Source organism: Spea bombifrons, chromosome 1 (assembly GCF_027358695.1).
Source record: "Spea bombifrons isolate aSpeBom1 chromosome 1, aSpeBom1.2.pri, whole genome shotgun sequence".
Taxonomy (NCBI): domain Eukaryota; kingdom Metazoa; phylum Chordata; class Amphibia; order Anura; family Pelobatidae; genus Spea; species Spea bombifrons.
Genome location: NC_071087.1, coordinates 104,412,201 through 104,475,341, shown reverse-complemented (window position 1 = coordinate 104,475,341; position 63,141 = coordinate 104,412,201). Strand labels below are relative to the sequence as shown.

The 63,141-nt window shown below is 38.9% G+C and overlaps 2 protein-coding genes across 5 annotated transcripts; one reads left to right on the top strand and one right to left on the bottom strand.

The window, feature by feature from the left end:
- Positions 1 to 8,772: 8,772 nt before the first annotated feature.
- Positions 8,773 to 37,474, top strand: GOLM1 (golgi membrane protein 1). 2 transcript variants are annotated; one of them, XM_053467302.1, is made up of 10 exons: positions 8,773 to 8,962; positions 21,712 to 21,861; positions 22,828 to 23,007; positions 24,815 to 24,869; positions 26,073 to 26,145; positions 26,724 to 26,805; positions 30,179 to 30,314; positions 31,066 to 31,338; positions 34,453 to 34,590; positions 35,933 to 37,474. In XM_053467302.1, the coding sequence occupies exons 2-10, from the start codon at positions 21,736 to 21,738 to the stop codon at positions 36,007 to 36,009; spliced, it is 1,140 nt and encodes a 379-aa protein (XP_053323277.1). In that variant the 5' UTR covers positions 8,773 to 8,962; positions 21,712 to 21,735; the 3' UTR covers positions 36,010 to 37,474. The 2 variants fall into 2 exon arrangements, with proteins under 2 accessions (XP_053323277.1, XP_053323285.1); XM_053467310.1 differs by having other exon boundaries at positions 8,778 to 8,962; positions 34,462 to 34,590.
- A 3,807-nt stretch (positions 37,475 to 41,281) lies between these two features.
- Positions 41,282 to 58,923, bottom strand: NAA35 (N-alpha-acetyltransferase 35, NatC auxiliary subunit). 3 transcript variants are annotated; one of them, XM_053467277.1, is made up of 23 exons: positions 58,816 to 58,923; positions 57,621 to 57,755; positions 57,373 to 57,406; positions 56,097 to 56,211; positions 54,902 to 54,976; positions 54,416 to 54,583; positions 53,822 to 53,888; positions 53,695 to 53,738; positions 53,342 to 53,392; positions 52,933 to 53,016; positions 52,733 to 52,847; positions 51,820 to 51,998; positions 50,453 to 50,512; positions 50,041 to 50,147; positions 49,890 to 49,956; positions 49,700 to 49,798; positions 49,119 to 49,297; positions 46,144 to 46,280; positions 45,927 to 45,994; positions 45,641 to 45,781; positions 45,020 to 45,142; positions 43,939 to 44,019; positions 41,282 to 41,513 (listed from the first exon to the last, which is right to left on the bottom strand). In XM_053467277.1, the coding sequence occupies exons 2-23, from the start codon at positions 57,742 to 57,744 to the stop codon at positions 41,454 to 41,456; spliced, it is 2,178 nt and encodes a 725-aa protein (XP_053323252.1). In that variant the 5' UTR covers positions 57,745 to 57,755; positions 58,816 to 58,923; the 3' UTR covers positions 41,282 to 41,453. The 3 variants fall into 3 exon arrangements, with proteins under 3 accessions (XP_053323252.1, XP_053323259.1, XP_053323267.1); XM_053467284.1 differs by having other exon boundaries at positions 50,041 to 50,123; XM_053467292.1 differs by having other exon boundaries at positions 50,041 to 50,120.
- Between the last annotated feature and the right edge of the window lie 4,218 nt (positions 58,924 to 63,141).

Below are 63,141 nucleotides of genomic sequence, written 5' to 3'. Positions count from 1 at the left end.
AGCTGCCATAGGCAGCTTCAGGGACAGGGATGATTGTTTCTTCGATGAGTGTGGAGACCAGGCCTAACCCTTCCCTGCTGCCCGATCGCTCTTAATGTAGCATTAAACCCCCTTCAATGCCGCAAGCTTGTGGGGACTACATCATGGTCAATCCTGTACTCCTATGGTGCATTAGCATTGAAAAATTAGAAAAATAACAGCGCTGACCCAGGAGTCAATTCCAGGTCAATTGCTTTCATTTAACCCCTTAGGGACAATAGGGATTTTTACTCGTAGTATATTGCGGGACAATGGCTCTTTTAACGTTTTTCAGTGTTACTGTTTAGCTGTGATTTTGTTCTTTCTCATTTCGTGCTCCCACACATATTATATATTGTTTTTTCCAGGACAAACAGGGCTTTCTTTAGATACCATTCATTTTATCATATCATCTAATTTACTATAAAAAAAATGATAAAATATGGGGATTTTTTGTTAAAAAAATTACTTTTTCTCACTTTTTAAACAGAAAACTTTTACTCATCTGCAAAAACTAATGAAAAAAACCTGCTAAATAGATTCTACTATTTGTCCTGAGTTTAGAAATACCCAATATTTTTATGTTTTTTTTGCTTTTTTCTGCACATTATGGGGCAATAAGTACAGGTAGCGTTTTGCCATTTCAAAACCTTTTTTTCCAAATCTGGTAATTCTTCCCCCCATGTGCCATTTCGGGTATCTTTGAAGCCGGCCAATGCAATTTACCCCATCAAATCATATATTTTTAAAAACTAGACACCCCAAGGTATCTGAAATGCTGGTATTTTAACCCTTTCCATGCACTAATTTTACCACCACCCTTTGTGAAACTTTATGGTAGTAAATTGTTTTTGTATTTTTTTCACACATGTTGTACTTCAGGTATAAATTTATCGCTCCTGGTATATGTCCGTGTCAAACAACACCCCAATATGTGTTCAGTAACATCTCCTGAGCGCAGTGATAGCCCACATGCATGGGTTTGTTGGGTTATTTGGGAGGTAAAATGCCGCCTTTGTGAGGTGTGTATTTTTTTGCCATTTAGACATCTGCCCCATGTCCCATATTTGGGACATCTTTGAACCCGGCCAATTCAATTTACCCCATCAACTCATATATTTTTTAATACTAGACACCCTATGGGCATTTGTAATGCCAATATTTTAACTCTTTCCATGCTGGAATTTTTGTAAAGATAAAGAATTTTAGGACTTGCTTATTAAAAACTTTTTTTTTTTTTTTGGTGACAGTGGGGATTTTTACATGTTACCATATTTTTTTAATTTTTTTTAAACATTTTTGACCAATTTTTTTTTTTTTTATATTACCAGTCACTCTCATTAGTGAGCTGGGCTCCATTGACCTTGCATGGTTGGATGCAGTACCTGCATTCAACCTGCAGGAGGAGCTCGAGAGTTCTCAAGAGGGTCTGGATAGACCCTCTGTGAACTCAGATCTATTGTTAATGCCATCCTGTGAATGACGGCAACGTCATTCACAGGATGGCACTTGTGGTTGCTCCTCGCCACGCCGATCGCGGCAATGCAGCTATTTAACGGCAGCCCGTACATGTACGGGCATTGTCGTTAACGCGTTGCACGGCAACCCCGTACATGTACGGGGATTGTCGTTAAGGGGTTAAGGGTCAGCTGGAGTTCAAACTGAAGAACCAATTATAGTGGGCTGATACGAGTGATCTGATAATTATGACAGCCACTAGATGACCCTGCTCTAGAAAGAGAGAGGGGTCATCTAAAGTGATTAAAATAGTATTCCCGTTGACATCGCAGGAAACACCCCCATTTAAAGGGGAAATGGGCGGGGAGTGGTGCCTGTCAAGAGCCCATTCCTGCGACCCAGAGGATTCGGGTGTTAACCCGGAGAACCGGAGAAGCAGTGCTTTTCCCGGAGTTCTTCAGGTCAAACCCAGAGAGTTCCCAGGTATGCTCTTTACATTAGAGTAGAACATTACATACCATGATGAGTATGAATGGTCCCTTTATGTGGAAAAATAACATCTTCTCGTGTGAAATCATTGAGCTCTATGTCAATACAGCCAGGTGATAAGCAGACTATCAACAATTGGGATTAGCAAGTATTACCAATTATAATTGTAATATGAGTTTATAGACTTTGAAGCAGTAATTAGTGCTCATTAAAGCATTAACTGTTGTTAATATCTAGATAAATTAAGTAATATCAAGAATGGTATTTAAAATAGATTTTTATAAAGGACAATTGGATGTTTATATATATATATATATATATATATATATATATATATATATATATATATATTTTTTTTTTTTTTTTGCAAGGGCATGTAGCAAGTAAGTAAGAAACCTAAATCATTAGAACGGGAACAATATTGGTATGAGGAAAGTATGGATGAACGACAATACTTTGTCACGCAATATCCAAAGCGTTTATGGAGGAAAAAAGCATTTTAAAATCAGACATGAGGCTCTGAAAACGCTGAAAAAACATCGGCCTTATAATAACATTAACATTTCTGGTCATGTTTAGCTGTGATTTTCCTCTCTCTCATTTAGTTTACTCAAGAAGGACTTTCCTTGGAAAAATATAAAAAAGGACCCTTTCTTATTTTTATTTGAAAAATATTTTACTCATCTACAAAAGCTAATGAAAAGAACCTGCAAAAAAGATTCTAATATTTGTCCCAGGTTTAGAAATACCCACTGTTTTTTTGTAACTTATAGGGCAAAAAGTACACGTAGCATATAGGTATTTAAAAACATTTTAGTTTCAAAACTGGTTATTCTGCTCCCATGTGCTATTTGGGACATCTTTAGAGCTGTGCAGTTTAATTTACCCCATCAAACAATATATGTTTGAAAACTAGATACCCAAGGTATGTCAAATGCTAGTATTTTAACTCTTTCCATTCACGAATTCTACTACCGGCTTTTGTCAAACTTTGTGGTAGTATTTTTTTGTGTTTTTTTCCACACACATTGTAATTCAGGTATGAATTTACAGCTCCTGGTATATGTCACTGTCGAACAACACCCCAATATATGTCCAGCAACATCTCAAAAATAACAGGAAATATGTGAAGATAGAGGACCGAAATGGTCAGAGGCTTTGCCTCCAACACTGTCAATAAGAGCTCTCATGGGCTGCCCCTATCCTCCGGAACAGCCATCCATCTTTCCCCTGCCTTCAGTCTTTCCAAAAATCTCTCAAGATCCACTTTTTAAAAATAACCTACAAATTTACGCAATAATGCCCTTCATCCCATTTTTCTTACCTTACCTAGTCCCTCTCATCCAATGCTTATATTACTATGGGTGGTCTATCCATAACAGTTTCTGTTAGTCAAATTGTTATGTTAAATTCTACTTGTTATGCCCTGTTTACCCATTGTACAGCGCTGCAGAATATGATGGTGCTATATAGAACATAAATAATAATAAAACAGACTGCGCATATTTCAGACTCAATGTTTATGCACGTAGGAGTAGGATCATTGTATCCTAAACTTAATAGAATAGCTTGGATTATGAGTTAAATTAAACCACTTCAGCTACAATAAGATGTGTAAGACAATCATAGGGATCATAGAGGGATGATATCCATGATTGTCATAGAATAGTGACATCCGTGTGGAGTGCTGTTTTTTATTATAGTAGGTGAAATTGGCTGTAGGAAGAAACGGTAGCCAATTGTTTTGGGGGTAGATGGTGTAACATCTTAGCATTCCACTATTTGATTAAGACACTCTATTTGGCCATTAGTCTGAAGATGACATGGTGTGTATAGAGCAGGAATAACATGCGTTAAACCCCCACGATCATGATGCAGTTACAGATGCTGAAGGAATACCAATAGTGGGAATACAATTAGTCATTTTGTTAAATCTATCCACCCACTTCCATGATGGTATTGTGTTTTTTAGAGGATGGCAGATCTACTATAAAGTCCATGGCTATGGGCAAGGGTATTGAGGGGACAGATAGGGACCAGTTCCACTGGCCTTCTTCTTATAGTCTTGGTCGTTGCACAGTACATAATACAGATAGTACAGGGTGCTACATCATGAGTCAAAGAAGGCCACCACAAGTGAAATTGGACAATATCTGTTTTCATTTTAGGAGAGAGTCATGAAAGTGGCAGGAACCTCCCACCCGTTGAAAATATTACTACAAAGATAGAAAAAAAAACCTTTCATAAATAATAGATTATTAGTTTTTGGAAAATAAATCAACACATAAAGAAGAGGGAAGTCAAGGTTGAACAGACTGTGAAAATAATGATTTTTTCCTAGTACTTTGTTTCTTGGTCAAGCTTCACATGTTTGTGTTAGAAGCGATTCCATGGTAACACATAGCAGGCTTTATGATGATGGTATAAGTAAAAGTTTTTTTCATGTTCAAGAGGCACACTTTCATTGAACTTTAAACTCCCTCTTTAAGCTTTTTCTAAAGGCAACAAAGATGAAGTATACCACCCTATGTATGTAAACATGAATGTCCCACTTCTACACTTTGAAGTATACTTCAGTCAGGGCCTTTGTATTGAAGTCTGTGGACCATTCTGCTGTGGCTTTGTACCTGTACCGTTCCTGGGTACCTGCTTTTGTGTCCTTATCAAGCGGACTCCCTGCTTTTGTGTCCTTATCAAGCGGACTCCCTGCTTTTGTGTCCTTATCAAGCGGACTCCGTGCCTTTCGTACCCTTCCAAGTGGGCTCCGTGCCTTTCATACCCTTCCAAGTGGGCTCCGTGCCTTTCGTACCCTTCCAAGTGGGCTCCATGCCTTTTGTACCCTTCCAAGTGGGCTCTCTGCCAAAAGACTTATTAACGGTATTTTTTTTTCCTGCCATACGTCCGGTTTCTTGCTTACAGACTGTATAACCCTTATTTGCTTGTCCTGTCATATACATACATTGCATTACCTAGATTTATGCATGTGGTGTCTTTGTTTGTATAATCATACATCGTGGGTTACAGACCGAGCACATGGGCTCCTACCTGACCTGATTACCCGAGTCCTGACAGGTGACAGACAAAAGGTAGGAAAACATTCAGTGAGAGTGGATTAGTAACTGTGCGAGAGTGATGGTTGTGATGCTGTAGTTTATGCTGAATGTTTATGTGTGATAGCATGGATGTGTAAGTGTGTGTGTGTGTGGGGGGGGTAGCATGGCATAGGGAGGCTGTAATCACATTCATATCATGCCCAGGTTCCAGCATGTACTGGCTGCCTGGGCATTATAGGACTGTGATTTCTGTTAGCAATTATATATATAGTTGTCACGAACGGGGGACACAGGTAGATAAGGAGCCCAGGTGCAGGGGATACAACAGACATGAACAAGACAGGACACACTATACAGAAACTAGCCTAGGACTATTTGATAACTATTGGAGATTCCGTCACATCTTATGGCCATAGTATGCTTAGCCCACCACTACGCCAAAGTACTCCAATGACAGTGGGTCCTAACGCTAATCCCTGCATGACAGTGGTACGGAACAAACCAGACATGTAATCAAAACACATAACACAGAGACATACCTTTGGACTACAGACTGAGACAAAAAGAATACACAGATGGGGCAAACCTCATAAGGGAAGCAGAACTTAAGCAAGGAATGTCTCTTGGCTGGAAGCCCTCGGAATGGGGCACTCTCGGCAGGAAGCCCACTTGCAGGGCACACGGCTGGAAGACCACTTACAGGGCACACGGCTGGAAGCCCACTTACAGGGCACACGGCAGGAAGCCCAATTGCAGGGCACACGGCAGGAAGCCCAATTGCAGGGCACACGGCAGGAAGCCCAATTGCAGGGCACACGGCAGGAAGCCCACTTGCAGGGCACACGGCAGGAAGCCCTCTTCCAGGGCATACGGCACGGCTAGAAGCCTTTTTTATTGTTGATTTTTTTGTCCAATGTTGGTCCAACCACACTTTTATTAAAAGTAAGTAACACACCAAAATTGGACAGAAAAAATATTTGAATCAACTATATATCATAAACAGTGGCTTCAGCAAGGGGGTAGATAGGGAGTGAGAAAGGGTAGATAGGGAGTGAGAAGAAGTAGATAGGGAGTGAGAAGAGGTAGATAGGGAGGGAGAGGGGATAGATAGGGCAGAAGAGAGGGAGAGGGGTAGATAGGGAGAAGGGAGTGAGAAGGGGTAGATTGGGAGTGAGAAGGGGTAGATAGGGAGAAGGGAGGGAGAGGGGCTAGATAGGGAGAAGGGAGGGAGAGGGGGTAGATAGTGAGAAGGGGGAGAGGGGGGTAGATAGAAAAAAAGGGAGAGGGGGGGGTGGATAGAAAAAAAAGGGAGAAGGGGTAGATAGGGAGAAAGGAGGGTGGCAAGAATATTGAAATAAAGAGTCAGAATGAGAGAGAGACTGAATGGATTAATGTGTGGATGCATTAAACCCTTAATGACAAAGCCCGTACATGTACGGTCTCAAAATGCATTATTTTCAATGGGTTTTGGGACCGCCCATTGTCCTTAAGGGGTTAATGAATGTGTGAATGAAAGTGAATTAGTGAGTGACTGTAAAAGTGTTTGTGTGAATCATAGGTGTATTATTGATTTGTCAAAAAAGCAAAGATGGTATAAGCAGGGTGTTTAAGCACTGGGGAAAAAGATGGCACAGGTAGCGTGTTTATGGTACAAAGATGGCGTACGCTCGGCTGCTTGGAGACAAGGTTGACTCATGCTGGGCTGTTTGGCGACAAAGCTGGAACTTTGTATGTATGTGTAATTTGGGTGCTCGTCAGGTTCTATGTGAGCAATGCGGATGCCAGGGGTGGCTTTGGGGTGTGCAACCTGTGATCTATGCCTGTAGTTTAGGGGGTTTTATCTATACCTTTATATGTGAATTTCAATTGGGTTTTGTGTTATTCTGTTGATCTGTATCTGCTTTGTTTCCATACATTATTTATGTTTACCTGCAAATATTGGATTTGTATGTCTTATTCAGTTGCTCAATACCTGGAGTGCTGTTTCCATGTGTTGTTTATTTGATCTATACCTTCAGCACTGAGTTTACATGTGATTTCCAGTTGATCTATACCTGCAATGCTGGGTTTGTGTGTTCTGTTGATCTATACCTGCAATGCTATGTTTCCATACATTATTTATGTATACCTGCAAATACAAGGTTTTTTTTTGTCTTATTCAGTTGCACGTGCTGTTTCTATGTATTGTTTATTTGATCTATACCTGAACTACAGGGAGTACGTAAAAGAGAGGTGTGGTTCAGTGAATGAGGGGACAAAGGGACTCTGGGGATGATTACAGGAGAGAGGACCTCTCAATGTCAAGGTGCAGTCAGAGGGAATGATTCTCACAGTCTTCCCCTGATCGGCAGTCAGTGTGGCAAATATATATTTTTTTGGTGTAGTAGTGGAGGGAGTGATTGCATGCTAGTGAACGTGGAGCTGGGCCCAAGGAAATGCTTGGGTAGGATCCAATGTTTTCACTAAAAAAATATATTGGCAACAGGGTCTAATATATATATATATATATATATATATATATATATATTGGCAGCAGGGTATAATATTAGTATATATAGGCAGCAGGGTATAATATGTATATATATCGGCAGCAGGGTATAATATTAAAGAATGAAAAATAATGTAGTTAAAAATGCATGTCTAACGCATATAACGGTGTGTGTATATGTATATATATATATATATATATATATATATTGTGTATATGTAGCGTTTTGTAATTGCCCCCCTACTTTGGTCCCTGTCCCCCCCTAAATACGGTATGAAAGCTGGATAGGCCACTGATCATAAACCCTTACAAACTGTCAATCACACTAAATTTAAAACAAAAAAAATATCTGATGTTAATGTAACTCACGCCAGACATTGTGTGCATTTCACGTGTGGAACACGTTTGACAAGTCAACTCATGCCTACAAATGATGGAGGCCAACTAGTCTGTCCAGTTAGGCGAGAAGGACGTTCCCAAAGGGCAGTTTCGGTTACCTAGGGTAACCAAAATAACTAACAGACATTTCCGGACTAATTAAAATCTAAGTAGAAAGATTTCATAGCATTGCCATACAAAGTCAGCTAGGTGTGTGATTGTACAGACAAATTCGCCCCTCCCCCCAAAAAAATCACATGACTGACAACACTGCAGATAAAGGACGTTTATTGGTACAAAATTAGATAAAAACTTTTTTCTACATTACTGTATATAGCACCGGATCTTATGTTAAAGTTGAAAAATATTTTTTCCATCCCTTTAAGAATGTTTCCTGGTGCAAGAAACATGCCACGTCATCCAATTCATGTTAATAAAGATCCATATTCACGTCATAATCCTACCTTAAACCTTAACACGGAGCTATGTTTTGCGTCATCACCAAACATATCAGGGATAACTACAATAATATGGTATTTAATTAGAAAAGATTGAAGATGATGGAATTAACTCGTTCTTGTGTGTCTAAAATATTTAGCGAATTCTCTGTAAACACCAATAAGAGACTTCGAGCTGGCAGAAACGGTTACAACGTTTCGCACGGCCATGGGTGTCATGTACAGGAGAAGGCTCATGGAGGGAAAAGGACTCAAACGATGTCCACGAACACATTAATAAATAAAAAACTAAAACCCAGGAGTTCGTCCCAACCTTTCGCCGTATCGATGACTTCCTCTTCCCTCACTCCTCCCGTGACGACGTGCTCCTCCCCAATTCCTCCCTGTGCCCTTTCGATCGCCGGTAGACAAATGGTTGCCTGGCAACCGTCTTAAAGTGACAAAATCCTAAGGACTCGGTCTGGGTGAATGCCCGTCTTAGTTGATCTGTGAGGAGATGTGTTAATACGTCTACATAGATCGTAGGCGACAGATTCCAGAGAGGTGGCGAGTAGGAATACGCGAGAGATATCCGGAATAAAAAGGCGACTGAGGGTGAAGCCAGAGCCCACGAAACAGTGGTAAGTGTGGGGCAATAGGATAGAATGCTGGCGTTTCAAGAGTTCTGTCTCCTACTGCTTGTGCGGCTGCATGCGTGGAGGGAGCCGGAAGGAAACTTTACTTCTGGAAATGGTTCCTAGGGGCCCATACACCGTGCCCTCGGGCTTCCACGTCAGTCAGAATTACTTGTAAATTTAGGTTACCTGGTCAATGAAGTATGTGCATACTAATATATATTAGGTATGTGCATACTTATATATATAATTCATTTGAAGCATTGGTCTGAATCGTCTTATTGAACACTATGTTGTCTAGAAGGCCACTTACTGTTCCTTAGTGTCCTTACCCATTATTACTCACTTTTAATACAGTATTCACTATGTGGAATGGAGTAGTGTAACAGAATACTTAAATACGTTAAATCAGTGGAAACCATTTGAGCTGCAAGCAAGAACTGTGATACGTAACCTGTCCCCAATGGCCTCCTATATAATATTTAACCAACATAATGTTTATGTGCCATTGGGTGGCAAGATATCTGGTATGTTTAAGAACGTGTCACTGTAATGAAATATAATTTTGTGTCAGTTGTTTCAGTTAGTTACTCAGAAGTGTTAGGAATCTTGTTGTTTGGAAAATGAACCTCTAGGAGGCTTTGAAATGTCTGCATTAGGGTGAGATCATCAGCCGTTTTTCCAGGACACCTATACATTTCCCATGTTGCTAAACGGCACATGTAAGGTGCTCAGGGTGAAGAATCTCACAGAAGGGATTGAGTTACTTAGTTGGTATACTGCAGGAAGCATGTAACATGTACAGATCAGCAACAAGTAGATGTGTCCTGACAAACATGGCCAGTGTGGTCACTCTAATTCCCATACCACATACCTTTTTTTTTTTTTTAGAGATAAAAATCTCCACCTTATAGATCACAAGCACTAGAGATTTTGTTCAGTATGGGCAGAAAAATGAACATATCCGGAAACAAAATACAAAATTGTTCATACTGGCAATCAGCCCTAAGCACGGTTTTGTAGTAATAAAGAATATCATAATGCCCCACTTTCAGGAAGATGGCTAGCGTGTTTTTTGTTATAAGACAAGTTTCTCATATGTTGGTATGTGTCAGACCATATTTATTTATTACGAAATGCAACGTAGAGGTATCATGGCTGGTTTATAAAGTTATACCGACTGTACAAAAGGAGATTTATTGCCGTGCTGATTACGTAAGCCAAGAACAAGCTCACTGTGGTCATCCGTCATAGGTCATAATGAAGTCAGTAAGTTAAAACAACAACAAACTCCATTTTAGTGAATACGCCTCATTTTGACCTTTCTGCCAACCTTTCTGCCAACTCCTGCTTTAGAACCGCAACCATCATACTGTGTTGATTTATATAAAATGTGTGCATATGAAGGCATTAGTGACCATTGAATACATTCTTCCTACATGGTATGTACACAGGTGAGAGGGATTTAGCTACAGGGTTTGCCATACAGTAACCCTCTCCAACAACACTGCAAAATACAGAAGGCCGTAGGTTGAACATAAAGCTGTAAGGTCTAGCTATAAGACCTAGCTATAAGGTCTACTCCACAGGCTTCCTCCTTACACTTCCTGGATTCAGTAGAGGCAGCTGGTGGAGGAGTTCAAATGGTGTTCCTTTTATTAAGGAAGTTCTTGGTTCTATCTTCTGAATCCAATTCTTGTGCGAAAAAACATCTCTTTCAAATACAATAGTTGTAATAAATAGTAAGTATGTTGTTTTGTGTGTAACTTGTAAGTACGTTGTTTTGTGTGTAACTAGGCTAGTACGTTTTGTTAGTATCACCCTAGATCCAAACCAAATCTTATTCAGAGGCTTATCTGCTGGATCAATAGGCTATTATTATATATTATTTACGTGATGCCTGTATGTTTGCTTAATGCGAAAACCTAATTAAACAATAGAAAAAGCAGTTTATGACTAGTCTTTTGAGGATCAGTTATGTAACCATAACTGAAAGATCTTCTTTCCAATCAAACACGGTAATTACTCACCTCTCTAGTGTATTGCTTTGCAACCAAATCCTTATAAAATATAAGACAGGCTTCTTAAAATGTTTCCTTAACGAAGGCTACTTTTAATTACAAAATTGAACTGAGGAAATAACATTTCAGGGATTAATGGATGTAATGAATGGACAGAGGAGACCTCTGATTTAAGGTTAACCCTATGCAGCAATACTTTATGTGCAGTGATATGACGCAAAGCTTTGTATAAAACCATGTGTTTTTGTCTTCAGGCTTCATCGAAATTACTTTGTTACAATACAAAAGATCGTAAACTTGTACTAAACATTTTTTCTCTCTACTTGTACATTTTGTACAGATAAACCTTGTTGAGATAAAACCTCCTCATAATTGAGAACCTGGCAGAAACAAATATATGATGTGTTTGTTCCTTTTAATCCAATGTTTGGTATGGGCTTGTTAGCAGAAAATAATTTTTACTCTCAGTACCCTCAGTGCACTCAGTAGTCCAAGATTTAGGGTGCTGCAAGTGTGGGAAAAAAAAAGTCTGATGTGGTCATCCAGGGATCGTGAGAAAACACAAAGCTTTGCGTTTTACTGTGCTTTCGCGTCCTTGTTCGTAATGAGGATTGTGTTGTAGATGACGTTTATTATTTACTGATTTATGTAGATCCATAATATTCCACAGAGCTGTAGAAAGAGTAGCCGGGTCACATACCAGCTTGGACTTCTAGAAACAAAAGTTAAGGAGGGCTTTGCTCATCAGAGCAGCAACTTAGTCTTTCAGTGTAATTTTTTTAAGAATGCAGGGCAGCCAGTTTTGCGATTTCTGCCAAGACGGTTCATACCTGGTTAAAGCCAGTTTGTTTCTGTACTGTTCACATTGTAATATGATAACATTTTCTGTACATGCCTTGCATAGTGTACCTGACGGTAAGGAACACATTTCCACCCCTGCCTTCCCTGATTAGTGCACCAACAATAGGTTGAAAAATACTTTAAGATGCCAGTCAATGCCTTCCTGCACTTTTTTAAGCAACAGTTTTGTCCTTTTAGTATATGCTCAATTATTTTCATGCCACACTGGTTAAAAGGGCAAAGCAGGTGTTCACTAGGGAGGCTGCAGTATCGTAAAAATAAAGTGGAGCCTTGCTAAAAAAAAAAAAAAACCCGCAAAAAAAACAAACAAAACAGTGGCAGTGCTGCCATATAAATGTGGCTACTTAGGGCGCACAGTTGGTCACTGCCACTAAGGTATCACTTGTGCGGCTATAGATTACTGTTTATCAGTAGCAGTCTCTTCTGTCCATTGAACCACTTCCCCCATGTCCAAGGCACTTCCCCACAGAGGCTGGCACCTACTGCCCACCCTGGCTCAAGGGAAGAGGGCGCTGGCCAAAAGCACATCCTTAGACATCATTGGGGAGGAAGGAGATTGTACTCTCTTCCTCATTCCTTTCCTGGGATGTATGTGTAACAGGTGTTGCACTGTAAGCAAGCTGAGTCTTTAAGCAAGTATATGGAGTCACTTTCTTTAATTTAATGGCATTACAACATAAAAATGAATATTTAGATAAGAGTGATATGTTGATCACGAATTAGAAAGTAAAATTAGTTTTATATATATATGTGCACAAATAGTACTTTGTGTTTTTTGATTAATTGTGTAAAAAAAATAATTCCTCCATTTTGGGGGGCATATAAATGGTTTTTCTTATGGCCCCAAACCCTAGCGTCACTGCTTTTCCTTCCTAAATTGGCTAGTTGTGTTTGTACTTGGAATTATGATTATTATTATTTGTAGTGTTATTACTGAGGAGAATAGCTGTTTCCAAAAAATGGCCAAAGCCGGAGCTGAATGTAGTGAGTTGGAGCAAATCTTACTAAAATTGTACTTATTTTTAAAAACATATGAGTGTCTGACCTACTTTCACTGATGAGAGAAAAGCTTCCAGTAGCTCATAAAATGTGAAGGCAACTGAAAACTTGGCTGTGGCTGTGTTGGTGCACTGCAGAATTTTAGGTAGGTATGTACTTAATTCCCATAAAAAGATTTATATCATAAGTACTTTAATATGAATTCATGGTTGCTGGGGCTGCGTGGATCAGAATACTGTTCCTTTATGTGAATTACAGTATAAATCACCTGACGTTCGGGTTTTGAAAAAGAATCAAGTGCAAAACTAGCGAGAAGTGTGTCCTGTTGGCAGCCAAATGTATGGTGATGTGGCCAATTCTGTACCAGTGGTGCACAGTGTTCACAACCCTAAGCATCTGGAGTTTTAAAGGCACAGTCCTGTCCCAAACTGTTTGCATCAACTTTAGTGTATTTTGTATAAATGCTCTTTTTTTCTCCCTCAACTGTAGCTTTGCTCGGTTTGCTTCTTTCCCCAGCTATATACCGTCTGAATTTTCTTAGACTTTGACCTGTGAAACTTGCAAGTCTTTGAGCAAGTCTCGGAATTGTGCTCTTGCCGCAAGTGGGAAGGGCTAGCGTGTTCTGGCCCTTGACTATGCAAAGCCAAAAGGCCTCTCCCCAACCCCCTCCCCACCACCACCATAACTAACATACAAACTCTTACACACAAACCCCACCTGTGAGCAGGTTGGACCTGTTTGTTGCTGGATTAACAAGTCAAAGCAGTTATGTGTGAAATGCTTTACAGAGCACAGGAACACTGAGGGCCTGTTAAAAAGCAGCTGGGTCAAAAAATATAACATGACTCTTCCTTGCGGTGTATAGCAAGGCCTGCAAAACCATGGTTGCAAATGGAAAAGAAGAATCAATTAGCCATTATTCACCGCGTTGGTATTTTTACGTTCATTCTTCAATACGTGGAGCAGGCATATCTCCAACATTGTGGGTGTCAATGGTATTTACAGAGTACTATGTTTCTTTTATCCCCGGTCTCCTTTTACTTTTTTTATTGAATTCTTGAAAGAGAGCATAAAACTGAAAATACACGCACTTACAGTGAAGTTTCTCATCAAGTTCACAACCATCACAGCTACAAAAATGTGTTACTTAGTGCTGTTTCCTTTTTCACTTTAGATTCATGGTCAAGGCTGACAAGTTATAGTTTTATGTACAAATCACGTCATTCTTCTTTCTTGTCATTTTCAATCAACACTATTTCTAGCATTATGTTTTAACCCTAAGGGCAAATCAGCTTAAAACAATAACCCTTCAAGAATGCAGTACTTTACTGTTTTCTGTTTTTCCTACAAAGCTTAAAAAATAAGAATAAAAAGATATGCCACTGTGCCCCCCGGTATGCCTTATAACCCCCTGATATGCCACTCTGCCCCCCCAGATATGCCTTAAAACCCCATGATATGCCACTCTGCCCCCCCCCAGACTCCTTGGTGTCTAGTATGGGTGGCCAGTGAGCGTCTACACGATGCACGTAGACAAACCTGCCGGCACTTTCGCTGGAGCTTCTATGACTGAGCACCGGAAGGTCATGTCACGCTGGCGCTCCGTCATAGAAGCCCTGGCGGAAGTGGAGGACAGTAGTGGAGAATGTCTGCGCGCATCGCACAGACGCCCGCCGGCTGTCAGAGAGAATGATCCGGGTCCCCTGCAGCGCTGCGAGGGATCTGGATCTTAGTGTTATTATCCGACCGTTGTTTGAGGTTGTTTTGAGGTACTGAAAATCGTCAATGAATTTCATTATCGATCAGTTGAATCGATTTTATCGATTAGTTGTTGCAGCCCTACCGATAGCATGAAAATTGTTATGGTCCTATAGTGTAAAAATAAGCCCTGGTCCTCAAGGGGTTGAAGGAGTTTTTAAATTTATTTTATTTATTTATTTTAATGAATGAATAAGGCTTTTTCCCCCCTAATGTTAGAGCTGCCAAGGTACACGGATATACATTTGAAAACAGTTCCTGGTTTATAATTGACTGTAAATCTTATTGTTCATGAGTAAAAAAAAAAAATCAGTACAGCTGGAATAAATGGTTGGTGGTTAAAGGGATTCATGTTAAGTTTTACGTTGGTTTAATGGTACATTTGCGGAATTACCTTATCGAGTGAATCTGATATTCTCTTATAAGTCATAAATGTTTATACAGAGTAAAACATAGAACATAATGTGTTGGCAGATAATACGGTAATTCTGAACATTCTGGTCTGCATATCTACCTACCTATTACAAAGCCACAGACCTTACTTGGTCCTTGGTCTTGACATAGAGTGCAGATAGCCTTAAGTTTATTCCATGTGTGTTTTAATGCATGCACTGTGTTAACCTATACCAAGGAAAAGAAGAACTGGAAATACGAGTGATTACACTAGTGAGTTTACAGCAAATTGTTTCTTATTCTCTATGTACATAACTCTGAGTACTGCTCCCTTCTTCAGTGGGAATCCACAGAGGTGTTTGCCCAGAATAGATTTCGAAGAAAATGCATATGCAAGACAACAGCAGCAGATTTTTAGAATACATTGTTATAATATTTTATTTTTCATATCCCTTTTGATATATATATATTATTATTTTTAAATCAATCTGGCTTTAATACGCAATACAATATTCAGTGTATTTTATCTTAAGCACACGATAATGCTCCACCTTGACAAAATATTAACTGCGTAAATCTTGGGCAAAGTTGGCATCTGGCACAGAGAAATATAAATGGGAAAGATTTTGATGTAACTGCAAAAATGTATTGGCAGGCATTGGGTATTCGGTAACAATAGAGAGGATGTCCCTAATGCAGTAAGCTGTTCTATTGAGCATAGGGGGTAGAACACACTGGCGTAACTACAAGCTGCGACGGGGCCCGTGCCTCTAGGGAGCCCTGCTTCATGTCTCCTTGAAACGATCCTGGTAGGAAGGGCCCTTTCGAAACTATTTGGAACTGGCAAGGGGAGACAGGAACGTCTGCGGAAGCGGTAAGTGGGGGCAGGAATGAGGTGGGATGTATGTGAATGTGTGTGTATGTGTGTGTATATATATACCGTATTTGCTCGATTATAAGACGAGGTTTTTTTCAGAGCAAATGCTCTGAAAAATACCCCTCGTCTTATAATCGAGGTCGTCTTCTAATCAGACCTCAAAATGTCCGCTGGGGCCATGCTACTTACCGGGCTTTGGTCGCGTGCAGCAGGAGAACAGGAAGCTAGAAGAGTGTCACATAACTCTGCCTCCCCCCTCCTTCCTCTGGGGGCGGGGCCAGAGAAGTTGCACGCACAGCCGGGCCCCCTGCAGAAGTCTTCGGCAGGGCCGGACTGGCCCACCGGGATACCGGGAAATTTCCCGGTGGGCCGGAAGGTCCGTGGGCTGGGCGGCCATGAAGACAGCCGCTGAGCTGCCCCCCAGGCTGCCCGAAATATAATCAAATCGGCCGCTGGGTGCTGATGCGGCCGGCCGGCCAGCCGGCATCAGCACCCAGCAGCCGTGTGCGATGGCCGTCTAGTGATGGGAGCAGCGTGAGGGGTGAAAGCTCCGCCCCCTCGCACTGACCTTTCACCCCTCACGCTGCTCCCATCACTATGCGGCCATCAGATTGCTGGGAATGTAATCTGAACGGCCGATGCGTGCTGATGCCGCCGGCCGGCGCTGCTTTAATACTTTTTTTTTTACTTTATATGGCAAGCCGATCCAGCTTACCATATAAATAAAAAAAAAAGTGTTCAAGTAGCTCCGGCCGGCGGCATCAGCACGCACCGGCCGTTTAGATTACATTCCCAGCAGTCTGATGGCTGCATAGTGATGGGAGCAGCGTGAGGCGGAAGCTCCGCCCCCTCGCGCTCAGACTGCTGCAGCACCGGATGTCAAGAGGAGAACAGTGTGCAGCTACCAGGAAGTCAAGAGAAGTAGAAGGTGAGTAAAATAATGTATTTTTTGTACTGTATAATGTTTTTTGTATATGTTAAAAACAAAAAAAAATCGGCATGTGTGTGTATGTAAGTGTGTCCCCCTATATGCCACTCTGCCTCCAGAAATGCCTTATACCCCCTATATGCCACTCTGTCCCATGATATGCCTTTTAACCTCCTATATGCCAGAGTTGCATATAGGGGTATAAGGCTTTTCTGGATGCAGAGTGACATATAGGGGGTCAAAAGGCATATCTGGAGGCAGAGTGGCATAAAGGGGGTTAAAAGGTATATCATGGGGCAGAGGAGCATATAGGAGGGTATAAAGCATATCGGGGAGGCAGAGTGGCATATAGTGGGCATAAGGCTTTTCTGGAGGCAGAGTGCCCCATGATATGCCTTTTAACCCCCTTCATGCCACTCTGCCTCCAGAAATGCCTTATACCCCCTATATGCCACTCTGTCCCATGATATGCCTTTTAACCCCCTATATGGCAGAGTGGCATATAGGGGGTTAGAAGGCATATCATGGGACAGAGTGGCATATATTATTTTTTATTTAATATGGCAAGCTGGATCGGCTTGCCATATAAAGTAAACAAAAATGTCCCATGATATGCCTTTTAACCTCCTATATGGCAGAGTGGCATATAGGGGGTTAGAAGGCATATCATGGGACAGAGTGGCATATAGGAGGGTTGAGGCATATCAGGGAGGCAGAGTGGCATATAGGGGGGTATAAGGCTTTTCTGGAGGCAGAGTGCCCCATGATATGCCTTTTCACCCCCTTTATGCCACTCTGCCTCCAGAAATGCCTTATACCCTCCTATATGCCACTCTGTCCCATGATATGCCTTTTAACCCCCTATATGCCAGAGTGGCATATTGGGGTATAAGGCATTTCTGGATGCAGAGTGACATATAGGGGGTCAACGGCACATCTGGAGGCAGAGTGGCATAAAGGGAGTTAAAAGGGATGTCATGGGGCAGAGGGGCATATAGGAGGGCATAAAGCATATTGGGGAGGCAGAGTGGCATATAGGGGGCATAAGGCTTTTCTGTAGGCAGAGTGCCCCATGATATGCCTTTTAACCCCCTTTATGCCACTCTGCCTCCAGAAATGCCTTATACCCCCCTATATGCCACTCTGTCCCATGATATGCCTTTTTAACCCCCTATATGGCAGAGTGGCATATAGGAGGTTAGAAGGCATATCATGGGACAGAGTGGCATATAGGGTATAAGGCATTTCTGGATGCAGAGTGACATATAGGGGGTCAAAAGGCATATCTGGAGGTGGAGTGGCAAAAAGGAGGTTAAAAGGCATATCACGGGGCAGAGGGGCATATAGGAGGGTTGAGGCATATCAGGGAGGCAGAGTGGCATATGGGGGGTATAAGGCATTTCTGGAGGCAGAGTGACATAGGGAGTAAAAGGCATTTCTGGAGGCAGAGTGGCATATAGGGGATTAAAAGGCATATTATTGGGCAGAGTGGAATATAGGAGGGTATAAAGCATGATATGCCTTTTAACCCCCTTCATGCCACTCTGCCTCCATGAATGCCTTATACCCACTATATGCCACTCTGTCCCATGATATGCCTTTTAACCCCCTATATGGCAGAGTGGCATATAGGGGGTTAAAAGGCGTATCATGGGACAGAGTGGCATATAGGGGGTATAAGGCATTTCTGGAGGCAGAGTGGCATATAGGGGGTTAGAAGGCATATCAGGGGGCAGAGTGGCAAGCCTGGGGGCAGAGGTGCATAACTCGGGGGTAGGTTGTCAAATGAAAGGAAATAAAAACCAAACATGTCTCAATCATAGCTTTTATTAAATATGGAAAAAAATAGTCTACATGAATTAATAAAGAAATAAAAGTTTCTTACCAGAATATGGTGAAGAATAATGTGATCAGTGTTTTGTTCAACTGAATAAAATGGAACTCTTTCATCTAAAAATGTTCGCAGTAGTAAATGTTTTGATCCCATTATGTGTAATGTATTTCATTTATTAGGGCCTTTTAACACTTTTGCTTTCTGGCATTTTAATACAAATAATGAGATAAAAAGAATGGCACATAGTGTGACTCGGGTGTGTATAAGGGGTGCGTGTGGGTATAAGAGCTTCACCGTGAGATAAACTATATGGGGCTGGTCTCCAAATTTTTCCAGGGCTGCTTCTCAGTCCCAGTCCGGCCCTGGTCTTCGGGTGAGAGATCTGCAGTTCAGGTAAGGGGGTGGGGGTGGGTTTTTGTGATTAATGTGTGAAGTATGTGTGATTAATGGAATGAATGAGTATTTAAATGTTTGTGAATGAGTGTGTGTTAGTATGGATGTGTAAGGGGGGTGGTGGTGGTAGCATGGCATAGGGAGGCTGTACTCACACTCCTATCATCCTCAGGTTCCAGCATGTACTGGCTGCCTTGGCTTGATAGGAGTGTGATTGCTGTTAGCAGTTATATATATATATATATATATATATATATATATATATATATATATATATACCTCCAGAAATGCCTTTTAACCCCCTATATGCCACTCTGCCCCATGATATGCCTTTTAATCCCCTATATGCCACTCTGGCATATAGGGGATTAAAAGGCATATCATGGGGCAGAGTGGCATATAGGAGGGTATAAGACATTTCTGGAGGCAGAGTGACATATAGAGGGTTAAAAGGCACATCATGGGGCAGAGTGGCAAATAGGGGGTATAAGGGATTTCTGGGGGCAGATGTGCATAACTGGGGGGGCAGGTTGGCAAATAAAAGGAAATAAAAATATATTTTTCTCAATCATAGCTTTTATTAAATATGAAAATATTGTTTACATGAATTAATATTTACTAGTAAAACTTTTTTTCCTATAGGGTAGTCTTATATTCAGGCTTTTTGTTTTTTTCCTAAATTAATATTTAGATTTTGGGGGGTCGTCTTATAATCAGGGTCGTCTTATAATCGAGCAAATACGGTATATATGTGAGCATGCATGTGTAATTGTGTGTATGGATGTGAGCATACATGTGTAATTGTGTGTGTGTGTGAGATCAGGAACGTGTAAGCGGGGTGATATGGAGCGTGTTATTGAGTATAAATTAGGGGGGGGGGTGAGGCAATTTTTGCACTAGGGCCCTGTGGTTTCTAGTTATGCCCCTGGTAGAACAGCAGATGAAGATAATACTTGATCCTGTTCAACTGAATAACTTTTGGTTCAAGTGCCTTATTTCTTATGAAAAAATACCAGATTATTTCCCTCTTAAGCAGTGTAACATATGGAAAATGTACTTCTGGCTGTATGTAATCCATAATATATACACACAAATATAGTTAAATGAGCCACCTGGTTCCCCTGTTACTAGTTGTTGACAATTTTATAGCTTTCTTTGTAGGCAATGATAATTTCACAGTCCGTATTGTTCCTGGTTCCTGGAGCACCTTTAGTAGTATAATAACTAAAGGTTGTTTGCCATGCAAAAGGGATGGGCAAAGGAAACATTTTCTTCTTTCTGCTACTAAAAGTTTTAAGGAGATCCAATATTTACTATAAGACACGCAACAGCAATCTTTTTAAAATCTATTTTTAAACACATTGTATTATCGATTCCAGATTGTTCTAGCACGGTTCTGTAATTAATATGGTTTTTATTGTATAATGTGCTGTGTAACATATATGTAGTATGTTTACAGTGACATACTATGGAAATTGTTTGTGTGGGTAATGTGTTAAATTAAGTCAGCTCCACCCATTAATAAAATTCTTGGAAATAATGAAAAACATATTACGCATTTGCATTGTGCATTCCTGTACACAGTTAATGCTCGTGATTACAACCTTTGGAAGGACTTGGATAAATAAGTCAGCGAAGCATATCATTCAAACTCAGACCTGGTTATTTGCATAAGACTATTTCCTGTACACCTGCTGCTTTGCTTTTTTGCTTTACCTGTTTCCAAAAGGTCTTAGTCCTTTATTCACCAAGACAACCCAAAACCTCTTTCTGCTTTTCTTAACGTAGGTTTCCTTTTCTTTTTTTATTCATGTTTTTTTTCCGCTCTGCAATACAATACGACAGGAATACTATGTGTTTTTAAAAAAATCCATAAACTCACCTGAAAAGTTGTTGTACCCACTCCCTTTACACATCTTACCTTCCGTAAGGAATAAAAAAAATGGTGTGATAAATGTTCCTCAACTTTCGACAAGTGCATTATACCAATGGCACCAAAATATACCAGGCTGTGAATTAACCTGAATCTTTGTTTTCGTATTGAAAATAGCTCGTGTTTTGAGTATTTCCTCTTAAACAAAAATATATTTTTAAAAAATATTTTTTAAAAAAAATACAGATTTAAACATCTAGAATTCCAGTGAGAGTAGCCATTATAACCACAGATTAACCGTCACCTTGAAGGTATTCTCCAGTTTAGGTGGAAGCTGATGTGGGATCTACACTCCTTGGTTTCTAATGTAAATGTACATTTGTACAGAATGGGTTGGTACTTTATCAATAAAAGAACAATGTAGTTTATTTCTGGTTGTTTTCCCTTAATCTTTGTTTTAATATCCCATGAACACCTCCTGTTATATTATCCTTTACCTTCTTGTGAACTCTACACCAGCTGTCTGGGCCAATCTTTTTTTCCAGCTCAAACAATAGAAGTTTCATTCAGGTGAATAAGATCCTGGAGCAAAAGAGGCATGTTAACAGATCGTGACGGCTATATTATAGCATCCCATCAGTTTTATTTTTCACCCAACGACTTCATGCATACAAGCATTCAATGCTTGTTTAACCCTTGAGATCCAGGCATGGAGCACGGTTATGTTTGACATGGTTATATTTTCATGCTTTTTTGATGTGTACATTTTTTTTATCGACCTGACTCTGTGTAACCTGTCGCTCTTGTTTTGCCCACAGGTTTACCAGGTTGTTCCTCGTATTATGGGATTGGGGAGTGGGCGCAGAGGAATGAAGTCCCCACCACTTCTTATTGCCGTCCTTCTGGCGTGTGTGTTTGTTTTGGGCATAAACTACTGGATCACTAGCTCTCGATGCGTGGAATTACAGGTAAGGCTCCTACTAATCTTTTATGGTTGCAGCGGTGTGTTGTGCAGTGTGGGGGGGGGAGTCCTAAGGACAGCTCTTTAGTGCTCAGATGCAATTTGTCTTTTACGAAATGTTTTTTAATATAATTTCTCTAGTTAGTGTAGTTGGTGGCACCTTTGTTGGAAATATATCCATTTTTGGTACAAATGTAGTGTTCAACAAAGGTCAGAGCTTTCAGGAAATAGCATTAAGATTGAGGTTGATTATGAATCGAAATGTGACTGAGGCCAGGCTTAATATTGGAACGCATCAATACAGGAGAGAGCTTTCTTAAACACATGTTACACTTGCCATACTAATGGAAGGGTTTAATGTTATAAGGCAGTCTGCAGTCCGTGATTACCCTGAGACAGTTGTCTGGAAAACTTGCTTACTGGAATGGCCGGTTCTGTGTTGTGTCTTCAAGGGTGACAAGCCTTTGTTATGTTTTAGTTACTTTTTTGGCTTGCTTACTGTAGGGTTTTCATCATTCTTTATTTACTGTAGCTTTTCAGTTTGATTATTATTTGCTTTAGGTCATTAGTATTGTATGATGCTATGTATTAAACAAAACGTATTATTATTTTTAGTTTTTATGAAATTAGGGAAAGTGACTTTAGCTTTATTATGCAAAACTAGGCTTGTCACTTTAGCGTTTACACAAAAAAAAAATTGTTTTGGAAAGTTATTAGTCTCAAACTTTTAAAATGTAATACTTCTTGGGAAATTATCCTTCTTTGCCAAATAATGATTATTAATTAAGGCAAGAGTGACATTAAGGCAAGTTGGGTCCAAGCCAGACCCTGGCATTTAACCCTGTGCTGTTCTGGTTTGACTTAGACACATTCCACTTAGCACAACTCAAACCATTGGTATACTCGGCTTTATTCAGTCAGACTGCATTTGGGGAACAATATTTCATGGACAATATTTTGTTCTTTTTTCTAGAGCCGCGTGTTAGAGCTGGAGGGTAGAATGCGTCGTGCAGCTGCAGAAAGAGGGGCAGTCGAAATGAAAAAGAATGAATTTCAAGAGAAACTGGAGAAGCAGAAAGAACAAATTGACACAATACAGTCTTTACACAGCTCACAGATGCAGAGTGTAAACTCAATGTGTAAGAGTGAGAAGGTAAGTAAGCCCCAATCTTATCTTCTAACTATACTTAATGATGTTCCAACCCCACTGAGCTTCTACTGCATGCAAAGTGGGTGTTTGCTGCAGTATAATGCATAGTTAAATCTGACATTTTATAAGTCTCCTCACCTTTTGATTCAGGGCTGGATTGAGGATTAAAATTGGCTCTGGCACTTAAAGGTTAACATCCACTAAAATAATGTACGTGTTGCTGCACCCTACGTTCTTACACTTTTGCCATGCATGGCTTTGTGTATATGAGAGATGGCCATCGCAGCCCATCAAAAAGGGGAAGGTCACTGGTTTTGTTTGTGGTTAACATAAATCCTAATTTAAATGACCAGTTTCTTATGTGTAAGAGAATTTTATTGACCATATTCAAAGATATAAATAAGCAATTTTAATATTGCAAAAAATAGTGAGACCTCACTCCTCTCCCTATTTTTTCTGTTTTAAACATTTGGGTCTTTTTAGAACATTCCGGGGAAGCTGTTAGAACATGTGTCGCTTTTCAAAACAAAAAAATGCAATACTAAAGTGTTTATTTTTAAAATAAGAATAATGACGAATTTATACATTTTTCTGCTCTGTGTTGCTTTCCACCACTTTTTAATCGAAAAGCTAATAGATAAGATCTGAAGCTAAGTCACACTGAAAATAAACCAAATGGCTAGCAAGACCTTTCCTCTTATATTTACAAACACACCAATGAATGAATGAATAAAAACACTAGTGCTTTTATCTGCTCTGTTTGTAGATGACTGCTTTATCCATTATAGATTGGGGCATGTTCCTGTAACATCATACGCTCATGTACACTCATGCTAACACCATACACTAATATACATGCAAATGCCAATGCCATACTGTAACATACACAATATCATACACGCTAACACTACACTCTTATACACATACGCACACTAGCCAACAACAAACACCAACGCACTGGCTACCACTGTACTTATGTAATCTGGCACTATACATTTACACACATATATACTGACACTATAGTATATACACGCACTCACATACACTACTCCCCCTCTCATCTCTTGGAGACCTGTTGCGCCACTTCTTATCTTCTGTCATTATAAATCTGGCACCCTATGCTTTCCTGCGGGGGGCACAGTGAAGAGAGTTCTGTGAGGCACCCAGCAGGTCACGTTACGCCTAATGCCACCCGCTTCAAAGTGCCAACAGGAAAGCTGAGGGTGCCAGATTGATGATGATTTTACCCCCTTGTCCTACAAAACCTTGGGTGAAAGGAAGTGGTTTCTAGTTGGCATGGCAGATATGTTGATATGTATTTCGTAGTCTAAAAGATTGCATGATGTAGTGTGTCCGTCTTACTAGCCTCAAATAATAGTCTGGTGACTTGCTTACTCTGATGGAATGCAAAGGGCCCGCTAAAAGTCATATTATGACATCAGCTGGTTGGACCCCTGAGAAATTGAACCAGCGCTCCATGTACTATGGTTTCTCAGTACGTAATGGAGACTGATGGTAAGAGAGCATTTAGCATGTACATTTGCTCATATCGAATATTCATACAACAGAGGGCATCACTGCTCCTCTGCCAGGTTTTCTTGAAAAAAAATTATGTTTTACTTATAAAGATTTATTCTGGTCCAAAGTTTGATTATCAACATAGCAATCAGTGGAGCCTGTAATATCCTTTATTCACTTTAACCAATTTTAGCTTGCTATTGTTATATAATTTACTTGAATACCTGTAATGGAGATGCATGGAAGGGCATAATTAATGTTATATATTTTTTTCACTCCTTTATTTACACAGGAAGCGTTATTAAACAACATCACAGTGAATGATAAACTTATACAGAATCTGCAAGGTAAATGGAGTGGAATAATTGTTGTGTGACCTACACCTCTTGTCAGGGCTAAACTGGGGATAACTAGGCGACCCTGATGTATGAAAGCCGATGGTAGCCTAATGATTTAAGTGTGGCTGAATGTTGGACAGGCCATGCTCTACATTTTTATGCTCACATAGTTGGCGGCCAGGCATATCCAGCCAACGACCCCACATTGCAGCATTTCGATCATGTGAGTATCAAAAGCTGTGGACAGCAGCCTACTGCGTATTTGCCTGGTGTGACTGATGCCCAGTCAGGGCCTGCCTCTAGTAGTAAGTGTATAAACAATACAGTGCCATCAATGTATTTTTGGGGGGGAATGTCTTAATATATCACCCGACTCCGTTCAGCCCTTCTCTCTGACATGCTTGTACTGCCCTCCCCTGTTTGACTGCCGGGCAAAACCTCAATGGGCAAAGCTGTTCACGAGGGAAAACAACATGAAGGGAATTAGTGTTTCATCATATAACTGACCAGATGGCTGCTTCCAAATTAAGCCCTTCAGTGCTGAAGCAGAAAGGATTCCTTGAAAATAGGAAAAATGTCAGAAGGGCATGGGACACAAGACATCACTGTTTCGAGTTTGTAACTTCGCTGGAAAGACCGGAATGATGATGGATCGAGGATAACTCCTTGATGGTGTAGAGGTAGCTCCTGCAACCACACAGAGCTCTTTGTGTACAGGCTATGCTGGTATAAAAACTTTTCTGGCAGACTGGCCATTTTAAGGAACAGCTGTACATTTTAAAGCTTGAGAATTAGTACTGGAAGCCCATTCATCGTATAACAAATTGAAACAGGATACCAGTATTTGGAAGTAGATACATTTGTTTGGTTACAAGAAAGCTACATGAGCTAATGGACAAAGAACATTCATGTTAAACCAGTAAATGGATATCTTTCCAGTTGTGTAATTTGGCCATCTGGATGGCGTGGAAAGGTTTGAGCTTCTTTGGAAACCACTTTACTGTATTACATTACAGCTTCAAAGGTATCCAGATACCAACTATGATTTAGTGCACGCCTTGCTATAATGCTCCAAATCACAGCTTTAAGGGCATATATTTATAAATTAAACTTAGTTGTGGTGCAAATCCGTAATTATGATCTAGCATTTACAGTAATGTCTACAGACAACCACTCTTACTGTTCAACTCCTCGCTTTTTTTTTTCTTTCAGGGCAAATTAAGAACCTTCAGAAAGAGTTTGCTGAATTAAAGGAGAGTCAGGCCAAGAAGTCCATCTTTGAGCTGTAAGTTATAAATATGCATTAGTAGGCTTTATGTTACATTAAGGGAAGGTACATACAATGCCTGATTGTAGAAATTAGGATTGCATTGTTGCCAAAATCACTTTTTGTTTTAGTGCTTTATATGTTAAAATTCTAGCCTAATAATTTACAATTTGGTTCTACTACAACACTTCTTGAAAACCTCCTTCATGTTCTTCAGTCCTTACGTAAAGCTTCATTAGGGTGCGTATTTTGAGAGATAACCTGTCATATCTCTGAAACTGATCAACAAACGGTATTACTGTTTGTATGAAAGTAAGCTAAAGAAACATAAACCACACACAATTACAGTCATCATATCCTATATAATCAGTCTCTAACTTTAGAGTTAAAGCTTGGACGTACCTTTATTTAATGGTTGTGCCTAGCATTAAATGTAAACATCCCAAAATTTGACAAAGCTCAAGCACTCAGAACTTACTCGACATTATGTGCAAATGCCTTAAAATATCTTTATATATTTGTGTGTATTTTTTTCAACACTTCCATTTCATTTAAATTTCAGATTATTCTGAATTTGTATTCATTTTTATTCATAGGGCTCAATGCACCAATAAAATAAAGGAGCAGATTGAGCAGTGTGAAGAGAGGCTGAGGAGGGCAACAGGGAAGGAGCAAAAGGTCAGTCTTGCTACTGTTTAGATGCTTTTTTGTACTAACTGTATGATGTTCTTTCTAAATCACCGTCCAGATTCTTGGCATACAAAAGGTGCAACCTGTAAGAAAAACATGAGGATGAAGATGATTTAAACTTACAGTTTTAATGCCATCCAGCTGACATTTTTAAATAGCATTCTTTGGCCTTCAAAAAAAAATAGCCTATCGAATAAAAAACCTGAATAGTAAAGAGATTAGGCGAGGGCTGGGAACAGGATGGGACGGGGGAAGGCATTTTGGCCATCATGTCTCTCCATTGTTTTTTTATTATTCATGTAGAATGGCAATAAAAATTAAGTGAACACTTTGGAATTACCAGCATTTAAGTATACATTTGTCTTAAAAAATGATCTTCACCTAAGTTGCAATCAAGCATTTTGATTTTGCTATTCTCACGAAGCAGCTGCTAATGTGAACCTTACTTCACAAAAAAATAAATCAAGAATTGTTGAGTGCATTCATTTGGAAAGGGTTACAAAGTAAGTTAAGAGTTTATATATTCATCATTCCACAGTTAGATAAATTGTTTATAAATGTTTGCTCGATGGGGTAAAAAAGAACCATAGAGTAACAGCTAAAGGCTGATTAACATGTCTATTGATGAGTTTACCATATGCAAAACACTGGCAAACTTCAGGCCAACAGCATTGCAAGAGCAACAGCTTCCTATGTGGTGTCCTGCTGTGGACTCCGTGCCTGTTCAAAGAGCACCTTTGATGCCTCACAGCGCTACTGGGAAAATGTTTTGTCGACTGATGAAACTACAGCACTATGCATGGTGTAAAAAGAACATACCAACATGGAAACATCTTCCCAACAGTAGAGGGAGCATCATGATTTGAGGCTGCTTTGCTGCCTCTGGGCATGGACAGCATGCCATCATTGAAGGGACAATGAATTGTAAGGTATCACACAGGATCTGAAGCTCAGTAGAAGTTGGGTGACGCAGCAGGACAATGATCCTAAACATCAAAGTAAATCTACTACAGCAGAAAATCTGCCTTTTGGAATAACCCAGTCAGAGCCCATTAGAGATGCTGTGGAATAACTACAAGGGAGCAGTTCACCCCAGACATCCTAGGAATGTGGCTGAGCTTAAACAGTTCTGTAAGAAAGAGTAATCTAAAATCCGTCCTGAATGTTGTGCAGGTTTTACCGCAGCTACTGCTTGCTTGAGGTTATTTCTGTCAAACGAGGTTCAATAAGAAATTAAAGTAAAGGGTCCACTTGCTTTTTTTCCACCAGTACTGTGAATGTTTAATGAGTGTGTTCAATAAAGACATGACTATCATTGTTTTTGTGTTATTAGCTTATGCAGATTGTGTTTGTTTGTCTATACTTGTGATGTAGAGCAGATCACATTTTAAGAACCAGTAAAACCAGGTAATTCCAAAGTGTTCATTTACCTTTTCTTGACACATCCATTGGGGCAGGAGGCAGTGGGTATTTTTTATTTAAAGTTTTATAAATTCATTTTTACTTGTGTTGTTTCCACTCTGCCCAACTGTTCTGCAGTTAAATTGAGCATGGAGTGGGTTATGCGCAAATGCGGATTGGTATTTTTGTCCAGTTTGTTTTCTACTGCAAACTTGCCCAGACTGACAGCTAACATTCACTTGACCTTTAGTGAACAGAGCCAAATGTGTTTTAATGTGGGATGTGGTATCAGTGTGCCTAAATTAAAGGATGATGGAAGGATAATGGCAACTAAAGGAAGTAAGGACTGTTGCATTACGAGAGGTTGGAAGGATAATGATATAAGATGTTAGGAAATCAAATTGTGGATGGATTCTGGGCAAAGACACATTTATCATACCCATAAGGAGGATAAGTGTAAGAACACAGAAAGGGAATGTGAGCATAGTTTATGACAGGGTAAAAGCTACATATCACATAATGTAAGTAAGTCTTTTGCTGCAAAAAATTTCAAAACCAAATTGGAAGCATATGTGTGTATGTATGTATGTATGTATGTATGTATGTGTGTGTGTGTGTGTGTGTATATATATATATATATATATATATATATATATATATATATATATATAGATAGATATATATCTCAACATAGCTGTCTCTGTACTAAAAGTTACCCATCCCCTGTCTTGCATGTTGAAGCATTGCAGCTAATCGGTGGTCTATGTACAAGGCAATAACTAGGTAATGGACAGGTGGCATTGTCCTAGCAAAGGGAGTAGATTGCGCTATAATTATGCAGCCATCTAGTCAACCATTGAGGCTCAAGAAGGAGAAGATAGACAGTCAGGCCAAAGTTTAGATTTCAGGATTCCGTCCTCTTTCCTGTTTTAAGAAACCTGGGCTCTGGAAGCCTCTGAATTAATAACCAGATGTTGTTGAGTAGGCTTCACATTTAGTTTTGTGTGGAGCTGATATCATGAGCAACTCACTCCTCATTTGAGCTCTGGGCATGGAGCCAGGTCCTATTCCTAAGGCAACCCTTTATTCTGTTTCAATATAATTTAAATGCATTCTGTCTCCAATGTCTTCAACTGCACCCATTTGTGTCTAGAATTGATATGTCTGCTTAACAGAAGTGCTCAGAGTACCGCTATTCATCATTCTGTAATTATTATCATTAAAATAAAAGCTATTGAATTTGTTTGAACTGTATGAGTAATGTTTATGCTGTTTTCAAATAAAGTTTTTTTCTAACCAAATACACTGAACGCTCGTACCACCGCACAACTAGCTCATATAAAGAAATAATAACAAAATAACAGCTAGAATTTAATACACAGACAATTTTAGGGTATTTACTGGTCAAGATTCAATGCCAAAGATAAGTCTGTCTCAGGCAATAGAGTACCCATAGACTGTAATGGAAAAAAAATTGTCTTGGGTCTTATTCACTAACGTAGATAAAATATATCTATTTTAGGATATGGTAGATATGCAATTAAGTTATTTGTAATGATTCCAAATAAAAAAGACACACAGAACAAGTGTTTAATGTTTGCTTCCAGAGAAGAAAAACTACGTAATGATAATGAACTTGGTTGTTGGACAAAGCGCAATTTTCCCATTACAGCGATAGATGTATGTGGCATATAATGGCCCATTATGAAAGCCAATTTTATTATGTGAGAGGCAATTCTCCTGTTTTAGAATTACTGCCCAACCTTTTACCTGTGAAACGTACAATACAGCTGTTAGACATTTGTTTCTAGGCTGTGTAGCCTAGTGCATGTTGGGAGTTTGTTGATATGTAATGCGCAGATGTATTAAGAGTTTGTATATGAACACACAGGTACATGTTGTTGTATGACCTTTTTAGTGGATTGTTCTCATAGTTTTATTTTATTATGTTTTCGTCTAGCCAACAATCTCAAAACAAGTCACAGAACAAAAAGACAATAGCGTTAAAGAACCTAAACAGCTTGAAGACAACAGAATTCATGACATCTCCAAACCATCAGAAAGCCCCCCAAAAGCAGAATTTCCAAAAAAAGAAGGCAAGTTATTTTAAATCATGACATCTAATAAATTACTTGATGATCTCTTATAAATTTAGTTTTTATCTTGTTCACAATAGAAAAAAAATAGAATTAAAAGTAGTAAACACTACTTTTCAAAAGTTTAGGGTCACTTAGCTGTTTTCATGGAACATTCATGGGACATTGGTAGCCATGCTAACATCATTGCAAAAGAGTTTTCTAACAAGCAATTAGCCTTTTAAACTTAAGCTTCATTTAGCAAACACAACTTGCTATTGGAACAGTGATGGTTACTGAAAAAGAGCCTCTGTACACCAAAATTTAGAACGGTAGTGGAGTGTGTGAGTAATTGAGAGTCAGAGAGAGAGATAGAAAAAATGAACTCCTTATCGTGTGCAAGACATTAAGACCTCTAATCTGAAGCTTTTTTGAGTGTCTGTAATTCCAGATACCCGGTGCCGCACTACAGTGAGCAGTACAGAGCTGTAGAACATGATGGCTCTATAAAAATCAATAAATATTTTTTAGGAGAGCCATGTCAGCGGCAGGCAAAAACTTCCTCTGCCTATTCTGTACTGTGACCTCCCCCTTCTCCGGAAAGGTTAGGTTACGGACATTTTCTTCATTTGTCCTGCCTTAGTCTTTCTGCTAGGGGCTGCCATTCAAAGTTTTTTTTTTTTTTTTTTATTTATTTGTGTATATATCAAATGGTGCCCATGATGTGACAATTTTATGCTTGGGCATTCAAGTTCAAAACTTTGTTTTACAGAAGAGACAAATGAAGTTCAAGAAAATGTTGATCAGACTGAAAAGAAATCTGCTCCAGAGCCTATACCGCCAAAGCTAGAAGAAGAGAAAAAGGTGGAAAATGCACCACAGTCAAAAGAAATGGCTAATGAGGACCTAAAAGCGGAGAATAACGTGCAGGAAAACGAGGATCAGGAAGCAAAACAAGCGAACAAAGACGTGAACAAGGAAGCTGAAAATGAGGAGGTAGAAAGGGAACACCTGCTAAATTTAGAAGATCAGATTGAAGACAAAGGTCTGTATAGTGGTGTTATGGCTTACATGTTGCAATGTTAAGACAAAAGTAATCATTATACTAACATATACCGTTAACAAAATGGAGGTGCACGGGTGAAAATTGTTGGACACAGAGGTTTTAACCTGGATTGTTAAATGGACCTTTGTTGCCTAAACACAATGGTGCACTGTTTGCATAGAACATAGAAAAGTATAGGCAGTAGCCAGGGCCGGCCCGACAGTGGAGCCGAGTGGGGCAACTGCTCCAGGCGGCACTTTTGAAGGGGCGGCACTTTGCTGCCCCAAGCCCTTTTTTTTTTTTTTTTTTAAAGCGGAAGAGAGAGAGAGAGAGAGAGAGAGTTGTCAGTACCAAGTTGTCAGTACCTGCTCGGCGCCCCTCTCTCTCTCCTGCGAGCCCTCTAGCTCGGTCTCGGCGTCGGCTTGTAATGCTCAGCGCCGGGAGATGACGTTATTTCCGGCGCTAAGCATTACAAGCCGGCACAGAGACAGAGCCAGGAGACTTGCCACAGGACTTCTGAAAGGTAAGTACAAGGAGGGGGGTAGGGTAGATAATGGGGGGGCGGCATTTTAAACTTCGCCCCAGGCGGCATTTTGTCTTGGGCCGGCCCTGGCAGTAGCAGAACTGCAAACAAATTTATAACACGTTTGTAAATCAAATTAATGATTCACAGGTGCCGTAGTTCATGTGTATAAGGTGCGTGTATAAGATTTGAAACCCCCCTTTTTTATAACAATGTATTCATCGCTTTATTCGGTTTACTCACACTATAACTGCTTTTTGACAGACTACGTTTTATTGTAAAAGCTTGAATTCTGTCACGTAGCATTTCTATAAATGATACTTTATTGCACTTGATAAACTCTGTCCACACCCCAGGGCAATGAGCTCCCTGTGTAATGCAAATGACTGCCTATCTTACCTCATAATTTAAATTACTCATCATTGTTTGAAAAAGAGGTGTGTGACAGGTTCAACAGACAGGGCAAAAGGATCTAACAGCACAATTAATTCCTTTCAGGAAGACTTTTTTTTTGTACAATTTGTTTAGCAACAGATGCAGCACAGCTGTAAAAAAATGTTTTTCTTATTCTTCCTTTTTCAATTTGATGTTTCCTTTGAGAAGGACATGGTTGAATGGGCATGAAGTCTTATGTCAAATGCTCTTTTGGTTGTGGTAAATATCCAAGCTCAACATTTGAAAAGTGATCATATCCCCATATAGAATGCATATTAGACCATTCTGTTGCTATTGGAGACCACTTCTCAAACTTTCCTTAAAGGCACTCTATACATAATCCATATGTATGTTTCAATCTTGTACGGACCCTCCGTATGCCCTTCCACAGTCTCTAGGTTCATGCAAGTAAAATCTGATAAAAATACTGGGCAAGCTGGTCACGACTTTATGAGTCGTCTTCTGGTCGTTAAGGATATTAATGAGCTAAAATAGGCAAAACAAATACACAAAATGTTGAATCTATTAACCGCTTAATGACAAAGCCCGTACATTAAGGGGTTAATTATTGTAAGACCACATCCACAATATTAATATAAAGAGATACCCTATATTTTATCTCTGATACAGATCGTGCCAAACATTATACCGTATTTGCGCGATCATAAGACGTCTTATAATCGGGGTCGTCTTATAATCAGACCTCAAATAGGTCTGACTATGAGACGACTAAGATCCAGATCCCACGCAGCTGCAGGGGACCTGGATCCTCCTATCCCCCCCCCCCGGCCCCACCTACTGGTGCTTCTGACTCCCCTGTCATGCAGGATAATAAAATCATTATATTTACCACCACTTGTTGCTGTGGCCCAACTGGTCTCTGTAGATATCAATCCAGGTTCAGTGGAACAATTAAGTGGAAAAAAGTAACTTTCTTAAAGTTATATATATATGTTATATGAGAGTAAAATATGGTGCCAAGATTTTGTGATGTTCAAAATTCAATTGTCTGGGGTTCAAATTGGGGGTCCCAAATTGTTTAAAACATAAGCTTTTAAAGACGGGGCTTATTACCATATTCTCCACCTATTGATTGTAATCCTCCAATCATAATTCAGTTTTGGTGGTCTTGCAATGTATCCCCCATTAAATTTGCATTCTTAGAGATAAGTAGCTTCTACTCATTTTTCCATAGAATATACACTAATTAGGAAATACTTGCTGAAACAGCTATATTCATAAAAGCTTCTTTGTTCTCAATATAGAGATAACAAGGACAAAAAAATCCTTTTATATGATTAAGGAAAACAAAATGGCTCTGACTCCGTTTTGTGTTCATGTAATATAAACACCAAAACCTATTGCAAGGAGAGCACGTAAGGAAAAAAGGTATATACAAAGTAAATCTTTATTAAACACTATGATTTAAATACATATAAAAAAATATATAATATAAAACCAAACCTAGAAGAAAGGCTGAAAGTATGTGTGATTTGAGGAGGCATGTGTCGATTTGACATGTGTCATTTTCATTGGCTGCTCAGATATATAAATAGGTATACCAGCTGCGCTGTTAGCCACGCCCCCTGACAAAGCTCATTGTAACGAAACGTACGTTTGGACTTGGCACCATTCATCACCAGGCTTTTTTGCTGTTTTCAGCCTTGTTTCTAGGTTTGGTTAGTTACTTTTGAGCACAGATGTACCATTGCAGTATGTTATTTTATTTGTTTCTTTTCACTTTATCGCTTGTGTTTCCTATTTGTGCCTTCATATACATACGTATTTCCATCCTAGTTCCTGTAGTCCTGTGCCCTTGTTCATATGTACCATCCTTTTATATTATATATTTTTTTATATGTATTTAAATCATAGTATTTAATAAAGATTTACTTTGTATATACCTTTTTTCCTTACGTGCTCTCCTTGCAATAGGTTTTGGTGTTTATTTATGTACAGTGCACGTACCTCTACCACTATTGGGAGTTTGTTCGTTTTTGGTGGCATGTAATATACACAAATATATTTCCAGCCTTGAATATCTGACATGGTTCTTATAAGAATGTCAGCCAAGATTCATTATTTTGCTTTCTGATACATTACTAAATGTGTTATCGTGTTAAAACTGTCCCAAGAAAACATTATTTTTTTCTCAGGTGTTACAGAAGAGAATCAAGGGGAACAAAATAAAGCACAAGAAGGACAGAATGATTATAACGGGGATGAAGGGAACGAAGCTGAACCAGAGGCTGAGAAGCAAGCTCAACTGATCGATAATGATCAGAATCTAAAAGGTAAGCGTGGAACCACTTTGTGTGCCATCCTACTAGGTCATTGCACCAGTAAGGAAGTGAATGCTGCGGCTAATAAAATATAGTTTCTTGTCTTGGCGTAAATGATGATATTGCCATGCACTAGGCCTGTTTTATGATCTGACCTCATTGAAGTGACTGTTCCTGGGTTTAGCAGCCATTAATAAGGTTTTAGTTATTTTGTTTTAACTTTTTATTTTCTATTTGTCTTTTGTTTTCATTTGTGTTATACTTGAGCACCCCCTCTTGGACATTTTCCTTTGGTACCACAAGCTTGATTTTCTCCTATGTGAGTTATGGAAGTTACTCAGTCTCGTATTCTAGAGGGTACTGAAACAGAACCACGAGGGCCTCTTCTGTCTGCAGTGGTTCTGTGTGCCACTGCCTTTGGTACCTAGCATGTGCAGTGTGCGCTTCTTTGTTCTCTTTAAGCAGACGCCTGTAGATTCTAGACAGCTGCTTTCTTTTTATACCAGTCGAGTGCTTTTGAGTACCATAGATGACTGAAGGTACCCCACTGACAATACAAATATGACACCTTCTTTAAGGATTGCTTTAAAATTACCTTTGTTTACAGCTATAAACAAAATGGGGAAACTTGCTTATTCTTCTACCTTATCTTCCTGTCTTTTCATATCATGACCTAACCTACACTTGTTTGAGGTTAAATGCAGGAGAAAGGTTTTTTGGTTGTTGTTTATGTCTCTCCTTGTGTGAACCAATATACCCCCCCAACACAGTTTTCCCTGAGATTATTATGTAAGTGAAAATCACTTGATTATATCACAAATATGCAATATTTTCTGTCTCTTATGAAACATTTCTATGCATTCTACCTTGAAAATTATATATTTTGACTGACTAGTATCACAATATTGTTTTTTACTTAAAAGAATCACAATTGGATGAGTGACATAGTATCCGTAAATGTATGTTATACTAGGAGAAATTAGCAGGAGAAGATACATTCCCCATTCATTCTATGGAATCTGCATTCTCCTCCATAGTCTAAAACCTGACGTTTACAGAGATCCGAAATCAAGCATTGTGCAAGGCACACCCACTTGATAGTCTACACAGCTAGGGGTCAAGGCTAAATTCTCTATCTCACCGATGAACTCCTACATATCCACTCATGGAAGATCAGGATGGGTGGTGGACTTCCAATGTATCATAAATCCAGATCTTTTAAGGATCAAAGATTAATAAAATGAATATACATTAGGCATATATCTCATTGATCAGATGTACCAAGCAGTGATTTAAATTTTACTTGCAGTCTTGTGTTGATGCAGAATTGTGCTTTTTCTTTTCCTCATTTTAGTGGATAACATAAAAAATGCATTGAAGGGGCAGTTACTTGATGATGGAGAAGACAATGAGGATCCAACCCTTAAATAATACGGCTATAGACTCTTAATAATTCTTTTTGCAAAATTTGGATTACTGCAGTCACGTGGATGATTGATGCCTTATGGAAGAGGAGACAGTTTTTGGGACCAGATGAAGTACTAAGTAGAAGGCATATTCAGCACGGAGCAGTATAACACGAAGACGCTTCTTAATCCTTTTGATTCAAAATGATTATTGTAGCCATAGGACTCATAACAATGTTTCTTCCAAATTCTAAAGCCTTATCAAATACTTGCTGAATAATTATGCAAAGGAAAAAAGTCTCAAATGTGATTTACGCCGTTGGGTTTGCACATGGAGTACAGCTGTGTCTTATATTCTGAAAGTTAATCAGCTCAGAAGAGTTAAACAATTATGCCAGGATCGAAGATATTTTTTTTAAAGTTGATTTTTACTTAATTTAAGTACTTTAAATGACTTGTTAGTATTTAGTTTACATTGCTAGGTGAATATTAGTATTCAAACTCTTGTTAATAATCATCTTTGTTCTACTCCCAGTCTACATTTGGTCACATAACATCTAGCATCCCTAGTTCCAAATGCAGGAATCAGGCCTGTTTTGTGTATGTATGATTACTGTTTTATGTATGTAATAAGTACAGATGAAGTCTATATGACAATCACTTGTTTATGGCATTCTTCAATCAATCAGTGGATTTTCCTGATCTAACCCTTCCATGATCCAGACATCTCGCAGCTGCTTGAGGACAATAAAGAAATCACTACTTAGAGGAACATAGCACCACACTTTACACCTTGAGATGACTAGGTCATGAGTAGCAATGTATTTTGACTACATTTGTCATCATAAAATAATCTGCTTGCAGTTTGAAAAAACACACTAGGCATCTAGAAAAAGTATTACTTTAAATGTGTACTTTTTTCAGCCCAAATGCTTCCTGTGCATTAAATGGTACCAGAATGGTAAGATTTGCCTTTTCTGTTGCATGGTTTTCTTATCGTTACTTAACAATCACTAACTTGTGTAAATGCACATTCATTGGTTTGCCTTAAAATGTTGTAAGTGGTTAAAACTGCTTTTGTCATGCAAATAAATCTAAATACTAATTGACTGTACCTAGAATTTTAAGCTATACAAAGCAGATCTTGATATGTAAAGTTAAGAGAAAATTATTAGATGGTTGTATATGCAGAACATAGTCACTACTTAGGAGTATATTTGGTATTTGAGTAATGTCACTTGAATATTAGGATTTTATAGGGGGTTGGTACTGTTATCTAAAGAGATTAAGTTGTACATTGAAATTGTTTTTATAATTTATAAATTTATGTTTGTATTGTATGAAAATATCAGATTACACACCTTTGGAGAAAAAAGCCTTAGTCGTTTTGTCTCTGTCCATTTTCAGTTGGGTTTCTCACATGACATCAAAAGTAGGAAAACACCCATTGTTAGCCCTCCAGAAATCTGAAGAATAAAATATTGCAATGATATCGTATTACATTTTTATTATCATGTTACCTTTATGGGAACAACTTTGAATTTGTGGGAATCCCCATACCTGTAATTTAGGGGAATCTACGAACATGGGGTTAACAAAATTTTTCTCTGGAACAGCAATGGTAGGGCACTTGATTTGATGAGCCATTCTAACCAGGTTTGAGTTTGTAAAATTTAGACTGTGATCACCAAAAATGGCTACTTTTAATAGAGCAATAATTTCAAACCATAAACTGTGATTTAACAATAAAATATGTAATCAAAAATATCTTCCATTTTATGTGTTATACTAGTTAACATCCATTTAGTGTTTTACATAAGTTAACATCAGCATTGAAAAAACATAGTTCATAAGGTTGAAAAAAGACATAAGTCCATCAAGTTCAACCCTTCTACCCAACCTTCCTATTCTTCAGGGGGAAAAGAGGTAATCTGATTTCTCCTTGGATCAAGAAGCTCTAAAATATTAATGTTACTCTAGTTATAGCCCTGTATATCATGCCTTTCAAAAATAAATATCCAGACCCCTTGTTGAAGGCATCTAATCTATTTGATAACACCACCTCCCTTGGCAGTGAATTCCATACCTTTATTGTCCTTACTGTAAAGAATCCCTTCCTTTGTCGTCTATGAAATGTCTGCTCTTCCAGTCTCAGAGGGTGACCTCTTGTTCTTTGTATATTTCTGTTAATGAACAGGTCACTGAAGAGCGTTATACTGGCCCTGCATATATTTATATAATGTTATCATATCCCCTCTGAGATGCCGTTTTCTAGCGTATATAAATTTTACCTCAGGAAGAACAAGCAGACTAGATAGACCAAATGCTTCAGTGTCTGGCTTAGTATATAGTAGGGATGCACCAAAATGAAAATTCTGGACCGAAACGGAAGATTCAGCATTTACTTGGCTGAAACCTATGACCCACCTTTAAAAAAAAAAAAAAACACACTTAAAGTAACACACCAAAATTGGACACAATTTAAATAACAATATTTATATATATATATATATATATATATATATATATATATATATATATATATATATATATATATATATATATATATATATATATATATATATATATATATAATTGTTAATAGCAATCACAATCCTATCATTCCCAGGCATACTCAGATTCCAGCATGTACTGGCTGACATGATAGGAGTGTGATTGCTGTTAGCAATCACCAGTGTCATGATTAACTCATATAATGTAGTGGATGCATGGAAGGGTAACCCAGCAGAGGTGGTTAGTTTCTTTGTTTCAGCACTCAATGAGTTAATCTGAGGTTGATTTAATGTGTTTCTTTGTGAATGCCCTCTGGATCTGTTCTGGCTAGAGGTGTCATCTTCCCAAAGGACCCCTGTGGTGATTCATGGCCTAACTGATAAGGATCCTTAGTTATAGGAATTCCATTCCTATCTTAAGTGGAGGGGTTTCCATCACCTTTACCCCACCATAACTTATTGGCACATCAAAGATGGGACCCGATTCTTGGGGATGGTGTCATATAATCAGTCATGTGGTCAGAGGGGCGTTTGCTTGCAAAAGTCTGATTTAGGGACAATGCAGTGACCTCAAAGCAGAACTCCATGATATACTCTGATCGGAACAACATCGTAAGAAACCATCTGGACTTAAGGAGTTCCCACAGGCCTACTTATTGGAGAAACTCGTGAGTGAGGGTCCTGTGTTTAAGTCCTATTGCTTTTAAGAACTGTTTGCTGTTTTACTTTTATTTTGTATGTCTTGTTTTTTGTAATTCTGGCACTGTGTAATCTTTGTCTTTTTGTTATTAAAATATTCATAATCCAAGTCTGTCTTTGGGCTCTAGTATCGATATCCACAAACCCTAAGAGAGGATAACACGTTACCGTATTGTTATTAAGTTTTACAGGATATATATATATCTTGTTTGCCCGGGGTGGGTTGATATATATATAGAGATAAAGGTTCTAATTCGGATTTCTCACGAATCCGGTATCAAAATCGTGAGTGGTGGCAGACTACCTGGGGGGATACAGGCAGGATTTGGGGGTTAATTTGGTATAACTGATGCCTTGTTAAGGGGTCAAGTTAGTAAATCCAGAGGCCTGGTGCTATTAACCCCTTCGTGCCCACGCCCTCCACACAGTCACGGCTTGGCAAGTAGTCCTGACCGTGACAACCAGAGCTTCACAGGTTGCTACTGGAGTTCTCTTCCACTCCTCCATAACGACATCACGGAGCTGGTGGATGTTAGAGACCTTGCGCTTCCCCACTTTCCATTTGAGGATGCCCCACAGATGCTCAATAGGGTTTAGGTCTGAAGACACGGTTGACCAGTCCATTAACTTTACCCTCAGCTTCTTTAATAAGGCAGCGGTCGTCTTATGTTGGAATACTGCCCTGCGGCCCAGTTTCCGAAGGGAGGGGATCATGCTTTGCTTTAGTATGTCACAGAACATGTTGGCATTCGTGGTTCCCTCAATGAACTGTAGCTCCCCAGTGCCGGCAGCACTCATGCAGGCCCAGACCATGCTTGACTGTAGGCAAGACACACTGGTCTTTGTACTCCTTACCTGGTTGCCGTCACACACTCTTAACACCATGCAGACCAATTTGATGCAGTGTGCAGCGTATGATCTGAGCACAGACAGGCTGACCCCCCGTCCCTTCAACCTCCGCAGCATTGCTGGCAGCACTCATACGTCTATTTCCCAAAGACAACCTCTGGATATGACACTAAGCATGTGCACTCAACTTCTTTGGTCAAACATGACGAGGCCTGTTCTGAGTGGAACCTGTCCTGTGAAACCGCTGTAGGGTCTTGTCCACTGGGCTGCAGCTCACTTTCAGGGTCTTGGCAATCTTCTTACAGCCTAGGCCATCTTTATGTACAGCAACAATACTTCTTTTCAGATCCTCAGAGTTCTTTTCCATGAGGTGCCATGTTGAACTTCCAGTGACCAGTATGAGAGTGTGTGAGAGCGATTACACCAATTCACACCGGAGACCTTGTAACACTAACGAGTCACATGACACCGGGAGGAAAAATGGCTAATTGGGTCCAATTTGGGCATTTCCACTTAGGGGTGTACTCACTTTTGTTGCCAAGGTTTAAACATTAATGGCTGCTTGTTGAGTTAGTTTGAGGGGACAGCAAATTTACACTGTTATACAGACTGTACACTCACTACTTTACATTGTAGCAGAGTGTAATTTCTTCAGTGTTATCACATGAAAAGATAAAATATTTACAAAACTGTGAGATACTGTGTATCATTTGATGGGGGGTATGTACACAAATATAGATATATATTATATATACACTAATTTTATTGAGGAGTTGAGTCTTCTCAGAAAATTATTGTGTTTTACTATTTGGTTTGACATGTTTGCAGTAAAAATGCAATTTTTTTAACAAATCATGTTGTGACTGTGTGGTGTACAGACTGCCTTAAGCTAGGTATTTATGAATAGCTTAACTTGTGCTGAATAAATGATTCCTAAGGTAACATATAAGCTACCTATTAGGTTGTCATCTACACCATTGAGATAATTTGTGATTAATAAAGACCTGTCAGTTCTTATGAAGAGATGCAAAAAGAGTTGGTAAAGAATATATGGAGGAGGAAGAGCAATGTGTAAGATTGTCATGGGTGATGATATAGAGAGCTGAAAATCTCTATGTACAGCATGAGTCAGGCCATATTTATTATATGGATGATGGTGGGGAAATTAAATGACGGTGAAGGATTAAGCTCCTCCTATAATTTAAAAAAAAACACCTTTAAAATGATGGATTTTGTTAAATATTTAATAATTATTCAACAAAACAAGGGTAGAGACATTTTTACAAACAAAAAAATCAATTAAAAAATTTGAGTAAAACTAGCATCAGCACTGCAACAAGTACACACTGAATAAGACGAACACATTCCTTGTGTAGATTTGTAACAGCCTCTTCATGGCACAGCCCATTTAAACCAGTTTCACAGCAGGAAAATACTTATGTGCAGAGAAATCAAATTCAGGGGGTACCTAAACAAACACACAAAAAAAAGAAAATCAGAATGTAGTTAAACATGGATATTGTTAATCGTAAAGACAAGATTAAAAGATGTAGAATGCAAAACACGCATTAAGACCATTTTGCGTATCACTTTATTTACCTTAAATATATTTAAGAATAGATTGAATATAATACATTCTATTTCTTTGGATTTTCCTTTAAGCATTGTTGGATGATATGGATGTTTCTATTTGTTGAGATCTGGGACGTCACAAGTAGCAGATACTGTTAGTGGAAAATCTTACCATTTCACGATATACAATTGAAATTTGGTTATCTGATTAAATTATTATTAATTATCACCCAATTAAATTATTAAAATTACACAAACTTTCTAGAATATTGGCTCTACTTAAAGAGAATATGAATAATGACAAAAATGCTCCATTATTAAAATGGGAAAAGCTTATAGGTTGTGACATTAGATTAGAAGACTGGATTAAATGTCTGCTACTAATTAGGTGGAATACTCACTGTATAACTTTGATGGAGCTCCAATACAAAATAATGCATAATTGGTACTTAGTCCTCACGCAACTACATAAGATATCCTATGTGAGCTCAGATCTCTGCTGGAGATGTTTAAAGGATAAAGGTCATATGCTCCACATATGGAGACTATTACCTTCCCAAAAGAATTAAAAAATGTATTTTTTAGAATGTTAAACATAAGGGAGGTGATTACACCTCAAGCTTTTTTTACTTAATATTAACCTCCCACCAGAAAATGGGTCACAAAAAATATTAATATCTCAGATTTTCATAGTAATTAAAATATGTATAGTAAGGAAGTGGAAATCAATAAAAAAAACAATTATTGGTTAGTGGTAGTCACACAATTTTAATATCAAAAGACAATGGAATTAGGTTTCTATCGAATGAGAGGTCAATATCATCTCTATAAACAAATCTGGGGGGAAACTTTTTCGATTAATAAAAGATTAAATCCCCCATGGGAATCCCACCGCCATCAATTTGATCTAAGCCCCCGGGAAATAAATGAAGAATGAATGAATATTATAATACTATACGTTTACAATATTTTTCTGGTAATAATATATGACAGACAACATACGCTAGGATATATTCATGGTATTTTATGATAAGATAGATATCCATTTATGGAAATATGTTCAATGTTATGGATATCATGAAAACGCTACACAGATTTGTAACTTTTTTAAAAAAAAAAAACTAAAAAAAATGTTACAAACCACTAAATGTTTTTAGCTATAAAGAATGTATCTGTCACTAAAATTTTTTTTATAAGAAACATCTAGCATTTACTGAAATACAAGAAAAAAAATGTTCATGCCTTTCGTTTTTTAGCACAGGAAACCTGCAACTGCAAACACTTTGGGCACTAGTAAGCCAATAAATACAATTCAGAAATAAATGTGCTCACGATCCACACTTAAGGATCATGTGCACATTTATTTCTGAAATGTCTCAGGTATTTGTGGTCTGGAACGCATTACTGTAGAGAATATGCTTAATTTTGCTGAGCATCAGTGGTTTAGATTTAATACTAGAAAGAGGAAACTGTCTTGCAAAACAAAGGAAATTAAACATTCCTGCACAATTTAAAATCATATTATTTACCTATTAAAATTATAATAAAATCCCCAAGAAGAATGGCTCTTGGAAGGATAATTGAAAGCAACGCAAATCTGTTATAGTCAGACTTAGGAGATGTCTCGTGTCAGCTGCTTGAGACAGAATGTAAACAGTGATTTTAGAAGGACCAAACATTGTCCACCTAGGGGTTGATTCACAATGGTAACAAGATTAAAAAAATAGTTTCTCCCTGTATTAAAAACTATATAGAATCAACACACCACTCCATACAGAATAGGTAGCAAGACAACATTTTAAGTCACACTGCAAGTTAACCTTTTGGCAACTGGACTTGACCCATCATTGAGTAGCTAATGTAAAATTGGAATCTGCTCATAAGAACTCATTAAGTGTTGCTATCAAAGCATTGAATACTGTTAATGTAAGACTATGAAACATATTCTAAACTATTGCCGATTGCTTCAATATCCTTTTTTAATATTTTAAAGAGGAACTTTTACCTGGAGATGAGTTTTATATTTACTCTAACATGAGCAGTATGGTAGGAATAAGTCTAGGAAATAGTGAATAGGAGCGTAAATTACAGGGGCCACATAGTAATAAACCAAAGATATATAAACCAAATAGATATAATATATTCCAATTCAATGCAAGACTTATCTTTATGCCACTAAATTGGCAACAGGGTAGACAGCATTACGCTTAATCTGGGCTGATGAATGGCTCACCATCATTTTTCAATGAAACGGCCAACAGATCTAGTTCCAGTCCACTATTTAGTCTGCACTTACAGGACTGCATGCTCCACAGTCTTACCTTTGAGTCTTTCTTGTGGCCTCCTGCAAGCAACTTCATGACGACAATATTGTTTTTAGCAACCTTCAAGATCTCTGTGACCTAAACAGAATCAAATGAAACACATGTACAAACCATATTGGCGTAAATTCATGACAAAGATGTTTTACCATATATATTTTACTATATACCATTTACTATATATATATTATATACTGCAACCACCAGTATGTATGAAAGTCCTGGTCTAATTGATTACAGCACCTTCTACTGGTCAATATCATGAATTGAGATGTCTTAAAGGATAAATATGATATTCTGTATATACTATGTATTCATTTGGGAGGTTATTGTGGCATATACATGTAAAAAAATACTGTCTGAAGGAGCACCCATGACGGCTATGTCAAAAAAAAGTAACCATTTTGGAGAGACATGATTCTTTTTGCTTATGGTCATAAAACCCATAGATGAAGCTACTTAGTTTTGTATTGAGATTTCCATTACACAAATATATGGAGTCCCTAAAGCTGGTTGTTTGCAGGCAAGTCGAACATTTCAACTCACCTACTACAAAATGCATTTTATACACGCTTGTCACATCACAGCGCTAAAAACACTCAAAGCAGAAGCTGTTACTGTCACAACTTTGAATATAGCAAGATCCATGTATTTATTTTCGTTAATCAGTGTAATTGTTTCTCAGGTCTCAGAGTGTCAGGGCATTATCTAATCAATCTCCTGTCCTGATTATTTCTTTCCTTTCTCCTCACCTAACAAAGGCTGCCTCAATAAATCAACAATAAGCAAATGAACACAGCATAACAAAGGATAAGTATGCAGATGTTGAAAACAGGCCAAAAGTACACAATTATATACTCATAAGGTGGCTGTTTAATACATATATGTTATTCTCTACATAAAGCAAGCTGGATTATATTTAGCATCCATGATTAACAACATTCTTTTGGTTTCCAGCATAGACATATATAGTATATGGATAGGTGAATTGCATGGTGAATTAAAGTAGGATAATTTGGAAACAAGTATGCAATTATCTAAGGCTATACAATCTTCTTTGAAAGGTCATCAGTAACCTTACCTCCTGATCCTGATTAGGAATATTTTCTAAAATCATTCTTGCTTGTTGAAAGTGCTTGCTGGCTGCCATGTACAGGTCTGTAGACTGAGGAGGGGGGCTGTATTTATTCAGATCAGACATTTCCTTTAAGACAAGACCAGAACAAAAAAATAAGATTACCAGGGTGATGGAAACCAGAGTACGCAACTAGGCAAATTAGACACTCACCATTCCAACATCGATACACTAAAAATGAAATCAGACGTGGTTTCCATGACTCTCTATTTAGTAAGTTGAGATTAAAGTAAAGCCATAGATACAACTGAATGCAAGTATCACTAGTACCAATACATGAGCTCCACTCACTGTGCTGTGCTTGTACATGACCCTAAAACCAATGTATTTATAGCTTCAAGTCAGAACCTATTAGGAAACCTCACCATAGCAGGGGTTTGGGGAGAATGAAAACTGCAGCACCCCATCTACTACACTCACAGATCATAAAGTCATAGAATAACAGACAAAATATTATCCCAATTCTATTACTCAGCACACATGGACAAGTTACATGAACCAAAAAAAAGAACATTGTTCTACATTGTAGTGTATCTTATTCCATCTGAAAGGCAGATAAAAGCATACCTTAAACTGCAGGTAGTGCACTGGAGGTGGGGTGATAACGCTGTTGAATGGAGCAAACCTGTGCTCGTATCGGACTTGTTCACTGTCCAGCTCAAACTTTGGTTTCCTTACTTTGCCATCCATGTCAAATGCAATCATAGTCTGAATGATAAAATTAAAATGTCTGCTTTAAACACATTTAAGTGCTGTACATCATGCAGCATAACACGCAACTTCAACCTATATAATAATTTTATATAAGACAGCAGCTGAGAAAGTAAAATACTGAAAAAAACAGTGCATATACCTTGTACATCCCAGCACACATATTTTGATAAGCTTGGCTAAGAGTGATCTCTCTGCTCAGAGGTCGAACTATAAGAAGAAGAAAAAAGGAACACAAATTTTTTTTATATTTTATTTGTAATAATAAGCCTTCCAGTTCTCATTGTGTGCGGTTTTTAGGTTATGTTACAGTAGTTTGCTTATCCTTGAAATAACGTCCAGTGTCCAATATCCTTTACCTTTCTTCTTTTTCTTTGTCTTTTTGCTGCTCCGGCCCTTCTGTTGTTCCTCCATTATGCGCTCCTCTGCCATCTGGGAACTATCTGCCCGACTCAGTGTGGACATGAGCCAGGCATACAAGAATTCAGACAAATACCTGCATAAAAGAGAGAGAGAGGAAACAGGATCTTAAACCTAAGGCAGTTAAAACAAAGCCATAAAACATAAAAGGCAGGGATCATGTCATTATAAATTTAGATATAGAGATTATATATATATATATATATATATTATATATATATATTCAGAGAGATTATATATATATCAGGGCTTGACAAATTTGTTGTGAATCTAGGCGCCAGCTAAAAAAGTTAGGAGCCAGGATTTTTTTTTTAAACTAACAGTTGGTTAGGAGGTATCTGATCATCATCAGCCCACTTACTAAACTCACAGCGTTTGACCTGGAAGCACCCTGGACTTTCAGGTCAGTGCTGTTTTTTTGGGGTTTTTTTTTTTTAAATAATTTTTTTTGATATATATTTTTTTTAACACTTTCAATGCTGATGTTCCATTGGAGCACAACATTGATTGATATTTAGTCCCCACAAGCTTGTGGGGACAAATATTAACCCCTGCAATGCCACGAATGTGTTATAAACAATTGTGGAATTGAAGGGGTTAATGCTGCACTGTCGCTCTCATGGAGCGATCAGGCAGCAGGGGGGTGTTGGGGCTGGTCTCCACACTCATGTGGAGACCAAAGAACCCTCTCCCCCTGTCACTGAAGCTGCCTCTGGCAGCTGGGAAGCAATTGCTGGTCTATAGACCAGCCATTGCAGGGGGGAGTCTCTGATGACTGCTGTAGGCTTCCATGCCTACAGGAGTCATCAAAGGGCTTGTGGGGGCTCGTTTTTGCTGTTGCTGGTGTGCCTGGACTTCCAGGCAGACCACCAGCAGCAGAGCCCCTTGTAAAACGGGAATTAACCCCTAAATGCCGCGATCAGGCAGCAGGGGGATGTTGTGTCAGGTCCCCACACTTGTGTGGGGACCCAATCAACACTGAACCCCCTTTACTGAAGCTGCCTGTGGCAGCTGAAAACGCTATTGCAGGTTTCTCTGCAATCGCGGTTTCAGCCTACAGGATCACTCCGTGGGAGTGATCACAGGCTTGGGGGCGGGCTCGGAGTGGCTGTGCTGTCTGCCCAGACTCCTGGGCAGACAGCAACAGCAGCGCCCCCGCGTGGTGACACGGGGGCATTTTTTTGTGAATGTAAGAGGCTGACAAACTCCTAGGCGCCAGGACAAAATTCTGAGTCGCCATGGCGACCTGGGATTTGTCGAGCCCTGATATATATATATATATATATATATATATATATATATATACCGTATTTGCTCGATTATAAGACGACCCTGATTATAAGACGACCCCCCAAAATCTGAATATTAACTTAGGAAAAAAAGAAAAAGCCTGAATATAAGACGACCCTAAAGGAAAAAAGTTTTACCAGTAAATGTTAATTCATGTAAACTATTTTTTTTAATAAAAGCTATGATTGAGAAAAATATTTTTTTTTGTTTTTATTTCTTGTATTTTCCAACCTGTCCCCCAGTTACGCACATCTGCCCCCAGGCTTGCCACACCAATATGGCACTGTGGCCCATGATATGCCTTTTAACCCTCTATATGCCACTGTGCCCCATGGTATGCCTTTTGACCCCCTATGTGCCACTCTGCCTCCAGAAATGCCTTATACCCCTATATCCCATTCTGGCATTTAGGGGGTTAAAATGCATATTATGGGGCAGAGTGGCATATAGGGAGGTATAAGGCATTCCAGGAGGCAGAGTGGCATTAAGGGAGTTAAAAGGCATTCCAGAAATGCCACACACACACACACACACACACACACCGGTGCTTCCAATTTCCTGCTGTATTGCCGGGGCAGCGGGTTGACGTCTCATTCCGCGGCAGCCGGAAGGAGGTGGAGTTGGCAGCGGGGGTTTGTATGCGTCCGTCGCAAATACCTTCCCCGGCTGTCAGAGATCAAAGTTCCCCGCACCGGTGCGGGGAACTCTGATCTCTGACAGTCGGGGAAGGTATTTGCGACGGACGCATACAAACCCCCGCTGCCAACTTCACCTTCGGAAGCACCGGTAAGTGTGTGTGTGGGGGGGGGCGACGACAGGAGGATCCAGGTCCCCTGCAGCGGATCTGGATCTTAGTCTAATAATCAGACCTCTATTTGAGGTCTGATTAGAAGACGACCCCGATTATAAGACGAGGGGTATTTTTCAGAGCATTTGCTCTGAAAAAAACCTCGTCTTATAATCGAGCAAATACGGTATATATATATATATATATATATATATATATATATATATATATATATATATATATATATATATATATATATATATATATATATATATATATATTCAGGTTGTCTGAAAGTACTCTGCGATCTCCCTATTTACCAAACAAGCGAAGAACTCACTCATCTCAGTGCCTGACTGGAAACCTGCAACTATGATTGTTTTTATATTGACCTTGGTATAAGCTAGCTTTAGTTAAGCGAGCCCCTAAGATGTTTACTTGCTGAGAACGGCAGCCTCTAGATGAGGAGATAAAAAAATGTATTGGAACAAAATGATAAATAAAGGTGTTGCAGAACTGTATTTTATGCTCAAAAAAGCAAGTCTAAGGGACTTCGCCTTTAAGCTCCTCTCACGATGGGAAAAGGTGCTAAAGTTGCGACAGAACATTCCACTGGTTTCACTGGCAATTACTCCAAAATTCAAATTTTGCCCCAGAACTGCTAGTTTGCCTTGATAAATACGGCCTATTAATGTCACAAATAACAATCACACAAGGAAAAATACTAAGAGGCACCCTGATTTTTCAGAACACAGTCAATTCAACACAGATCACTACAGTAGTGGGATAATATGGCCGTCACTGAAGGTTCTGAAGGCCTTTCTCTAGACAACTTACCAATAGATGTAGTAATATTCCTGCATGCTATAGAGTTCCAGCTCAAAGCCGCTCAGAAGATACTGGATCATTATCCTAAGGTTGTGATAAAGCACCCATGTTCCCAGGCAAGCTAGATGCTGCCTCTGTGGCTCTTGTTTCAGCAACATGCTGTGTAAAGCGGCATCTACCTTTTCAGCCTGGCAAGAAGGAATGCAAAGACAGAAGTTCAAAGCTGCCCATAAGTGCAACACAATATTAAAATATGGGAAAGTAAGTGCCTGTAAAATAGACATTACGTGAACCAGACCAGTGTTTTGAAATTTATCACTTAATTCATTTTAAGAGGCCATATTTTGAGCAAGGAGAAGAAAATAGTTTTCTTATAATGGGTTTTGTCCTGTCCTTCTTGAACCAGTATATATGGTAAACAATACATTTCTTACAGCAGAAGAATGGGGCCAGATTGCAAGTGCCATACGCATGTTCAAGATAAGGGAGGCATTGGACCGCTTAATTTACACTTGGGTTTGCAAGTTATTGTTAAATGACCAATGACCTCTGAAAGCAAGCTACACACATTTTAACAAAAGATCAAATACCTCATCCTGTAAAGTGGCAAAGTCTTCTAGAATGTGTCCCAGTTTATCTCTCTGCCGTGCTCGGTTGTGACCATGGATCTGAATTAAGTTGCAGAATGGCTTCAAAGAAAAAGTTTGAAAGAATGAATACCATTATCCAGTTATACTGAAGAGAGCTTGTCAAGTTGTCAAAAGCGGGAAATGTACTCACTCGTACACAGTGGGTCACAAAGGAATCAATGTAGTCTTTTGCCTGGTGGTTATTGTACAGACAACATCTGTAAGAGGGACAAAGTGGAACAGTTAAAATTGTATAGCAGAAACTGTAAAATGGTGATCATATGGAAGTTCAAGCAGCTTACTTTGGCGAGAGCACAGGAGGACTAACAAAACACCGTAACGCGTCCTTCACCATGTCTTGCATCAGATGGGTTCCAAAAACCTTCTTGTTATCCACAAGGAAAGTAGTCTTTTAAATTAAAAACGCATTAAAAAACAAAAGCCACATGCATTTTTTTTTTTAAGGAAGAGTCTTAATTATCTCACTACTAAACCCTACTCTGTAAGCGAGTCTTTTGATTGCTGTGATACTTCTAAGTATGCAAGTTTTCAAACATGAGCTTTAAACAACATCTGCATAGTATACTTATAGTTTCTATACAAGAACCTATCTTTTAAATGTTTGACTCGTTTATGACTTTTTTTTTTTTATTACTGTGTGCAGACCTGTAACCCCTTTCCTTTTATGCAAAGGCATAAATAAAATGTATTTACCTGTAAGAGAGATCTTGAAAGAACACACGGAGATTGCTCACTAAATTCACAGAAAAAATCCTTTGTTGAAGAAAAAAAAAGCGTCATTAATTTAGCGAGATTCATAAACAATAACAAAAATGCCATTTTCATACAATTCAAACATTTTTTATTTTACACTTGCAAAGACAATTGGAGAAAGAAATTCCCATTTTGCTGTGAACTAGGCCACACAAATATATTCATCTGCTCATTACAATCAAATAAGTGTAACCAAACCCAGCCTGTAAAAGGAGTGAGAGACACCAAGTGGCTTCTCTCAGATCATTTTCATGCACATAGCAGGTTATCAAAAGCAAGACCAGGAGCGTTGTCAGAAAGAGACTGCGAAAAGTCTCTCTGTCCTTTCCTGATCAGCTTAAAAGGCTCCTTTCAAAACCAAGATCTTCAAGAGGGCTTATATAAACCCCATAACCACCCAGACATCAGTCAGGCAGCAAGGAGACTTTAAAGTGAATAGTAGTCCATAACACAACTTTAAGACCAATTTGAGAATATGACTCAGTTCCTAACTCAATGGTGACTGAAACTTTGATGTAATAGGGATCCAAACATAAATTTACGTAACAGAGCTATGTTATACTATAGTATTTTCATAAGCGTATCCAGTTGAAGGAGCCATCTAGTCACCACAACCCAAGTATTATTTTAACTAAACATTTTATCAAGGTTGTGAATATGTTGCTGTTGAACTGTTTGCATTCAGCTCCCTGAGTGTCTGTTTTTTTGTGTTCTGCTTCTTGCTTTACTCCTGTTCTAGTTTTCTATGCTCCTTTTCTGCGCGTGATCCTCCTGTATTTGACCTTCCCCACCCAACTGCTCTTCTTGTTTAGTTTCTTCTACATCTGCCAGAGGTAAGCCACTTGACACTATATTTCTTTAAGGTACTTTTGGTTTTTTAAGGCAGGATTAGTGTTAGGCTGTAACTGTGGTGGCAAGCCAAGCATTTTACGGACAGGAGGTGTGACTACAGCCTATTCTAAGCCTCATCACCCTCCTTGTCTATGCTTCCATTTGTGATGTATGCTTGCCTCTGCCCTTCTTATGTTTGCAGCTAATCCCCATCTTTGCTCTACCCATACCTGCCTGGATCTGCCTACCGCACCTTTACTTCACTGTCCCAACCTGCCTCTGGATCATGTTGTATGGTTACCTCCTCCTATCTGTATGCCTGCCAATGTCTCGGGTGCATGAAGTGTGGATGCAGAAACCTGGAAGTTTAACCTAAGTGAGCGTGAGATTGCTTTATGCCAGGCTCTGTGAGCCTACTCGCTGAAATAAGATCCCTTTCCTAACACTGTATTCCAAAGTGAAATCAGTACACTTACCAATATGCTATGAAGATTTGTTAAATTGACAACTTCACAGACCATTTTTATACGGTCTATAAGTTTGTAAAAATAGGTAACCATTTCTTCTTTTTTAATAATTTTAGCATAGCGAGGGAAAGTTGGAGGAAGTAGCCGTTGATTAACAAGAGGTTCAAAGCCCATCATGATAGGATGATCTAAAAAAAAAAAAAAAGTCAGAAAAATAAAATCAACGTGTTAAAAGCACTACAACAGCATAGTTAAGATATAGTTATTTAATATTGTTAAATCGCTAATTGTATTTGTTGGGTAATTTATGAAATGGACTCTTCTCTGCCTACTAATGCTACAGCACAAGGCCTTACGTTGTTTCTTACAGCTCTTGATTATGCCACAAAATGTACAGCTTTTAGATGGGCAGGATTTGGATGGGGAGAGATACAGGATTGTTTTTAAATGTTTAAAGCAGATGTATACATCAACATTTTATGTAACATAAGGTATGTTTCTAAAGAAGCTTATATATTTTCTCCTTGGACATAAAATCCAGCGTTGTATACAGTAATGTAAGGTAGCATCAACAAAAACTCGGTTCTCTCTTATTTTGTTCTCTGCACACCACACTGATCTGATTCTTTATGACAATGCTAATAATTTTTAATTTTTGTGCACACACACACACACACACATTAGACATGGGTTTTTCAAAGAAAAATACAGCTTAGTTTTGAAATTTTCAAACTGTTTGGCAGCCTACCAGCTCGAAATTCCCTCACAAAAATATATATCGGGTATCCCATCTCTTTTCATGACGGCATGAAACGTCAAGATGGTTTAAACGGGTTTAAAATAAAATCGGAAAACATATCTATCGGATTCTAGTAATAAAAAAAGCGATGGGAGATGGGAGTATAGTAATGTCAGTTATTACCTCCTTTTGTTGTATCATTCTGGGCCTGGATGCCATATGGAAGCGAGTTGTGTATTGCACACAGAAGATCAGATGCCTGGCTGATTAGCTTTGATGCTTCTATCACTGCACTGGTCTAAATAATACAAAAACAAATCTGATTAGGTTAGATCATTGTAAGATTAGAAGAACGCTGACCTAAAAGAGGGATTTACACTTACCTCCTTTTTGGTAAAAGCAATTAAAACTGTGAGTAAAACTCTGGTGAACTTCACTCTGCTGAATACTGCTAAGCACTGCTGGTGCTAAGGCATAAACAGAAAAAACAATCCCTGTTATATTATTACCAAGAACTTAAAACAGACTTTCCACTAGAAAACTGGCACCATTTGAAATAGCGCTGCACTGCTACTCAAAACACATTAACTGAATAATACAGATTATATTTTGAAAAGACAGAAACCAAATATTATTACATATTTAACATTTACAAACATCTTTTATACACACACTTCGCACTTCAGTGACAATCTCGCTGTGCTACTAGTGGGAGAAAACTGGCAGCAAGAAAGCAATAAAAAAAATACCTTAACATACAAAATATGAACTTCATAAAGAAAAAAGCATTACTTCAAGTTCTACTTCAGGATCTCTTGCTTCTCCCTGTCGGCTCCTGGTGCTCTAGGAAAGCAAATAACGATAGAAATCCTTTTTTAAGAAAATGCAGTATGTCAGAATGTAAAGCCATCCTAGCCAAAAGGATTGCATTAGTGACAAAGACCAAGCCACTAAACCAAAATCCACCACGTATGTGTATTCTTGTATGATATTTTAATCTTTGTGTTTATTATCATTCAACAAGGAACTAAATGTGAGGAAATTATTACTTTGGCAGGCTACAATATAACAAGCCACAATATAGCAGCATGTCTGTCAGGAAACAGATGTTAATTGTTAAGCAGAAGATAAGAATAGAAACACACCTTTACCCTCCTCTGTAGATCATCTTCTACATCTTTCAGCATTCCTGGAAAAATTAAGCCATATTTGTTGCACCTGTAGTAGAATCAAAATGATTTCTCTCTCATTTACACATACACAAGACAGTACCTGTTACTCGTAAATCCGTAACATTGTTAGCCATTTTAAATCCATATGTCATTGACTGGAAATCCTCCTTTGGGAAAAATATAAATGGATATAAAAGTTAGAGTTCTGTCCTGCTCTGCCCACTGCAACAGAAAGAAGTAATAGTCCTAAGCAAACACAGAAGGCGTATGCACTAACATTTCATTGTGGAAAAGGTCAAGTAAGGGGTGTTCAAACACTTTCTGACGACAAGTAAAAATAAAAAGTAATATTATGTCATCTGCTACCATCACCGATCATTGCAGACCATCGGCAGCCACTTCCGTGCAAGTAATTGCTCAAGGAGCCAATCACTAGCACATTGCCAAACAATGAAACAGCAATACCCCTATATCAGTAAGGATCAATGAAAGGAGTGAGCATTACTAGCCAAATCTCCGAGACTATGCAAAACTGTCCTAACCAAAAACAAAATACTTGCAATCATTTTACATTTTGGACAGTAACAAGAAACATATTCGTAGACTCTCTTTTCTACTCAAAATCCAGTCAACTTAAAGCAAACCAAACAATTCTCATCAGCAGGCATTACATGTTTGCGTCTGGTTACGGTACCTCTTCAAAAACAGCAGCTTTGTTGACTTTCTCTCTAGCAATGTCACAGATTTTGAGGATTCCCAATGCAAATGCTTTCATTGCTGGGTCTTCTATAAGGTCTGGATTGTGGACATAAAGGCAAGTGAAAACTGTTTGCGCTAATGAGTGACCCTCCAACCAGGTGATCTGAAGCAAAAATAATGATAAAAATAAACTAACAACATGCATACGTGGATGGCACCGAAATAGTTAAAGGTAAGTTAAGTTTGTTTCTGGACATTTTTTCAGAGAATTGATTAAGAATTGATAAAAACAAAAAAATGAGGCTTAACATTACCTAGAAAATCATGTACACAACACATTTTCAGTGGCATATTATAAGATGAATTCACAGAAATAATGTTGGTCTACTTTAATTATGGGATTTAAAAGGTAACCACCTACCATGCATTCTCTTTAAATAATTTGGCTAGATCAAATTTACAGGTTAACCAGCATACTTACCAGACAGCAAAAGCAGGTATCCATAATTCCTATTAATTCTGGCAATGTCAAATCCTTGGTTTTAATTGTGCCATCCTTTAAAATAAAAATAAAAAATGTTTTAGGGGTCTGAAAAAATATAAAACACTTGTTATATACAAAGTAATGACAAAGCATGTTAACAGATTTTAGGGTTCTACAGTTTTTTGTTTGAATAATGTCTTAATCCTTGATGATCAAATTAATAACATAAGCATAGAGTTGAAATGTATTGCATTGTATCATGTAAAAAGAAAGTCCAAATCACAGGTAATTCTGCACTTCGGTTATAGACATTTCCACGGAAAGCTACCAACAATCCTGACTGCCACCCGCTCAAATAACGTCATGGAAGGAGTCGACTATGGACAGTTTACACTTCAGATGCATATTTGGGTGGTACAGTACAGGTCTCTAGTATAACAAACTAGGGTTTATTTACTAAAGACTGGAGAAGATAAATAAATTATGCATTATGAAGAGCCAGCATCAGTGTATTACTACCTGAAGAGCTGAGCAGGCCAAGCATAAAGCATAGTTAAATCAGTGAGATTTCTTGGAAGTCACCCCCGTTTGCGTGAAGAACATTCTACTAAGATCCTTGGCCATACCAGTTAACAGTGATGGCACAAACTGATGCTGAAGGTTATGATGCCACTGTGACAGGGGGGTGAGACCAGGTGTCAATACCGAATCCCTGCCATTTAGGGAGCATCCATCAGGTGAGTACAGAAGACCTAATAATGCTACCTACAAGGCGATTGGCAGCACCGGTCTGTAAAAACACATAAGTGCAGCTTCTGAGTGAAACATCACTTGTTTAATTCAACAGTGTTTGCCTCATTTGTGCCTGGGAAAAAATGTGGGCATTACTGTCCCTTTAATCTTTTAATTTTGTTTTGTTACTAACACAAATACTATTAAAAAATGAATGTGCGCCCTCTTCCCTACTTACACAATTGAATACAGGTGTATCACTGTGTTCTACACAGCGCTAAATTCAAGAAAATATGGATAGTAACTATATTCATAAATTAAAATGTGTATATAAAACATAATATTCTCATCTGAAATGCCCTTACCTTACAACATAAAAAGTCAACCTGGCAACTTCAATGTATACAGTCCAGCCGATGGATATCAAAATCACACAATTGGCATGCAACAGGAAACTAACCTTTATGGCTTGTTCAAAGTTTAGAACCTTTCTGTTAACCTGATTTCCAATCATTCCTGCATCCATTTTGGGATCCATCATTTCTATAGCTGACATTGCTTCAAACAGTCCAAACCTGATGGAATATCAACAGTGAGCACAAGTAGAAAGTTCAATTCACTGCTAAACAGAAATGTGTAAGTATTAAAGGGACAGTCTAATGTCCTGACACCCCTACTATAGAAGAATGCATATAAAAGTATTCTTCCAAAACAAAACAAACTTTTTTTCTTCCATCGTGATTTGAACTTTCTAGCCACAGCTGCTTAAGCTGTGAATTAGTGCCAGTCAAGTAAGCTCAATGAAATCAATGGGAATATGTTCCTATACTGACTGACAGCTTAAGCAGCCAATCAGTGGCAGGAATGTGCTCCCTTTGAAATCAATGCAAAGACTTTATACATGTGCACTGGGTCCAAACAGTCCCCTACATGCAGTGCTCATCAGTGCCAGCACTGAAGCTGAAGCTGAATAGATCTCCTTCAGGGCATTTAGCTGGGGGCGAAAGTCACAATGCATTTGCAAAATGGACCACACAAAAATTTGAAGGGAGCGAGGACCGATTGTATGCATGAAAGTACATATGATGGCTGGAATGGTCTTATAACATATTGTATGGACACAAGTATATTCCATATTAGATTATTTTCTCTAATGCACAGCAAATTGACAAAGTGTGCCCTTTACATTTATCAAGAGCGCTTCAAGAAGTAAGCAGGGCTAATTCCCTAAAGGGAGAGTTTTCGGGAGAGCAGTGTTTCAGCTCCTTCACCTCACTGTGCATTATAAAGCGCCAACTCCAGTCAGCTTCTGCTGGAGGAAGAGCTTGGCTGACCCTGTATAATGTATGACTGACTCATCAATATTTCTCTTCACCCTTCTTGCTGGAGCAACCTGCCAGTGTTGGTCCTTTATAATGAACTGTAAAGTTAGGGAGTTGAAACCACAACTCTCCATTTATTTAATAAACCACAATATGTTCAGATCCTTCTAATTTGAGATTTTAACCTAGTTAACAGGGGCCTAGCAAGCAAAGAAAGAATAGTTTAAAAGAGAGTAAATGAATGAGAATATAATATAGCTAAGCAAGCTGAATGAAGAAACTCTGAATGCATTATATATATATATATATATATATATATATATGATAGATATACACACACACACATATATACTTGTATTGTCTTGAAATCTTTATAAGAGTGAATAGAACAGAATGTATAGAATTAAAACTCACAGCTTGTCATGGAGTAACTCTCCCAGCTTCAGGTCTGTAAGCCAAAAAGGAATAAGTATATAAATGAATGAATCACAAGATATTAGTCCTATCATGATGGTATAACAGTAAAAGCGGTTGCTATTTAGTTAGCCGGGAGTTGATAAAGACATGTCATTTTAGAATATTTTATTGGATAGTATGTAATATTTTTGATCATGCACTTTATGGCTTACTAATGGGTTAAGGTGGATTTTGCATATAATTACCACTGCATGCATCTCGGAATTCCTGAGTTATGTCTATCCAGTTTCCATTGCTCTTTCCCATTTTGTCCTGCATGGAGAGTTCCCATCCTGAGTCATCGTCTTCTATGGATGCTTTCATTACCATTGTACGATATGCTGAAATAACAAGACAAACAAAGGTTTTCATTTAGGTTACTTTAGGCAATGCTCCATATAACATAATGCAATAGCTAGCAACTAGTTTTCATTGCAGCCAACATCGCTTGTGTTATAAACATAAGCATAATTTAAGCAGCTACTCTGCTTAAAGTGCAACTACAAGAGAAATCTAAAATCCCATATTGTGGTTAAACGGTAGAATCACTGCAACGTTTTGGTAGCAAGTAACTTCTGTCAGATAACCGCCATACTATTGCAAATATTCTGCCTTGGTGTGTACCCGTCTTTCACAGAAACAAGAATTATAACACTTGGTGCGGATTGATGCCACTCCTGCGGCTTTTTTACCTGGGCGCTGGATTCAGGATGTAATCTATCTGAACGCTCTCTTGCCGCTGGCACTTTGGACTACTTAATAATCTACCATGTCACATCACGGAAGGGGGCAACCAGCTCTACAGGGTATATTCCATAAATAATTGGAAATATATATCAAATGTGCCCTTCTAAACCAAAGAAACAAAAAGTATGTGCAACACTGGTTTTATACTTTGCTTGCGCATGCATGGAACTTTAAAATGCCCTTAGAATCAGACACTGTATTAAATGAATGGGACTGGCCAAGCAAGGCATAAACACTGCGTTCTAAAAGAAAATTTTACTTCCAAACAATTTGACGTGTATATACATATAAATATATGTATATGTATATATGCCAACCACAATATGCCTGCCCCACATATAGTGAACAGGTGTTAAGATAGCACCTTGGTGGTAATGCAGCATTGGGGAACAATATTCAAGCAAGACACAGTGAACACTAAAACGGTATTACGAAGACAAAACCGGCTTTACTTAGCTAGAAGTCCGCTTGGGAATTGTATTTTAACCAATAAAGAATTTAGGAAAACAGACTGAGGTAACCCATCAGCTGCTATCCAGCGCTTTTCAGACCTCGCTAGCAGTAAAATATATTGCTAAACACCGAGTAGCAATTCGATCTATTTTGATTAGCACTCCATTCTAACGTCTGCATTAATCCCTTTCACCTTCTCACCTCTTTCTCCGGTTTACAACCCTGTGCATCCACGTTACGTAGAGCCGACTGGCGCGATGACGTCAGGAAGTGGGCGGTACCATGGAAGGATAAGCGAAGGCAGCAAATACAAAAAAAGACTATAAGATAAAACTATTATCTCTTCCATACGATATTGATGCTTTTCGAACATTTAGTAACCAATAATGAATGCGTTTTGACAGAATGGTGCGTGACAGCGCTGGCCCGACGCATGCCGGGTATTCTCGCGATATTTTAGTGGCTCTTTCATTGGCATGTCAGCGAGTCAGTCTGGTTACATGCCAGTACTATAGCCTAGAGATGAGGAGGTTGTTAGGGGATTGGCTCAATGAGCTATGCTTCTTGTAACTAGAGGTTAATGTTACTGCGAGTAGAATACATTTCTGGTAATTAGTGTATACCATGGGAGAAGATATAACGTATGGGACCCTGATAATGTGGTGTTTGTAGGCTCGGGTATGGTCACTTTACCGGGCTATGCATTGACATTTGTGGATAAAGGACCGCTGCAGTCTCCCAGGGACTGCCGTAAGCAAACAATGTGTATGAAAGTCATTTGTAAGAGCTTACATATGCATTGTTCAAATTACAAAAAGGGTACTTACCTTACAGAGAAACTAGCCACTCTATAACAGCTTACACTCTCCTGGGATGGCTTTCCGCAGGATTTTGGATTGTTTCTGTGGGAATTTTCACCCATTCATCCAGTAGAGCGTTTGTGAGGTCAGGCTCTGATGTTGGACAAGAAGGCCTGGCTCACACTCTCTGTCCCAGTTCATCCCAAAGGTGTTCAATGGGCATATTGTGGAGTCATTCGTGTGCCCATAGCGGTCGAACTAATCTGCTGGTTTAATACCCTACTCACTGGCCTCAATAGAGACTGAGAATTAATCTCCCATTATAACATTTCAAACCATTAATCCTCTCAAAATTCGAATTAACTACAAACAACTTATCCCTGTGAACATTTGACACCTTCATGGATCTGGCATCTGTCAAATGGTTTTGTCCCCCCCTAACCAGGCACTAAACTCATCAAGGATGCTCTGACTGAGCCATAATCTGTCTTATTAGATCTCTGCTAGTCCAGCTAATTTACTGCTAAGCAAATTCCCCAATACCCCTGTGTTTATTTAAAGTTTTTGTTAACTTGTGAATTTTCCTTTTGTATTTCGAAAATTCTGTTTAAGCTTCATTAATGCCCGAGGAAGGGACCTAACAACTTGGTCTCGAAAGCTCGCAATTAAACTCCCAGTTAGCCAATAAATGGTATCACTTATGCTTTTCTCCTGAAGAGAAGACCACTGCAAAACCTGCAAGAGATCTTTTCTTCTGAGAAAGGATGCAGTTTCTGCTGCATAATGTATATTTTATATATATATATATATATATATATATATTATATAATGTCATGGGATCTGACCTGCCCTTTGCAGATGTTATTGTTTTAATTTGGTGTGGATGGCACCTGTTATATCAATGTCCAATTCATGCATGTAAGCAGGTATTTGACATGTTCTCACATGCCAATAAGCTGACCTAAAAAATAGATCCAGCATGGAGGGATTTTTATTCATGGTTACTGTCATGAAACATACACTCCAGTGCATCTGCTGGCGGCTGCTCTATTAACCCCTTCATGTCCAGTGACGTACCAGTTACGTCATGTCCAAGTGGGCTCATTGGTTCTGCGATATACATGGTACATAATGCAAAAAAATGCCTCCACATTGTGGTGATTGCGGGGCGCTACTGCTGCTGACCAGCACAGCCACCTCGAGCCCCCCCAAGAAGGGGGAGCCAACAGGAGCGATTCTACATGCTTAACACGCTATCACTACAGGCAGCTTCAGGAAAGGGGAGCTGTTTGTTGCTTGGGTCCCCACACAGCATTCCCCTGCTGCCTGATCACTCTATGAGAGCAACAGTGCAGCCTTAATCCCTTCAGTGCCGTGATGACGGCATTTTAGGGGCTAATACCCGGCAAATACCCATTTTGGACGGGGCACTGCTGCCAACCAGCAACAGCAGAAAAGAGCCAGGAGTGATCACAGAGGCAACCGCCAGTTTACTGCAGAGGAAGCTTCAAGGACAGGTTTAAGCATTTCTTTGGTCTTCACGTGATTTTGAAGACTAGCTCTTAACCTCCCCTGCTGCCCCATTGCTCCATTAAGAGCGATGGTGCAGTGTTATCCCCTTCAATGCTGCGATTGACATGATTGCGGCATTGCAGGAGTTAATGGTTGTCTCCACAGTCCCCATAAGCTTGTGGGCATTAAATATCAGTCAATGTTGTGCTCCTATGGAATGGCATTGAAAGAGTTAAGACAAATAGCACTGACCTGGAAGTCAAGAGTTCTTCCAGGTAAATTGCTATCAAAAGTGGGCTGATGATGATGATCGGATCACTCCTGGCCAATAGGAGAGATCTGATCATTATGGCAGCCCCTGGATGACCCTGCCCTAGAAAGAAATAGGGCTAATCTTAGGTAATGATTAAAAAAACAAACTATTAATAAAAATGTGGTACATAATTATTACTTGATCACTTGTTAGTTACATTTTAGGTCACTGGTTACTGATCTGTCTCACTTACAAGTGATCTGATGGCTATACATATAAAAAAAATGCAATATATACTGTATTTGCTCGATTATAAGACGACCCCCCAAATCTGAATATTAATTTAGAAAAAAAGAAAAAGCCTGAATATAAGACAACCCTATAGGAAAAAAGTTTTACCAGTAAATGTTAATTCATGTAAACTATTTTTTTTAATAAAAGCTATGATTGAGAAAAATATTTTGGTTTGATTTCCTTCTATTTTCCAACCTGCCCCCCCCAGTTATGCACATCTCCCCCAGAAATGCCTTATACCCCCTATATGCCACTGTGTCCCATGATACGCTTTTTAACCCTATATGCCACTGTGCCCCATGATATGCCTTTTGACCCCCTATGTGCCACTCTCCCTCCAGAAATGCCTTATACCCCTATATGTCACTCTGGCATTAAGGGGGGTTAAAAGGCATATTATGGGTCAGAGTGGCATATAGGGAGGTTTAAGGCATTTCAGGAGGCAGAGTGGCGTATAGAGTGTTAAAAAGGCATTTCTGGAGGCAGAGTGGCATTAAGCGGGTTAAAAGTAATTTCATAGAACAGTCTGCCTCCAGAAATGCCTATGTGACCACTGATTAATTTCCTTTTTGGTCACTAATCATTGCTCTGTCTTACTTCAATAGCCAGGAACCTAATCTGATCATTATCCCTAACACAATACAGTCCTGTAACCTAACATCTAACCGTACCTATTAACTATCCACCAACAGGATTCTAGTGTAACCCCTTATGCTATCAGCTAACTTTGAGGTCCTTGGGCATTTTGCTTCGAGGGAATATACAGTTTTATGGGGTTACATTGATATTTGGGACCTTTACCGTGTCACAAATGAGACATGGGGCCAGTAAAGTGATCTGTCAAAATTCCAAGTTTGAAAACTGAAATGTGCATGTTCTAGTTTTGACTCCACAAAACATCACTTATCCATGCATGTGAGGTATTGCTGTATTCAGGGGGTGTTACTGAACACTAATCAAGACCTATTTTGTTCTTTCACAAAACCACTCAGAAAAATAAACATTTGTGAAACTGCAAAGTGCACTTGAAAAATGTTTTAATGAGGGATGAGCGGGAGGGGTTATGCGTCTCCCAGGTAGATTTCACTCTCCACTTTGTAATCTCAGAAAAACGAAAAAGAAAACATGTGGTCACCCTAGACTTCAGGCGTCCCATGTGATGACTTTTTTTTTGTAGTGTACTCATGTACTCCCAATCCCATCACATAAGATTCTATCCTGTAGAATTATCAGTTATGATTCTGTCTTTTTTTTTTATTTATTTCCATAAAAAGGCCCAAAATCCTCAGCACCAGGTCCATGATGCTCTTAATCCGGCCCCGATCCTCTGCATACTTAAATTGCCTTACTGTTCCATTTATCTACTACCCTCTCAGTAAAGTAAAATTTCCTCATATTACATTTAAGTCTCTGACTATCTCTATAACCTATAATATTTTGAAATAAACTTCTCTCTTATACTTTCTTAAATCCCTTTATGCAGGGCTGGACTGGCACTTTAAGTCAAGCGGCCATCTGATGATGTAGGCATGACCGATGGCTGGATATGTGTGACTGCACACCACGTTTTTATGTTAGCATAACCTGGACATGCCCCGAGATTGCATGTGACAGAACGAGTAAGAGTGAGGGAAAAAAACCCAACAAAATGCAAATGAAAATTCGGAT

Bases quoted from the DNA above. Each gene is read 5' to 3' on its own strand.
- GOLM1 (XM_053467302.1), top strand. From the start codon at position 21,736: ATGGGATTGGGGAGTGGGCGCAGAGGAATGAAGTCCCCACCACTTCTT. The intron at 26,806-30,178 runs GTCAGTCTTGCT...GTTTTCGTCTAG, and splicing joins CAACAGGGAAGGAGCAAAAG to CCAACAATCTCAAAACAAGT. The intron at 31,339-34,452 runs GTCTGTATAGTG...TTTTTTTCTCAG, and splicing joins AGATCAGATTGAAGACAAAG to GTGTTACAGAAGAGAATCAA.
- NAA35 (XM_053467277.1), bottom strand. From the start codon at position 57,744: ATGGTAATGAAAGCATCCATAGAAGACGATGACTCAGGATGGGAACTC. The intron at 54,584-54,901 runs GTAAGTATGCTG...TTTTTGCTTCAG, and splicing joins ATACCTGCTTTTGCTGTCTG to ATCACCTGGTTGGAGGGTCA. The intron at 51,999-52,732 runs GTAATAACTGAC...TTTTTTTTTTAG, and splicing joins GAATGATACAACAAAAGGAG to ATCATCCTATCATGATGGGC.